Source organism: Lotus japonicus, chromosome 6 (assembly GCF_012489685.1).
Source record: "Lotus japonicus ecotype B-129 chromosome 6, LjGifu_v1.2".
Lineage (NCBI taxonomy): Eukaryota > Viridiplantae > Streptophyta > Magnoliopsida > Fabales > Fabaceae > Lotus > Lotus japonicus.
This window is the reverse complement of record NC_080046.1, coordinates 18,494,983-18,567,071: the sequence shown is the minus strand read 5'-3', so window position 1 is coordinate 18,567,071 and position 72,089 is coordinate 18,494,983. Positions and strand designations below refer to the sequence as shown.

Below are 72,089 nucleotides of genomic sequence, written 5' to 3'. Positions count from 1 at the left end.
TTCAACCGTTGATCTTAAAGTGCTTTTTGAGTCAACAACGGTTATTTGATAAAACCCACTATCCACACACGTTCTCCTTCACTTCCGGTTTTTACTCTCGCTCTCTCTGCTTTTCAAAACCGCTTGTTCTCGATTTCTCTCTCGATCTCTCTTCATCTTTCAACCTTCATCTTCTACCTCAAACCTTCAACCACTTCAAAATGGTGAGACAAACCAGAAGATCTACTGCAGATGCACCTCAGTTCCCTCACATGGTAGTTGGTCTAGCAACGGGTCAAAGGGGCTCTGAGAATCCAACTCAAGATCAAGTTCAAGCTCAAGAACAGAGTGTTCCAATTGCAGAACGGGGCTGTGCCGTTCACTGTGTTTATCCTCCTGAGGAACTCCAAGTCCTGGCAGAATGGAGATTCAACCTCGACAACTTGGCTACAAATGGGTTTGATCTTCGTCCTGAAGTCCAAGCTCAAGGTTGGGGAAATTACTTCAACAGACTTCGAGGACCGGTGTATGATAGATTGGTAAAGGAATTCTGGAAGCACGCCGACTGCGATGATACTCAGGTGGTCTCTCACATTCTTGGAAGGAAGATCATCATCACTGAGAAGTCATTCGTGAATCTGCTAGGTGCAGAAACTGCTTATGGGTATCGGTTCCAACTGACGGAATCGAAGCTGAAACCCAGCACCAAGGACACAGTCAACCAGGCTCTGTACACCACCTTCAAACCGGGCAAGACGAGTTACAAGGTGATGGATCTTCATCCCAAACTAAGGATCTGGCACAAGATCCTGCTTCACTGCATAAACCAGAGACCGAAGGGCAGTTCTCCAGACTACATTAACTTCAACCAGAAGGTGATGTTGTTCTTCATCCAAAATCAGGAGAAGATCTGCCTTCCCTATTTCCTGTTCTCCTACTTGAAGGAATGCATCCGGAAGTCTCGCACCACTGCCTCCATCAAGTCTGCAATCAAATATATCCCTTTTGGGAGGCTGCTCTCAGACTTTCTCATTGAAAGCAACCTGGTGCAAGATCTGGTTAATGCCGGATGTGTAGAAGATCTAAGCACAATTGTCAGTGATGTCTTCACTGCAAATTCTCTGAAGAAGATGGGTTTGGTCCAGAAGAAGATTGCTCCTGCTCATGAAGACACATCTTCTGAGATCAGAGGTAGAAGGATGCCTCTGAATGACTACCCTCTGTGGACTCAGGCAGACCATCCTGACGCCATCAGATGCTATGTTGAAGACCTCAGGGCTCAAGGATTCGAAATTGACCTTGATGATTTCGTCAGCAGACTACCGCCAGCTCCAGAGTTTCCTTTTCCTCCCAAGAAGAAAGCTCAGAGGAAGATGGTTCTGGAAGAATCCTCAGAGGAATCTGATGTCCCTCTGGTCAAGAAGACGAAGAGAAAGCCTGATGATGGTGATGATAGTGATAGTGAGGATGGTCCTCCAAAGAAGAAGAAGAAGAAGGTCAGAATCGTGGTGAAGCCTACTAGGGTGGAACCAGCTGCTGAAGTGGTCAGAAGGACTGAACCTCCTGCCAGAGTGACTAGATCATCAGCACATCCAAGTAAGCCTGCACTTGCTTCTGATGATGATTTGAATTTATTTGATGCACTCCCTATTTCTGCTATGCTCAAACACTCCTCAAATCCCCTCACTCCTATTCCTGAATCCCAGCCAGCCGCACAAACCACCACTCCACCACATTCCCCAAGATCTTCCTTCTTTCAACCTTCTCCTACTGAAGCACCTCTCTGGAATTTGCTTCAGAACCAACCCTCTAGGTCAGAAGAACCAACCTCTCTCCTTACCATTCCGTACGACCCATTATCCTCTGAACCCATCATCCATGAACAACCCGAGCCAAACCAAACAGAACCACAACCCAGAACGTCTGATCACTCTGCTCCCAGAGCATCAGCACGTCCTGCTGCTAGAACCACGGATACAGACTCTTCAACAGCCTTTACACCTGTATCCTTCCCAACCAATGTTGCTGATTCTTCTCCCTCCAATAACTCTGAATCCATTCGAAAATTCATGGAGGTTAGAAAAGAAAAGGTGTCTACCTTGGAAGAATATTACCTAACTTGTCCAAGCCCTAGGAGATATCCTGGCCCTAGACCTGAACGTCTAGTAGACCCAGATGAACCTATCTTGGCTAATCCTTTACAAGAGGCAGACCCCTTGGTTCAACAAGCTCTAAACCAACAAGAGCCTATTCAACCAGAACCTGAACCCGAACATTCAGTGTCTAACCAATCCTCGGTTAGATCACCTCATCCTCTGGTTGAAACTTCAGACCCTCACCTTGGAACCTCTGAACCCAATGCTCCCATGATTAACATTGGTTCTCCACAAGGTGTCTCTGAAGCTCATAGCAGCAATCACCCAGCCTCTCCTGAAACCAACCTCTCCATAATTCCCTATACTCACCTTCAACCCACATCTCTCTCTGAGTGCATCAATATTTTCTATCATGAAGCCTCCTTGAGGCTCCGCAATGTGCACGGTCAGACTGACCTCAGTGAGAATGCTGAAAGTGTGGCTGATGAGTGGAACAATCTGAGCACTTGGCTAGTGGCTCAAGTTCCAATTATGATGCAGCTCCTGCATGCAGAGGGAAGTCAGAGCATTGAGGCTGCAAAGCAACAGTTTGCTAGAAGGGTGGCTCTTCATGAACAAGAACAGAGAAATAAGCTTCTTGAAGCTATTGAAGAAGCCAAGAGAAAGAAAGAACAAGCAGAAGAAGCTGCACGTCAGGAAGCAGCTCAAGCTGAACAAGCCAGACTTGAGGCAGAGCGACTTGAAGCTGAGGCTGAAGCTCTTAGATGCCAAGCACTTGCACCAGTTGTGTTTACTCCTGCTGCTTCTGCTTCCATTCCAGATCCTCAAGCTGCTCAGAATGTTCCTTCCAGTTCTACTCAGCCAAGCTCATCCAGACTCGACATCATGGAACAACGTCTTGACACTCATGAATCCATGCTGATTGAGATGAAGCACATGATGATGGAACTTCTGCGACGCACTGACAAACCTTAGTTTTAGGATCTCTTCTTTTTCTTCTTTTTCGTTAACTTTGTTTTCCTTTTGTTAAACTCTGTTTCCTTTTTAATTTGTTCGTTTGTGATTATATATGCATATCTATATACTTGTGTCACATATGTTTGCTAAACTTGTTTTATTCATAATCTTTTTGTGTTTACATCATACATTACTTCCCTATAAAGTCTAGAATGGAGGATCTCTCCTCATTCTTCTGCACTCCTTGCGTTGCTCTGACCTATCTTTCTCCAGACGCTCCAGTACATGCTGGATGTTGCTGAGCCTGTTCTTTAGCTCATCCCTCTCCAGAATCTCTTCTGAAGTCTTGAGCTTCTCTTCCAAACACTCTTTCTCTTCCAGCAGCTTGAGTTCAAGCCGGCTGAGTTCTTGCACCTCCTCCACGAAGGCAAGAAATTCCTTCAGGTCTCTCTCCAACTCTGGACGTAGGTCCTCTTCCAGCAGTTTCCGTGTTAGCTCCGAGATGGTCGTTGTACCCTCTGGATGCCTGATGTTCAGGAACAAGTCCTCTTCAAAGGCCTTCTTCCTCAGCTCTTCTAGTGCTACGTTGTATGATGCCATTCTTTTTTACTGATAATTGTTCGAGGTGTGAAGCTTACCTTTCTCTCCAACGCTTTTTATAGGCTTCACTTTCTCTCTGCAAGTTAATGCTCCTACAGTTTCTCGAGGTTAAGTTCTTGGTAACTGACCCTTCTATTTACTCACTTGACCGGTGGTAAACGTTCATCCCTTGCATTAACTCTTTTATTTATTTCGCCTAACTCTGATTCTTACATCGTTTTCGTTTTCTTTAAACTTAGACCTTCTCTAAGGGGGAGTACCTTGTACTTCAAGCTAAGTTTTTCACACCCCAGGCTTTTTGCTTATGACAAAAAGGGGGAGTAAACCCAGTTTTTGATGTGTAAGATGTGTTAGTGTGATTTATTTTTCTTTTGGAGATTTTAAGAGTTCCACCTTCATGACCATAGATGTGTCACTGGGCAAATACAAGGAATACATTTCACTTCTTCTGAAGTGATTATAAGTTGACTCTGATACCTTGTCCATGACTCTGATCACTTATGCGCTCTGATTATTCGTGTTTCATCTATGTCATAAGTTTTTCATTCTGAACTCTTATATTATTTAGCTCAGAATCTAGACTTTACTAACGTTTTCATCAAGTATTAGATTCAAGGGGAGCTAAGTTCAGAATCAAGCAGTGACTTGAATTCAGAATGAGCAAGATAAACTATTCACATCAGGATAAGTCTTATTCTATATCTCTAAACTCTGAGTGAATTCAGTTTAATGTTTAAGAATTGTTCATCAAAAATTTTAGTTTTGTCATCATCAAAAAGGGGGAGATTGTAAGATCAAGTTTTGATCTAGTAGTACAACTCTATGTTTTGATGATTACAAGTTAACCTTTTGATATGAACAATTGTGGTACTCTAACGTGTTTTTCTGAGTGTGCTATTTACAGGCTCTGACCTCAACTCAATCTCACACAAATCAGAAGCACTGTGTATAAAGGGTAACCCAAGCAACGCTTTCGCATTCACCATGTTCAGTATGAACAGTGGAAAAGCTTCAGAAGTTCTGAAGCCATACAAACTCTGATGTGGACTCAGTCGCTAGAAGCTCTGAAGATCCAGAAGTTCTGATAACCAAGAAACACTGAAGGTTCAGATGTTCTGATGGTGTAGAAGACTCTGAAGATCCAGAAGCTGAATAGTGGAAACTCTGAAGTCCAGAAGCAAGAAACTCTGAAGGCCATGTTCTTCCCTCTGAGTTCAGAATCAGAAGATACAATGGTCAGAGGATCTGTGCTTTCCCTCTGACTCTGATCAACCGGCTTCACAAGTTCCAATATGAAGTATTCCCCTGATCAGAAGTCTCCTAGGTTAAAAGGTCAAGTCGCTATCCAAGTACAAAAGCAAGTGTACCTTCCTGACGACCTACCTAACGTTCTCAGCCACAGCAGAAGCTGGATTTTCCAGAACTGCCCTCCAACGGTAGCATTTCCCATGCAACGCTCAACCCTAATCCTTGGAGTATATATAGAGGCTGAAGATTGAAAGAAGCGGCTAGAAGAAGTAACACATACGCGCAAGACATATTCAAAATATTCTAAGCTTTCTTTCATCTGAAATTCATTGAGTTTACTATTAGCTTTTTAGAAGCAAATCTCTTGTAAACATTTCTTTGATAAACAGTTTGTTTAGTTCCTTTAGGAGATCAAGGTTGATCGGATCCTAGAGAAGACTAAGAGAGTGAATCTTAGTGTGAGCTAAGTCAGTGTAATTGTTAGTCACTTGTAGGTTTCAAGTGCAGTTGTAACTCTTACCTGATTAGTGGATTGCCTTCATTCTAAGAAGGAAGAAATCACCTTAACGGGTGGACTGGAGTAGCTTGAGTGATTTATCAAGTGAACCAGGATAAAATCCTTGTGTGCTTCTCTATCTCTTATCGTTAGCACTTAAGTTCTCGAAAGATTTGTCAAAATCTTTAAGGTGGAAGTTTTGTACTGAAAACGTTATTCAAACCCCCCCCCCCTTTCTACCGTTTTTCATACCTTCATAGTACCCAGCTAAACCCACAAAACTTCTGATCTCCGTCACTGTCCTCGGTTGCTCCCAAGCCAAAACAGTCTCCACTTTCGCCGGATCTACAGCTATGCCTTCCTTTGAGATAACGTGGCCTAAGAAATTAACTTCCTTCAGCCAGAACTCACACTTGGAAGGGTTCGCATACAGCTTCTTTTCTCTCAACACTTGTAAAACTTGGCGCAAATGTCCTTCATGTTCCTTTCCGTCCTTCGAATATATCAATATGGCATCAATAAACACCACCACAAACCGATCTAAGAACTCATGAAAGATACGGTTCATGTAATCCATAAAAACAGCAGGTGCATTTGTCACTCCAAACGGCATCACTAAGTACTCGTAGTGTCCGTAGCGTGTTCTGAATGCAGTCTTCGGTATATCCTCAGTCTTCACTCTGATCTGATGATAGCCCGACTTCAAGTCTATCTTGGAAAATACAGCAGCCCCTCGTAACTGATCCATCAAATCATCTATCCTTGGCAACGGGTATCGGTTCTTGATCGTCGCCTTGTTCAGCTGTCGGTAGTCCACACACAATCTCGACCTTCCGTCTTTCTTCTTAACTAACAACACTGGCGCTCCCCACAGTGAAACACTTGGTCGAATAAATCCTTTTGCCGAAAGATCCTCCAACTGAGATTTCAACTCTACTAACTCCGCAGGTGCCATACGGTAAGGTGCAATCGAAATCGGTCCAGTTCCGGGTACAATGTCGATCACAAACTCCACATCGCGTACAGGCGGCAGTCCAGGTACATCTCCAGGAAAAACATCCGCAAAATCTCGAACCACCGGAATACCTTGAATATCCGATTCCTTCTATCCCTCCAGACTTAGCAATGAAAAGTACTTCTGAGTGCCCTCGCTCAACGATGCATTAATGTGGTTAATAGAAAGATACTCGAAAAGATCCGAGTCTGGGAACACCACTTTCTTTCGACTACAGTCCAAAAGACAATGGTAGTGGGATAACCAATCCATCCCGAGGATTACATCTAGGTTTTTAAGGGGTAGACATACTAGGTTGGCATGAAAAGTTCTATCTTTATATACTACTGAACAGTGCATGCATGCGGCATTAGCAATTAGAGTCCTAGCAGGTGTAGTTACCATAAGATCAAAACTCAAAGTAGTAATAGGCAGATGCAGTCTTGATACGCAATCCTTAGAGACAAATGAATGAGTTGCACCAGAATCAAAGAGTACAGTTAGAAGATTACCGTCAATTTCACATTCTCCTCTGATCAACCCATCAGCTCCTTCAGCTTCTTCTCCATCCATTGTATACACTCTTCCCTTAGCCACTGGGCGCTTCCCACTAACAGCATTCACAGACGGTTCAACCTTCGGTGCCTTGCAGTCCGTAGCCAAATGCCCAGATTTGTTGCAGTTGTAGCATCTTGGTGGCCTTGTGCAATTGTTTGCATAGTGTCCCGTTCCTCCACAACGGAAACAAGTCACTTCACGATTTGGGGTACGGCTTCCCGACCCTCCTGAAGCTGCAGTAGCCATCGGCTTGTAAGATCCCGGGGCAAACCCTCTCCCCGCAGGACGTTGATATGGCTTCCTCGCCTGAAACCTCCCTTTTCCCTGAAAACTCTGTGGTGTCGACCTCACCGGTCCTCCTGTTCCAACCCTGTTGTATCTCCGATTCTTCATCAATTCCACCTCAGTTGCCTTCTCAACCAATGCCTGGAATCTCATGATCCCCAACGGTCTCACCGAATCTTCAATATCAGGGCTCAATCCCCTCACAAATCTCTTGCACATGTAGGGTTCATCAACTTGATCACGGAAAAACCGAAAGTACTTTGCCAGAGACTCTAACTTGGCAGCATACTCCGGAATGCTCATGCTTCCTTGTTTAAGAGTCAGAAACTGTGATTCACGCTCGTCACGAGCACTGTCTGGGAAATACTTCTCGAGGGAAGCAGTTCGAAAAGAATTCCAGTTCACCTCAATATGATTGGCTTCCATCATCCCTCTGGCGCCTCTCCACCAGTACTCAGCATCTCCCAACAACAGATAGGTTGCCAGCCCCACTTTGGCTCCCTCAGCAGTCTGTAACACACCAAAGATCTTCTCAATTTCCTCTATCCAGAGTTCCGCTTTGTCCGGGTCAGTACCTCCCGAAAACTTAGGCGGATCCTGTCTCCTGAAGTCATTCAACCCTTTGTTCTGATCCAGAGTCGCCTCCCTTTGACGCTGGAGTTGATCACGCGCTTCCTCCGCAGCACGTCTCAAAGCATTGTCATTCGCTTGGTTAGTCATTGCCTGGGCCATAGTGGCCATCATCTCCGCTAGCTGATTCGTGTTCACCATCGTCTGTTAGCCCCAAGAAAACGGTTAGTCCTAATCGTAGAATAGCACCAAAGCTACTCCATATAGTTAAGTAATAATAATACAATCAATTAGAACGAAAAATCGTTCTGCAGACAATCAATTTTCACTCTTTGCAGAGTCACACAACCTAGCACAGAAGACCTATTCCCCAAAGACTCCCAAAAGACTCGACTAAGCTCTGATACCACAATGTAACACCCCGATTTCCAGGTGTCACTTTAGTAACCAAAAATAAACTTTACGCGAAAAACAGGTAAATTTTTTTTCGTTTCTTTCGATTGATTCCTTTAAATCAAAGCGTTAAAGGAGTAAAGACAAAACCCAACAACTAACTAACCGATATACAATATATACAACTGTACAGCCTCAGCTGCACTCCATGTCACGCGAAGCCGCAGTGACTCCAAAGTAGTACTCCCGTAGGCAAATATGTACAACATCAGCACTGTAAGTAACAGTATCAAAATACAGTTATCCAAGAGAAAGTCGGCACTCAAAAATGGCCTAAAAGGAAGACCCCTATACTCCGACAGACTCTCTGTGATCCTCCTCAAAAGAACCACACAAAAAGCCACCCATCGGAACCTACCCTGTCCCAAAAGAAACTGACGATCAGAGCTCTACACAAAAAAATGTCGCTAATCCTAACCTACCCTCCCAGCTCAGCTCACCAATCCTCCTCCTCCTCATCGCTGCTCGGCGAGTAGCTCTCCCCACTGCTCTCGGAGTCAGAGTCGGAATCCACCGTAATCATCTCGGTGTCCAAGTCCATAACCTCCCTCCTCACTGTCCTGCGCACCGCCCTAGTCGAGCCGGTCTCCACATCCACCTCTCCTGTGAGAACATCCTCCTCCTCCACCCTCATCAAGGGGTCCACACGGTAGCCGTGCGGTGAAGAGAAAGATAAGAGACGTGAGGCAGATGGGACAACAGACTCCCTCCTCGGCTGTACGAGCCTAGAGGACGACGCCACGTCGGTAGAAGCGATGGCAGTAGCCGGAGGTGGCACAACAGGTATAGCAGCAGCAGCAGCAGGCTCGATCTCCTCTGGGTCCTCCTCAACAGAAGGTGAAGTCGGAGGTGGTGCAGGTGGTGCATGTCCAGTGCCTGGTCCACAATGAACTGAGGGCGGCAAGTCAAAACTCAGCTCCATACGCCGTAGCACTCCGCTCGTCAGGCGTCCTCGCTCATCCGTCCGGTCCTCCATGACACTTCCCCTATACGTCGCTCGGTGACCAGCTACATCGATCACCCAAGCGGTGGGGGCATCCCGATCCAGCAGCTCATATCTGATCCCCCCCGAGGGAGAGACCGTCGAGAACCAGTCGGCCATCGACATCTGGCAGCAGGCCGACCGCCCAAAGACAAACATACAAACAAAGCCAAGGCGCTAGGGTCAACTCACAGCAATAAGTACATATACACACAACATGTGACAGGGTATATATATAAGTTGTTATTTAAGCATATATGTAATCCTAGCATGTTATGGCTCTAACATTGCTTCAATAAACAAACAGCACACAGTCTCAGTCAGCATGAATGTATGCGTGAAATGCAATTATGAATCCGGATTTGTGACGCGTTCCCGTTCGCCACAAGTGAAGCATTCCCGTTCTTCACTATGGATGGACCATTCCCGTAATCCATCCTGGATGAAATCCATCCTGGATGAACCATTCCCGTTATTCATCCTTGGTGAACCATTCCCGTTATTCACCATATGATGAACCATTCCCGTTATTCATCATTTATGCAAGGTGAACCATTCCCGTTATTCACCATGATATGCACAGGTGAACCATTCCCGTTATTCACCCGATTGAATGCAACGTGGTTAGCCAAACAACGAATCGTCCTTACCACGAAAGTGTCTAGCTCACAACCCAATCTCAACAAACCCATGAGTTAGTGTCGGTCAATACAACACAACTCGGAGTAAGTGTCGGTCAATACAACACAACTCCATCCACAGAATACACAAGGGTCTAGTGTCGGTCAATACAACACAGCCCAAACAACACTCCCCAAGAGTACTAGAGTACTCGGTGACTTTCAATCATCACCATAGCTCACCTTAGTGGCTTTCCCAATTCCAATAACTCTCCAAACCCACAACAAAAGTCGACTTTTCCCCGTCTTTCGTAAATATTTTCCCTTTTAGTTCTCCTATGATTATTCGTTTAGTAAAAACGTTGCGAATTGAATTAGTCAGGTTATGAGTTTATTTCTCAAAGTCTAAGTCTCCCAAAGTCTCTAGTTTTCGAAAACCAACCACCCAAAAGAAGTTTCTCGGGGAAAGTCTAAGAATTCCAACAAATACCAGCAAATGGCTAAGTCTCAAACCCCTCGTTTGAACTTGCCTAGGGTTGTTCATCCAACCCGAAATATCAAAGATCACCAGATCAATGAATCTCCACTCCGAAGTCGCGTCAAAACGCTCAATTCCACACAACATCACATCATAAGTTATGAAAACATTCATAACAATAAACCATCATCATAATTAATATCATAGCAAAGCATAAGTCGAATTTATCGACGCCTATCATGCAATCATAGCTAATATATATGTAAGTTGCCCTAACCTCGAGCTGTTCCAGCTTCGCAAACAAAGTTCTCCTCAAACAATTGCTCTGAGTATTCCAAAGTTCCTTCAACTGAACCTCGGAGGAAAAGAAAGCAGAATCCAAACAAAATCGATTAGTTCGGTCGCAAAACAATACATAAACGATAGACAAAGCATTAAAGCTTCAGAATACGACAATCGGGTATGAAAGGACAAGTTTTCGAAAACGAAACCCCCCCCCCCCCTAGGAAATAACCCACGGCCATAAGGAGAAAAGGTCTTCGGCTCTTTTTCTTCGATCAAATCAGTTTACAAGGTAGTTTTAGGGTAAAACTAAGGCAAAGAAACTGTCGGAACAATTTTCGAACAATCGGGTCGAAATACGACTATCCAGGGCATTTTGGTCCAAAATAAAGGCTCAAAACTTCAAAGTTATCAGTTCTGAAAATAAATTTGACAGCAATGATCCTCATGACATCCGTGACAACAAATCCTAAAGGCACGAAGTCAGATTATAGCTTTTTGACCATAAAGTTTCGAAATGTGAGACAAAATGGATCGCAATCAGAGTTTACTGATAGAGGTTTTAGGCTCATGGGAACCTAGAGAACATAACCCAAGCAAGAAATCAAAGAAATCGGACCATTTTAGAAAAAGCTCAAAACTGTGAGCACAGAAACGACTTCAGAAACTCAGCAGAAACAGAAATCAGAGGTAAGATTCATGATAGTTACCTCGATACCTAGAAGTAGGGACGAACTGCACGAAGATCAGTCAAGTTTTCGCGAAAATCTCCTCCTCCCTTCTCTCCCAAGAACTCGCGGCTCCAATGGTGCAAAATGAGAGGATTCTTGCTTTTTCGCGCTATTTATAGGCGGGTGAAATCGCGGGAAAATGAAAATTTCGCGATTCCGATTTTTACAGCACGTTCACCAAGGAATTCTAAGAGAGATTCTGGCGTCGGAATTCCAGAACTCAAAACAATTATCTAAGATTTGGGAAAAACGATATCCAAAACGCCAAAAGCGGTGTAAGTTAGTCTGTCCCGAAAAACTACTTTTTGCTGTGATGCTAAAACGACAAAACTTCCTACTGAAGAAAGATTGGAAACGTCGAAACAAGTCTGGCACCGCGGACGGAATCTTCGTTAGAAGTCCCGAATAGAAAAAGTCTTCATCCTTCGCTCAAAACTAGGGTTTCGAAGCAAAGAAATTAGAGTCGGCGGACATCCGAAAAGTGAAACCTATCGTGCGTACAGTCCAGAGTTCCGAAATGAAACGCTGGTCGATGGAAAAATAAAGAGAATCTTTAAATTTTCCAAGAGTTCGAAATCTCACTTAAAACGTTACTCTAAGAGCGAAATAGCCTATTCTGGACACGCTCGCCATAAGGCAGGTGTGCAGACGACTCGTACTAACTCCGAAAACGACTACGCAACATTCCTCAATCAATTCCTGAACTTTTTTCTTCATTAATCTTTCTCAAATATCAAACTCCTGTCACGCTTACACTGATTCTACGCGTGAGTCGGAAACTAGCTTGTTCTGAAAATCCAGGTCTTACAGAAAACCTTCTAAATCACAACATAATATAAGGCAAATCATAGCAAGAATTCCTAGGTAACCTACCCTTCCAAGGACCAGCCCTTACCTTGCTAAAATCTTGATGAGAAGAAGGATTATTTGCTGTAGAAGAGACCCCAAAAGCTGCTGTCCATACCCTTTCTTTCTTCTCCACTCGATCTCTCCCTCTCGTTCCCTCGATCTCTCTCTCTCTCGCGCGGCTCCTCCTCCACGCGTTTGGTGGCTGGCGGTGCTAGGGTGCAAGGAGGTGGCGGCAGCTCTAGGTCAACCTCTAGGGCTGCTGCTGCCTTCTCTTCAGAGTTTCTCTCCTTTCCGTTCCCTCTCTCTCGGCTGCTCACTCTCTTCTTCTCCCTCTCTTTCTCAATCCTCTCTCTCTCGGCCTCTCCCTTCTTTCTCTCTTCTTTCTTTTCTTTTCTTCTCTTCTGGAGTTCTAGAGTAGTAGTGTAGGTTTCTAATTCAGTTGTGAGAGAAGAGAAACAAAAAGGGTTTCCCCCCCCCCTCTTCATGCAACCCGCGGCTACACATGCATGGGCTAGGGTTTTGAAATTTTTTTCTTTTTAAGCCCAATACAAGCAAACCCTGAACCCAACTGATTACACACTTAAACAGGTCTGAACTAAAAGAAAACCTAATCATTTCTTATTAAAAACAAGATTAAAACCGGAATTAAAAGGAAAAATTATCAATTAATCTGCTAGCACTGTACAGCCAAAACCATCGTCACAAACACTAGGATATCTCGAGCTACCGAGATCGGAATGACCTGAAACCACTTGGAGAATTTTCGTAACTTAAAGGAATACAACTCTCATGAAGGAAGTTGTCCCAAATGAGGTCGTTAAGACCCTCTAAAAATTCACACAAGGTGACAGCCAGAATCTGTCAAAACTCAAACCTTGTCAAAACCTTCATTTTAATTCAATCTCTCACTTGAATAGTACAAATGAGTTTAGGGCCTTACAGGGAGCGCTTGCGCTCGACGCTCTCTTTTCTCGAATAGAGTGGCTTTCCCTTGAATTCCTTAATTAATTGGCAAACTTCCTTAACCTTCCGCACATTACTTGCTTCCTTGTCCTTTATCCGTTTCCTCGCTAGCGACACCTTTTCCGCCTTCAACCTTTTCCTCTTACATGCGTCGTCTTCTTTTTCTATGATGTAGTCTCTCGCTCGGGTGCGTACCTCCGTCATCGAGCGCGCTGGTTTCCTACTCAGCTCACAGCTTAGCTTTCCTACGACAATCCGCTCTTGAAAGCGCATACGCATGTCCGAGTTCCGCCTCTTCAAATCTTGCGGACGCGGTGCTGTACCGTTCCATGCACTGCTTCAACGTCTCTCGCTCCTCCTGCCGAATCTGAAACAGATCCTCGACCTCGCCGGCAGTGAACTGGCCCAGGAATTTTGTAACACCCCGATTTCGGTGGCGTCACTTTAGTAACCAAAAGTAAACTTAATGCGGAAAAACGTGAATATTTTTTTTTGATAATAACTAAGACAAAACTGAATTAAATAAAACCCAACAGTAACGATAAACAGAATTAATATACAATATATAGAACAGCCCCCGCTGTAAGTAGCTAGCCACGTCACGAGTAAACCTCCAGTGACGGGTAATAGAAGAGTAGCGCCCGTAGGCAATATGTACAAACCGAATATAAAGGTAAGTGTCCGCAACACTATCCCTCAAAACTGAGAATAAGCTGACCCAATGGCCTGAAAAAAAGACCTCCTAAGTCCAACCAACTCTCTGTGATTCCCGTAAGGAAACCACACAAAAAGCTATAGGCGGAACTACCCTGTCCCCCAAAGAAGCAAATGAAGCAAGACTGTCAGAGCTAAAACCCTACTCCTACACTAATCCTAACTCGAGGAGCTCATACCAACACTCAAAACTATGTGCTAGCATGATCGTCGTCTGAATCAGAATCCAGAACAACTAAGTCTACCAACCCTATCCGTCCTCCCCTCGCAACCGAAATGCGCTCCGATGCTGGACTCACGGGCTTAGGGCCCGAACCCTGATCATCAATGATCGCAACGGTGGGTGCACTAGACCTTGCCGAAGGCACTCCCACTAGAATCTCCTCTGAGGGATCCTCGTCCACTGAAGATGACTGTGGCGGCGGTGCTCCTCCGAATCCTGGTCCACAGTGAACGCCCGGTGGCAAGTTTAAGCTGATAGAGCATCTCCTCAACACTCCTGACCTCAAGAGTCCTCCACTATCCACATGGTCCTCCATGATACGCCCCGAATACGTCGCTCGATGGCTCGCGGGGTCAACCACCCACGACCCGGGGTCGTCCTGATCGATCATCTCGTACCTAATCCCCCTCAAAGGGTGGACCATTGTGAACCAGTCCGCAATGGACATCTGAGAAATGGCGTTGTCCGCCAAAACACACACAGAAGACGCGAGGGTCAACTCCAAAGAACTATGTAGATAATAAACCCAAATAGGTACAGATAATAAATAGCCACTTAGGCTTATAGCTAGAGATGACATCCTAGGGTTGCATATTTCACAATAATATAAACGACAATAAAAACACTTAACATGTTCCAAATAGGATTACCAAATAACAATCACATTCGACAACTAAATTAGTATGCATGTTGCATGATATGCAATGCAGGTTAACCCAGTCAACCAATATGCATTCCGGAACGGATGGACATCAACGGATCAGTCCTAGCACCAGCCACGGTGGGACCATTTCGGCCCGCGTGCCTCTTACTCCAACAACAACATGTAGTCAGATCAGCATAAAACCCGAAGGGCTGCCATTTCGGTCTACTACTAAGAGTCACCTAGCAGCGCTCTTACGCGGAAATCCTTGTCTTATAACCAATTTTGGAATCCGCCGTGGTCCGGTATCTCGCCGTGTTTAAACCACTTAATGAGTGCATGCAATGCAGTGATTAGCCAAACAACGTCTCCGACCTCACTCGACACGTCGCCACGTGTTCTAGCTAAATTAATGTCTCTAAAAGCTTACCCTAAGGTAAAGTCGATTCTGCGACAAAAGACACTTCTTCACATCAACATTGTAACTCATGATGATCTCCAAATCATCCGACTCATCTCAATCCGATGGTCACAACTGCTCAACGAGCACAGAGTATCACACTCTCGGAAACTAACGGTTTCCCGGACTTATCCCCAGGATAGCCCAACAACGCATAGCTACTCCAACAGCACAAGAGCATCAACATACTCAACACTTCTCAGCTTCCTCAACGATTGGATCCGACGACACTTCTCGTTTTCCAAAGACTAAGATTTGCATCCGAAGCTTCCTTTCGAGTTTGTTATCATTACTTAAAGATTTAGAGGTTGTTTAATGTCTTATGAGTTTTCTTTACAAAATAGAATCCTTTTAGTCTTATCGCCAATCCTATCAGTTCTCGGGATCTCCTAATCCCCAAATGACTCCAGAGAATGTCTCGATCCATAAACATCATAACAAGGCCCGAATCTCATTCGTCCTATCAAACTTTCTCAAAACTCTCAAAATAAAATCGGCATGACCTGCCCGCTATTCTCACTATTCAGAATCTCAGATCTCATTGCATAAGTATAAATAACTCAGCACAACCAATCAACATGTCATATTTCAATATATTAAGCAATAACCACATAGCACTTAGCATATAAGGCAGGCACCACACATCCTAAATTACCCAATTAGCACTTAGCATGTAATCCACTCATCAAAAACATTAAGTAGATGCATCATCTACATTGTCAGCCGAAGCCTCAGAAAACATTTTCCAATCACACACAATCCAGTGCATAAACAGTAACCAATGTCGAAAGCATCGACCCTAAGTATTAACTAGAGATTCAGTGAGAAGCCCTCACCTGTAGGTTCTCCAGAATGATCGTCTAACGCTTCCTCACACTCAAAGTGTTGTTCCTCAGGGAAATCCTCAAAAGCACCTTTACAATAAACCACAGAATACTATCAGAATCTATCGGAAACTAAGCTATCGATGCACACTAAGGTTACCCGAAGTAGTACATACTCCGAGGTATGATAAACTAGCGCGAAAGGACAAGTTTTCGGAAAAGGAAATTTCCTCCTCCCCCCTTAATAGGTTCGACCACTTTTCACAATTAGGAGACTCGATTTTTCTTCGATCAAACTTGGTTCCTATGCTATCATTAGTCGTAACTAAGGGTATTCTGAACTCGGAAAAATTATCGGATCAAAAACTGTCGCAGGGGTATTTTGGTCATGATTTTTAACTTAGAAATTTCAAAACTGAAATCCCAAAAACCAAATTTTGCAGGGACGTCACCAACGACGTTTATGACAACTAATCCTACTAGCACTAAGCTAAGGCGGTAGTTTTCAGCCTAAAGGTTGAAGCTTTACTCCAAAAACTCCAAAAATGGGTATTTAAGGCTAAAATTGATTCCGGCGGAATTCCGGCGACATAACGGAAAATCTAACCCGGCATAAGTGATCTTGGGCATGTAAGGAAGAGGTTTAGAATCAGAAATGAAATATTCAGGATAGTTTTGCAAAAACCCATAAACTATCAGCTCAGAAAAGTCTACAGAAAAGCTATGGAAACAGAGGTAAGGATTAGCGACTATACCTCGAAACCTTGAAGCAGCAACTAACGGATCAACGATCAAGCAAGTAATGAAGAAAATTCTTCTTCCTTCTTCCTTGGTGAAGCTCGCGGCCTTGAGGAGAGAAAATGGAGGAGTTTTGTGTTTTTTTCTCACTTGTTTGCTATATATAGAAGATGGAAATTCAAGGGAAAATGAAAGTTTCGCGAATCTGATTTTTCCGGCGTCATTCTCCGTGAATTAATAGATATGTTTTGGCAAAAGAATTCCAAAACTATAAAGAGGTCTCCTTGTATTTTTGGCAACTAATGCATAGTCGGTGTAAAACTATTTTACCCGATAAGTTGCTTTTTGCATCGAATGTCGGAATAGAAAACTTCCTTCTGAAGAAAGATTGAAATCATCAAGAGAAATGGGTGTACGCGTGTAGGATCTTCATTTGTAGCTCTGAATAGAAAAAGTCTTCATTGTCGGTTGATTCTAGGGTTTTGAAATACCAGGGATTCGGTTTCGGCAAACTTCCGATGATTGGAATCGGACGTTCGTAGATCCTAGAGTTTCGCCTCGAAACGATTTTGATATATGGAAAAAGAGAAGTTCTAACATTTCTCTGAAGATTTTTGGAATTAATTTCCATCGTGCCTATAAGTGAAAACTAGCTACATACTAGGGTTTCTGACCTAGGTTTAAACGTATAACGATCGTGCTATAACTTTTATCGATTCTAATACAATCCTTAAACTTTTCCTGAACTTTCTCCTTTGTAAATCTATTTCATTTAATAAACTTTTGTTCAGGTTTCCCTTCGCATTACATCAACCCTAATCGTGAATAAGAAGTTTATTCACTTAGTATAAGTTTAAAAACTTGGGCCTTACATTACTACCCTCCAAAAAGAAAGTTTCGACCTCGAAACTTAAGGGTTAGTAAATAGTTCTGGATATTGTTCTTGAATCTTCTCCTTCAGCTCCCATGTCGCATCACCAGTGTCTTTGTTCCAAATGACCTTCACTAACTCGATCTCTTTCCCTCTCAACTGTTTTATCCTGGTGTCACCAATGCTAATTGGCGGTGTCTCGAAAGACAGATCATCCTTCAACTCAATGTCATCCAGCTCGATAACATGTGTCGGATCCGCAATATATTTCCTCAGTTGTGACATGTGGAATACATCATGAATGTTTGATAGAAATGGAGGTAGTGCAATCTGATAAGCAACGGGTCCAATTCGACGAGTGATCTGATAAGGTCCAATAAACTTCGGCGTAAGCTTCTTTGACTTGATTGCTCGACCAACTCCCGTCGTCTGAGTAACTCTCAGAAATACATGATCTCCTTCTTCGAATTCCAGAGTTCTGCGCCTTTGATCGGCATAACTCTTCTGTCTACTCTGAGAAGTCTTCATCTTCTCTCTGATCTGCTTGATCTTCTCAGTTGTCTGTTGCAGAAGTTCCGGTCCTACCAACAGATTTTCTCCGTTTTGGTACCAACACAAAGGTGTTCTACACTTGCGGCCATACAAAGCCTCATACGGTGCCATACCAATGCTCGTATGGAAACTGTTGTTGTATGTGAACTCAATCAATGGCAATAAGGCATCCCAACTGCCCTTGTTGTCTAACACGCAAGCGCGTAACAAATCCTCCAACGACTGAATAGTCCTCTCAGTCTGTCCATCAGTCTGCGGATGATAAGCAGAACTTAATCTCAGCCTCGTTCCCAAAGCCTCTTGAAGAGCTCCCCAAAAATGTGATGTAAACTTCGGGTCTCGATCGGATACAATACTTGTCGGTACCCCATGAAGTCGTACAATCTCAGCTATATAAATCTCTGATAGTTTCTCCACGTTGTACGTAGCCCTCACAGGTACGAAATGAGCCGACTTTGTCAGTCGATCCACGATTACCTAAATAGAATCATATCCCTTCTGAGTTCTTGGCAAAGCCACGACGAAATCCATTGATATGCTATCCCATTTCCATTCCGGCACATCCAAGCTTTGTAGCATACCTGAAGACTTCTGATGCTCCACCTTTGCCTTCTGACATGTCAAACATGCCGCTACATACTCAGCCACTTGTCTTTTCATTCCTGGCCACCAAAAATTCACCTTCAAGTCCTGGTACATCTTCTTCATTCCAGGATGAATGCTTAACTTGCTCTTGTGACCTTCATCCATAATCAATCTTCTCAAGTCAGGGTTGTTAGGCACACAAACCCTATCCTTGCATCGTAGGATGTTGTCACTTCCTACCTTGAATTCTGGGTCTTTACCTTGACTTACCAAATTCCTTTTCCCGAGCAGAAACTCATCTTGTAACTGTTGGTCTCGGATTTCTTCCATCAATCCATTTGTGATTCTGATCATTCCGAACTTCAGTTCCCCTTCGGACAATCTCACATCCAAGCTCAAATCTCTAAATTGTTCCAGCAGTTGCAGCTCCTTCACCATCATCGACGAGATGTGCATCTTCCTGCTCAAGGCATCAGCAACTACGTTCGCCTTTCCAGGATGATATTGCAGAGTGAACTCGTAATCTTTGAGAAATTCCATCCACCGACGCTGTCTCATGTTCAGCTCCTTCTGCTCAAACAAATACTTCAAGCTCTTATGATCACTAAATATGGTGAAATTGCATCCATATAAGTGATGTCTCCAAATCTTCAGCGCAAATACGATGGCAGCTAGTTCCAAGTCATGAGTTGGATAATTCTTTTCATGCACCTTCAGTTGTCTTGAAGCATAAGCAACCACCTTCCGATGTTGCATCAGCACACATCCCAAACCTTGATGCGAAGCATCACAATAAACCTCATAAGGTTCCTCCGGTTGCGGTAAGACGAGTACAGGTGACGTCGTCAACCGTTCCTTCATCGTCTGAAAACTAGTTTCGCACGCTTTAGTCCATGCAAAAGGTTGGTCCTTCCTCGTGAGTTGAGTCAACGGTCCAACAATCTTCGCGAAATTCTCGATGAAACGGCGATAGTATCCCGCCAAACCGACAAAACTTCTGATCTTGGTCACTGTCTTCGGCCGTTCCCATGACAATACGGTCTCTACCTTTGCTGGGTCCACAACTATCCCCTCCTTAGAGATCACATGGCCTAAGAATTTTACCTCTTCGAGCCAAAATTCGCACTTAGAAGGATTGGCATACAACTCCTTCTCCCTCAGCACTTGTAAAACTTGTCGCAAGTGCTCCTCATGTTCCTCAGCATTCTTTGAGTAGATCAGAATATCGTCGATAAACACCACGACGAACCGATCCAAGAATGTATGGAAAGTCATATTCATGTAAGCCATGAATATTGCCGGTGCATTTGTCACCCCAAATGGCATCACTAAGTACTCATAGTGTCCATAACGGGTTCTGAATGCCGTCTTCTGGATATCCTCGGTCTTGACCCTGATTTGATGATAACCCGACTTCAGATCGATCTTCGAGAATATTGTCGCTCCTCGCAGTTGATCCATCAAATCATCAATTCTAGGTAACGGATACCTATTCTTGATGGTTACTTTGTTCAGTTGTCGGTAGTCGACACATAATCTCGATTTCCCGTCCTTCTTCTTCACCAATAAGACTGGCGCTCCCCAAGGTGAAACACTTGGTCGAATGAATCCCTTCGACAAAAGATCTTCTAGTTGGGACTTCAATTCCACTAGCTCCGCAGGTGCCATACGATATGGTGCAATCGAAATCGGCCCTGTTCCCGGTACGATGTCTATCGCAAACTCAATGTCGCGTACAGGCGGCAATCCAGGTACATCGCCAGGAAAAACATCCGTGAATTCCTTCACCACTGGAATACTATCAACTCCCGGATTCCCTTTACTCTCCAAGCTCAGCAGAACGGAATACTCTTGAGATCCCTCGTTCAAAGAGACGCTAATGTGATTAGCAGATAGATACTCGGAAAGATCCGAATCAGGAAATACCACTCTCTTTCGGTTGCAGTCCAAAAGACAATGATAACGGGACAACCAATCCATTCCTAGGATAACATCTAGGTTCTTAAGAGTTAGGCATACTAGGTTAGCATGGTAGATCCTATTGTTATACGTTATCGAACAATACATGCATGCTGTATTAGCAGTTAGAGTCTTGGCAGGAGTAGTAACTATCAGATCGAAGCTCAAAGTAGTAATAGGAAGTCTTAATCTGATCGCACATTCTCTAGAGATAAATGAATGCGTTGCACCCGAATCAAAAAGTACGGATAGGAGATTACCGTCAATCTCGCAGTCGCCTCTAATCAGTCCATCGACTCCCTCAACATCTTCACCATCCATGGTGTAGACTCTCGCCTTCGCAGCAGGACGCTTTCCTCTAGCAGTGTTGACGGTTGGTTCCGCCTTTGGTAGCTTGCACTGTGCAGCAGTATGCCCCGGTTTGTGACAATTGAAGCATTGGGGTCTCGTGTCGGGACAATCGCGAGCATAGTGCCCCGGCCTCCCACACTTGTAGCAAGTCAGCTCCCTGTTCTGAGTCTGACTTCCCGAACCACCAGCAGCACCCATCATGGGTCTGTAAGATCCCGAGGCAAACCCTCTACCAGCAGGACGCTGATACGGCCTCCTGTTCTGAAACCTCCCCCTGTTCTGAATATTCTGGGAGCCCGACCTCATCGGCCCTCCAGTTCCAGCCCGGTTCAACCTCCGGTTCTTCATCAGCTCCACTTCCGTGGCTTTCTCCACCAATGATTGGAATCGCATGATTCCCAGCGGCCTCACTGAATCCTCAATATCCGGCCTCAGTCCATTAACGAAGCGCTTGCACATGTAGCGCTCGTTCACGTGGTCATGAAAGAATTGGAAATGCTTCTCCAAGGATTCCAGCTTCGAAGCAAATTCCGGTACAGACATACCTCCCTGACGGAGTGTCAGAAACTGCGCCTCCCTCTCATCCCGGGCACTTGTCGGAAAATACTTTTCCCAGAATGCGGTCCGGAACGAGTTCCAGTTAATCTCTTCATGGTTGGCTTCCATGATTCCCCTGGTGCCCTTCCACCAGTATTCAGCATCTCCTAGCAGAAGATAAGTCGCCATGCCCACCTTGGCACCCTCAACAGTTTGCAGAACGCCGAAAATCTTCTCGATTTCCTGGATCCAGAGATCCGCTGCGTCTGGGTCAGTACCACCAGAGAACTTTGGTGGGTTTTGCCTCCTGAAATCATTGAGGCCTTTGTTCTGGTCCAGAGTTACTTCCCTCTGGCGTTGATGCTGTTCACGTGCTTCTTCAGCAGCACGCCTCATGGCATTATCATTTGCCTGTGCGGTAACGGCTTGGGCCATAGTGGCCATCATCTCAGCTAACTGATTTGTATTCACCATGTTCTGTTAAAGGAAGCAAACAGTCAGTACTCACCATAAGATAGCATCTAGCATCACTATACAATATGATTAAGCAATAACTTCAATCAATTTTAAGCGAAAAAATCGCTTGCAGACAATCAATTTTCACTCTTTGCAGAGTCACACAACCTAGCACAGAAGACCTATTCCCCAACAACTCCCGAAAGACTCGACGTGCTCTTATACCACAATGTAACACCCCGATTTCGGTGGCGTCACTTTAGTAACCAAAAGTAAACTTAATGCGGAAAAACGTGAATATTTTTTTTTGATAATAACTAAGACAAAACTGAATTAAATAAAACCCAACAGTAACGATAAACAGAACTAATATACAATATATAGAACAGCCCCCCGCTGTAAGTAGCTAGCCATGTCACGAGTAAACCTCCAGTGACGGGTAATAGAAGAGTAGCGCCCGTAGGCAATATGAACAAACCGAATATAAAGGTAAGTGTCCGCAACACTATCCCTCAAAACTGAGAATAAGCTGACCCAATGGCCTGAAAATAAGACCTCCTAAGTCCAACCAACTCTCTGTGATTCCCGTAAGGAAACCACACAAAAAGCTATAGGCGGAACTACCCTGTCCCCCAAAGAAGCAAATGAAGCAAGACTGTCAGAGCTAAAACCCTACTCCTACACTAATCCTAACTCGAGGAGCTCATACCAACACTCAAAACTATGTGCTAGCATGATCGTCGTCTGAATCAGAATCCAGAACAACTAAGTCTACCAACCCTATCCGTCCTCCCCTCGCAACCGAAATGCGCTCCGATGCTGGACTCACGGGCTTAGGGCCCGAACCCTGATCATCAATGATCGCAACGGTGGGTGCACTAGACCCTGCCGAAGGCACTCCCACTGGAATCTCCTCTGAGGGATCCTCGTCCTCTGAAGATGACGGTGGCGGCGGTGCTCCTCCGAATCCTGGTCCACAGTGAACGCCCGGTGGCAAGTTGAAGCTGATAGAGCATCTCCTCAACACTCCTGACCTCAAGAGTCCTCCACTATCCACATGGTCCTCCATGATACGCCCCGAATACGTCGCTCGATGGCTCGCGGGGTCAACCACCCACGACCCGGGGTCGTCCTGATCGATCATCTCGTACCTAATCCCCCTCGAAGGGTGGACCATTGTGAACCAGTCCGCAATGGACATCTGACAAAAGGCGTTGTCCGCCAAAACACACACAGAAGACGCGAGGGTCAACTCCAAAGAACTATGTAGATAATAAACCCAAATAGGTACAGATAATAAATAGCCACTTAGGCTTATAGCTAGAGATGACATCTAGGGTTGCATATTTCACAATAATATAAACGACAATAAAAACACTTAACATGTTCCAAATAGGATTACCAAATAACAATCACATTCGACAACTAAATTAGTATGCATGTTGCATGATATACAATGCAGGTTAACCCAGTCAACCAATATGCATTCCGGAACGGATGGACATCAACGGATCAGTCCTAGCACCAGCCACGGTGGGACCATTTCGGCCCGCGTGCCTCTTACTCCAACAACAACATGTAGTCAGATCAGCATAAAACCCGAAGGCCTGCCATTTCGGTCTGCTACTAAGAGTCACCTAGCAGCGCTCTTACGCGGAAATCCTTGTCTTATAACCAATTTTGGAATCCGCCGTGGTCCGGTATCTCGCCGTGTTTAAACCACTTAATGAGTGCATGCAATGTAGTGATTAGCCAAACAACGTCTCCGACCTCACTCGACACGTCGCCACGTGTTCTAGCTAAATTAATGTCTCTAAAAGCTTACCCTAAGGTAAAGTCGATTCTGCGACAAAAGACACTTCTTCACATCAACATAGTAACTCATGATGATCTCCAAATCATCCGACTCATCTCAATCCGATGGTCACAACTGCTCAACGAGCACAGAGTATCACACTCTCGGAAACTAACGGTTTCCCGGACTTATCCCCAGGATAGCCCAACAACGCATAGCTACTCCAACAGCACAAGAGCATCAACATACTCAACACTTCTCAGCTTCCTCAACGATTGGATCCGACGACACTTCTCGTTTTCCAAAGACTAAGATTTGCATCCGAAGCTTCCTTTCGAGTTTGTTATCATTACTTAAAGATTTAGAGGTTGTTTAATGTCTTATGAGTTTTCTTTACAAAATAGTATCCTTTTAGTCTTATCGCAAATCCTATAAGTTCTCGGGATCTCCTAATCCCCAAATGACTCCAGAGAATGTCTCGATCCATAAACATCATAACAAGGCCCGAATCTCATTCGTCCTATCAAACTTTCTCAAAACTCTCAAAATAAAATCGGCATGACCTGCCCGCTATTCTCACTATTCAGAATCTCAGATCTCATTGCATAAGTATAAATAACTCAGCACAACCAATCAACATGTCATATATCAATTTATTAAGCAATAACCACATAGCACTTAGCATATAAGGCATGCACCACACATCCTAAATTACCCAATTAGCACTTAGCATGTAATTCACTCATCAAAAACATTCAGTAGATGCATCATCTACATTGTCAGCCGAAGCCTCAGAAAACATTTTCCAATCACACACAATCCAGTGCATAAACAGTAAACAATGTCGAAAGCATCGACCCTAAGCATTAACTAGAGATTCAGTGAGAAGCCCTCACCTGTAGGTTCTCCAGAGTTATCTCCTAAAGCTCCTTCACAATCAAAGCCTTGCTCCGCTGGAAATTCCTCAAAATCACCTTTAGAGCAAAACCACAGAAATACTATCAGAATCTATCGGAAACTAAGCTATCAATACATCACTAAGGTTACACGAAGTACTATATACTCCAAGGTACGATAATCTAGCGCGAAAGGACAAGTTTTCGGAAAAGGAAATTTTCCTCCTCCCCCCTAATAGGTTCGGCCACTTTTCACAATTATGGGGCTCGATTTTTCTTCGATCAAACTTGGTTCCTATGCTATCATTAGCCGTAACTAAGGGTATTCTGAACTCGGAAAAATTATCGGATCAAAAACTGTCGCGGGGGTATTTTGGTCATGATTTTTAACTTAGGATTTTCAAAACTGAAATCCCAAAAATCAAATTTGACAGGGACGTCTCCAACGACGTTTATGACAACTAATCCTACTAGCACTAAACTAAGGCGATAGTTTTCAGCCTAAAGGTTGAAGCTTTACTCCAAAAACTCCAAAAATGGGTATTTTAGGCTAAAATTGATTCCGGCGGAATTCCGGCGACATAACGGAAAATCTAACCCGGCAGAAGTGATCTTGGGCATGTAAGGAAGAGGTTTAGAATCAGAAATGAAATATTCAGGATAGTTTTGCAAAAACCCATAAACTATCAGCTCAGAAAAGTCTACAGAAAAGCTATGGAAAAAGCGATCAGAGGTAAGGATTAGCGACTATACCTCGAAACCTTGAAGCAGCAACTAACGGATCAACGATCAAGCAAGTAATGAAGAAAATTCTTCTTCCTTCTTCCTTGGTGAAGCTCGCGGCCTTGAGGAGAGAAAATGGAGGAGTTTTGTGTTTTTTTCTCACTTGTTTGCTATATATAGAAGATGGAAATTCGCGGGAAAATGAAAGTTTCGCAAATCTGATTTTTCCGGCGTCATTCTCCGTGAATTAATAGATATGTTTTGGAAAAAGAATTCCAAAACTATAAAGAGGTCTCCTTGTATTTTTGGCAACTAATGCATAGTCGGTGTAAAACTATTTTACCCGATAAGTTGCTTTTTGCATCGAATGTCGGAATAGAAAACTTCCTTCTGAAGAAAGATTGAAATCATCAAGAGAAATGGGTGTACACGTGTAGTATCTTCATTTGAAGCTCTGAATAGAAAAAGTCTTCATTGTCGGTTGATTCTAGGGTTTTGAAATACCAGGGATTCGGTTTCGGCAAACTTCCGATGATTGGAATCGGACGTTCGTAGATCCTAGAGTTTCGCCTCGAAACGATTTTGATATATGGAAAAAGAGAAGTTCTAACATTTCTCTGAAGATTTTTGGAATTAATTTCCATCGTGCCTATAAGTGAAAACTAGCTACATACTAGGGTTTCTGACCTAGGTTTAAACGTATAACGATCGTGCTATAACTTTTATCGATTCTAATACAATCCTTAAACTTTTCCTGAACTTTCTCCTTCGTAAATCTATTTCATTTAATAAACTTTTGTTCAGGTTTCCCTTCGCATTACATCAACCCTAATGGTGAATAAGAAGTTTATTCACTTAGTATAAGTTTAATAACTTGGGCCTTACAAATTTCGTCGCGAATTCGCGGAACTTCTTTATGGATCCCTGTGGCAGGGCCATAAACTAGGTCATTGCTGGGCCTCGGAATGTGGACGGAAGCAATCTACACTTTACCGCGTCCAAAACCGCGCTCATCGCCATCTTCATATTGAAACAGAGCAGAAGATCTTTCGGATCAGTTTGTCCGTCGTACGTCTCCAACACGAGTCTTGTCATAGCGTCCGGTACGGTCTTCTCTCGCATTGCTGCCGAGAATAGTTTGACCCCCGCAGCAGCCTCAGCCTCCTACTCCTATTCATTCCACTGCCTAAGGTGATAGTATTCCAATTGCTCCTGCAAACACTCATTTTGCAGTCTTAAGTCGCCACTCAGTGCCCGGCGTGCCTCCGCACGGCGATGTCTATCTAACCTTGCGGTGCGTGGGGAAGAAACGTGGCTCCGCTCCGGTTCCTCGCTACACCGGAGGCGAAACGATTCGATCAGGCTCCGTCAATGAACCAAGAATTCGACCAAAAATCTTCAAATCGTAGAAAACCTCACAGAAACCGAATTTCTCTAAACCAAATTGCAATCCGCGTAGTCCGGGAATCAAAATCTACCGTTCCCCACAGACGGCGCTAAATGTTCCATCATGAACATTGAGATGAGGTATAGTACCAAACGTGCAAGGAACGTGATGTGAGATTCCAAGGGAGAATGAGAGCGTAACCGCTTTGGAGAGAGAATAAGTGAATTTCAATCTTGTTATTTCACAAATGAACTAAGAGTCCCTTACAATTGGTATTCCTCCCCTATTTATAGTTGGGGGAGTTGGGCTTAGCGCCTCGGAATCATCCTAATATGCCAGTTGGGCCTCCGGGATGAAGGCCCAAGTCCCTGGTCCGCTCATCGCCCTAAGCCAGCGCTCCTAGGGGAGGGACCCTAGGGTCTCGCCCAGTCCACCAAGTAACCGCGCACCCAAACTTGCTCCCAGTATATGGCATCAAGTCCTTGTCTGTCAAACCCAGTTGATCAAATGCATCACCGTAGATAATGTCCGCAGAACTTCCCTGGTCTAAAAGAACCCTTCGCACATTGAAGCTGTTGATTCTTACCATAACCACCACCGGATCGTCCTTATGTGTCTTGATTCCCACAAAATCTGCCGATGATATCACGATATCTGGGTGATGGAAACCAAATGGGGCCTCATACTCTCGCAATGACGTGACCGCCCTTACATGTCTTCGTCTCGCCGAAGCTGTGTCGCCACCTCACCCAAAACCCCCAGCGATCGTATTTATCGTCCCAACCGGTGGCTCGAGATCTTTGTTGAAGGTCTCCTCCGCCCCCTTCTTCCTTGTTGCCAATGTTTCTTTCTTGTCAGAAGTCGGTGTACGACGGCGATCATCTCGCCTGCGATCATCTTGCTGGCGGTCCCCTTTGTATCGATTACCCTGTTGTCGCTCGCCACGCCAACGCTCACCGCGGTCGTTTAACTGCGAGCGTCCCGCCCGAATCAGCCTTTTAATATCATTCTTCAAAGTGAAACAGTCTCCAGTGTTGTGACCCGTCGAGCGGTGGTACTCGCACCACTTTGTCTTGTCCACCGCCACTCGAGGCGGGTCAGTTCCCTTCTCGCCCGCCTCGACCGCATGCGTCGCCTTGACCTTCCAAAGTAATTCTGTCAAATGCGCGTTTAGACTCTTCCCCGACTCCTCACGCCGGCGGGAGTCGGTCTGATGCCACGGGCGACGGCGTTCAAAGCTTTCCTTCCTTGGGTACAACGGTTCCCTCGCAGTCCTTTCCCCTGACTTTATCTTCTTATCTCGTCGCCTACCACCTTCTCCTTTCTCTTTACTTGGCTTTCCTTCCGACGACATATCTCTCTGATCGCCCTCTTCTTCCGTTTTTGCACGCTTTCGTTTGAAAGCATCATCTTTGTCATCCAGAATGTAAGTGTTTGCCCACGCGCGGATCTCCGACATCGATCGAGATGGCTTTCGACTCAACTTATTGTTCAGCTTTCCTGGTTGTAACCCGTTCTTGAAAGTGCGCACACAAGCATGTGGTTCTGATTCCTCAATTTTAACAGACGCCGCGCTGAATCGTTTCACGTATTGCTTCAGAGTTTCCCCGTCCGACTGGCGCACGTTGTATAAGTCCTCTATCGTAACCTGCTTGCTCTTGCTCGCGGAAAACTGAACAAGGAACTTTGACGGGAAATCGCGGAAGTTCATGATAGATCTGCGAGGCAAGGTCGTGAACCATGTCATCGTCGTGCCTTTAAAAGTTGACGGGAACATTCTGCATTTTACCGCGTTAGAAGCTGCACTTATCAATCTTCGTGTTGAAATACAACAGGTGCTCCTTCGGATCGGCCTTACCACTATATGCTTCCAAAACGAGGTTCTTCATATTATCCGGAATAGCCACCTCCCTTACCGCCGCCGAAAACGGTTCAAACCCCGCCACGGCTTCGGCTTCCCTTTCTCCTTCATCTTGTTGCTCGACTCGATAATACTCCAACTGCCCCTGTAAGTAATCGTTCTGCTGCCAAATGTCGTCAACACTTCGGATCAGACGTTGCCAATCTAGACCGGTAATCGGAGCTTGTAGCGGCGGCGTTTCTCCCCGTGAGGCTCCTGGCGAGTGTGTTGGTGATCGTTGTTGCTCCGGTGAGGACGGCGGAGAAGGCAAAGGAGGTGTTGGAGAAGGAGAAGGTGGAGGAGGCGGAGGAGGAATCAATTGCTCAGACTCGTCCCGACGGACCTATTCCCGTCGCGGCCTGCCTCTCACACGACGCGGTGGAGAACCGCGCCGCTGCTCCTGCTCTCCGTCGCGTCACCGACGACGTGTTTCCATCAGACTTCACAAGCGAACAATAAATTAAACCAAAATCCCAGAAAACTGAAGAGAGTTGCACGGAAAATCAAACTTCTCTCAAACAAATCGCAATCCACGTGTTCGGGAATCAAAATCTACCGATCCCCACAGACGGCGCCAAATGTTCTATCCAAGAACATAGAGATGAGGTACGGTACCCATAGTGAGAGGATTGTGATGTGAGAATCTAGAGAGAGTAAGAGCGTAACCGCTTCGAGAGAGAAAATAACTGAATTTCAAGCTTGTATTTCTCAAATGAGCTAAGCGTCCTTTACAATTGGTAACCGCTCCCTATTTATAGATTCGGGAGTTGGGCTTGGCTCCCTTAGCTCCTCCTAATGGGCCAGTTGGGCCCCCCGGGAGAAGGCCCATTTCTCTGGTTCACTCGTCGCCCCAAGCTGGCGCGCCTGGGCGAGGGACCCTTGGGTCTCGCCCAGTCCATTGTGATCATTCAAAATATGATAGATGATATGAATTACACTTGAACTAAACAACATCCTCAATGATCCCATAAGGACGGTTAATAGACCTATCTTCCAATTGCAAAGACAAAATGGTTGGGGTGGCTTCTCCCATGTCAAGCCTTCTAAACAAGGAGATCGACATCAAATTGATGCTAGCTCCTAAATTACACAAGGCTTTGGCTCCTGGGAGGCCTTCAATGTCAACATGTATTGTGAAACTTTGAGGATATATCTTTCAACTGTGGATGGAGGTCTTTCTAGAGCACTGCATTCCTCAGTCATAATAACAACTTTATTAACTTCACTCAAATTACACCTTTTAAATAAAAAATCCTTCATAAACTTTGCATAAACACACAGTTGTTCTAACACATAAGAATAATGAATATTAATTTCCAAATTTTTAAAGACTTCCAAGAACTTTGAGAATCGCTTCTCTAATTTCATTTTCACTACAACTTTATGGAAATATTTTTTTTTAGAAATGAAAGTCACTTTTTTTCTTTTTTTTCAACAACCACCTAACAAGGCTCTCCTTCATTAGATTCATTTTCGATAGTGTTATCATGTTCATCACTGTTGTTTTCAACTGTTCCTTCAATCAAATTTTTGTCACTCCTAAGAGCGATAACAGAGCAATTTTAGGAGTTTGAATCCTTAGGATTCACAAAAGTGTCAGAAGGAAATGTATTTGGGTACCTTTGAGCCATAGTCTTTGCTAGCTCTTTGCCTTACTAGAGTCACAAAAATTTTATGGAGGCTTCATGGTTCTTGTGAGTCGTCCTTGTCTCGTTGATGTAGGCTTGAGTAGAGATTGTGAGATCTGCTACCAAATCTGTGAGGCTCTTCTTACCACCCTTTGGTTCTAAGTCAGTTGAGGCCTTGGATTTTGCTGGTTAGGCCTTTGGTTTTGTGCCCTCCAAGAAAATTTAGGATGATTCCTCCAAGTTGGATTTTAAGTGTTGGAGTAAGGTTTATTATAGTTACCTAAGGCCTTTACCTCCTCATCGAACTCAGCATCAGCTGCACTATTTGGATTTCCTTCTAACTTCAAAGAAATTGCATCTACCTTTTGGGACATCATTTTGTTGGAAGCTTAAATAGTTTGAAATGGGCCAATTTAGAGAACTCATTTCCTATTCATTCTATCATTGATGGAATGGGCGGCACGAGCAGTAAGTTTTTTTGATGATTTCAAGGGCTGGTTTAGTAGTAAAGGCATCAAAGGCTCCATTCGCAATAGTGTCAATCTTGTCCCTGGTGTAATCATTCAGTGCAGCATAGAATGTGTGTGTAAGAAGTTTGTAATCGCTCTTGGATGCATTGATATTGATATCATCTATTGTTAGCCAAATACGTGGGCTCCATTGTTAGCGTATGAAATATGCTCAATGAAGTTTCACCATGATACAAATTATATACGCCGACATCCATAATAGGTAGGCGGGACAAAGATCCATTCTAGCAGTCAATTGTCACTTCTAATGAACCCTGTATGATTCATTAGGGATCAAATAATGGAAATGCGCGGAATCCATGATCCACCAGGGAGCCGGAAGTCTCCATCATGACCAATCCTGGATTTTTCACCATGAAATGATATGCTCCATGAATAGTCAAATGACGAAGTTATAATCACAATGTCGTGGATAAAAGCTTTACCACACCTCCGCCACATTAGTGGTCGGGATCACCAACTCATATGTGTTCACAGCTACTCGTTGCAACGACAGTTCATCCTCCTTTCGGTCTCGTACATCGCTCACAATCGATAGATAATCCACAAGCATGAAGCTTAAATCTGTGTCACGTTCAACCAATAAACAACATTCATCACACAACAATCATCATGTGATTCATATTGCAAGGGCATACAATCAACATACATCTTATAAGACTTAAGCATGTCGTACTTCATCAAGTATCATGTTATTCATAACTTTAAGAACATATAATCAACTCATAAATCATCGCATTCATATTCCAATAATCAACATGTTAGACATACTTCAGAGGCAGGTTTAAGCATATTATAGTTCAACAAGTATTCAAACCTCCCCCTTGAGGAACCTGGGCAATTCTTGGGGGTTTAGTCTCTACCATATAATGCAGGGTGTCCCTTGATTCAAAATTTCACTATCAATACTATGGGTACAGAGTTTAAAAAATATGACCGAAAGAAGAGACTTTGAAATCTTAACTTAGTTAAATTTTACTAAGATTATGTTCAATTATATCTTTTTATCGTGGTCGAAAGTAACCATTCATTTCTTTTACGAGATTTAGTTTTTTCACCTACCAATCTATGCATGAATTCTTGATTAAATACTATGGTCTCCAACTTCTCAACCAATTCTTATGACTTGTTCTTAAGCATAGAGTTATATACTTATCAAATAATAATTTTGATTAGATATTTTCATATTTAATGCCAACATGTATCAACTTCTCTCCCTAATTCTTTTGTCTGTAAATAATATATTAATGAGTGGAATTCTTCCTGTCTTGGATGTAAAATAATACATAATTCTTAAACTCAAGACGTTATGTAACGATAGGAGTTGATAATGATTGAGTTATATATTTACTATGGTACTAATGATATTTTTAGTGGACGAAAGTATAGGCGTAACATGTTAAATATAGTGCGATCTAGAGTAGGAATAGCTAAATTCAAATAGAATAAATACTATTCAATTTAGAAGCTCTTGATAGGATTTTATTAAAAGATACAAATTAAATTTACAGTAGTTTAAGTATGTCAATTTTAACTTTCAAAAAACAATGTATGTCAATTTTAACACACGCTTTTGACTTTTCGCTTTTAGGAACCTTTAGATTAGTTACTTTCAAGTGTTGACTTTGTATAAGATTAATTTTAGTGATATATGCTACTTTTAAATAGATCTTTTGAATCCCTATTATGACATTGTATTTTACAAAAATAGCAATTTTTATAAATGATCTATTGTCTATGTCTCATGAATTGCTATAATAGTTTATTCTCCGTGTTGTACTATTATACTTACAACTAATGTTTCGACAAAAATAACAAGCATGACTATTATATTTCAGTGCAATAACTTCTAGTCTTAATTCATCTTATAAAAACTCTTCCCCATCCCCTGATCTCCATCAAATACCCTCTGCTTTCTCCTTGCTTGTGTTTGTGTTTGTGTTTGTGTTGTGTTCCAGCAAGGACAAACACAACACAACACTACACAAACACAAGCCTGAGATTAAAATACTATTATCTAATTTTCTTATCATCTAGGCTTGATATATAATAATGGCGAGTTCACAAGGAAATGGGACCATCTCAACTTTTTATGATTCTCGAGGGGAGTTGGAAATTTGCGTGAAAAATGATAGAAATGTGGGCTCTTTGGGTGTGTTTTATGGTGATAATCCATTCACTTTTGTGCTTCCTTCAACATTATGCCAACTCTTCGTCATTATCTTAACCAATAGACTACTCTACTTTCTTCTAAAACCTCTAAGAACACCCAAATTTATCTGCAACATCATCGTAAGTTTATGCAAATTAATGGATCAATACACTATAATATTTCCCTTTAATTTCCTTATTCTATTTTTCAATTGATTTGAATCATGCCTATTAAATGTCTCTCATTCTTGTGTTTGATTGATATATAGTTAATTATGTAGTGAAAATGTGCAGGGTGGCATTATTTTGGGTCCATCATTTCTAGGGCGCAACAAGACTTTCATGGAGGCATTGTTTCCGGCAAGACAGTCCCAATTTTTAGTGCTTACATCTTTCATTGGTATTGCATATTTTGCCTTTATAGTGGGACTAAAAATGGATACATTGATGACATTAAGAGCAGCCAAACGCACATGGAGATTCGGAGTAGTTCCTTTCCTTTCTTCTATTGCCATCATATTATCACTCTTAAGCCTTTCACCTGACCCAACCAACTTGTCTCATATAGAATTATTTATTTCCCGTTTCATGTTGAGTGTCACCATGTCTGTGGCTAATTTCCCTATCATATGCGAAGCATTGACTGAACTGAACCTCATAGCCACAGAATTGGGGCAGATTGCTATATCTTCATCCATGATAAATGACAATATACAATGGCTTTTTATTCTGATCAGCCGTATTATATACACAAATCATGTGCAAATGTCAATTACGTATTTTAGCGGTTGGGCATTGCTTTTGATTTTCAGCCTTTTTATTTTAAAACCAGCCATACAACTCATTGTTCGCACATCTCCAATTGGGGAACCGGTGAAGGAGGTCTATATCGTTGTCATACTTCTTGGTGTATTGGTCATGGCTTGTGTTAGTGACATGACTGGTGCTGCCTTTACAATGGGACCACTTCTTTATGGTGCAGTCATGCCGAGTGGTCCTCCCTTAGGAACAACGCTGGTGGAAAAGAGTGAAGTTATCATCACAGAGTTGTTTTTGCCTTTTTTCTTCGTGTCTATTGGCATGAAAACAAACTTATATTTTCTTCGCAATTGGCACAAGTTTTTAACATTACAAGGTATATTTGTTGTTGGGGACCTGACCAAGGTTGTTGCGTGTGTCTTGATTTCTCTAACGTACAACATTAAGGCTAAACATGGCATGGTGCTTGGCCTCATGATGAACATAAAGGGCATAACACAACTCATAACTATTGTTAGATTGACGCAACTCACGGTAAGTTCATCTATCTTATCATGTTACATTTTTTCTGCTCATATGTGCCACTTTCATTCTTGTGTGCCACTATTATACTTTTTGTCATGATTATAATGAGAAGTAAAATTACAATATAAGTAATTATAGAGATTAATGAATTAAAAGATAAATAATATATCTATGAAATGAAACAAAAATACATCTAAGTGGAGATTTACATACCATCTTCTATCTATCGATCTATGTAAAGCACATTATTTCAAAAAAGAAAAAATATATGTAAAGCACATTGTAGTTTATCATTAAATACATGAGCAACAAAAATTGAATTTTCACATTAAATACATTAAGCAATACAATTTTTTCTATTAAATTGATTACATAATAAAATTTAAAAATAAAAAAATTACTTCCACTTTATTATTCATTATATTAATTACTCATTGTTAAACTTTTCAATTTAAAAAAAAATCAATTTTTCATATTTAAAATTAAATTGTTATTATTTAGATTTTGATTATTATTTGAAAATTCAAGATATTTTTAAATAAAAAATAAAATTGACTACTTCTATATTAATAATGTTCTGTACTAGGGCAAGCTTACGTAAGAGAAAGACAAAAAGTAAACCCTAGCAGAGCACTAAAATAGCAAAACTACCATAAAAGGAATATTCTCATTAATGCTGAAAAAGTTGGTTTCGTACAAGTGGATGACCTCCCCTTTTATAGAGGGGGTGGTCATGATATGGATCTTTCCTATATTTGGGCCTGACACTCAGGGCCCAAATCCCCGTACATATAAGACAAATCCAAAGGAATCTTCCAGTTGGCTTGTGGGTCCATCACCTGAGGGAGGGCTATGAAGCTCGTTATGTTGCCTTCCCCGCCATGGCTATCTTCAATGGTTTATTGTTCATTTTGGGCGGGACATAATCTTCTTTATGTCCCGCCCAGTCCACATGCCCCCAAGACATGAGACTCGAGTAAAGAGTCGAAATGTCTTCATCATGTTACCTAGTAGTTCGCCTCTATTGTTTATTCGTTCATCGTCATTTTACTTTCGTTGTTACATCGCCATTTTCACGCTTCGCCACCTTTGTTGCCGTTTCAAAGATATGTCGCCATTAATCATAACCGTCAACCACGTCTTTTCAACTGACGCACGTATCCTTATTTTCCGGGATTTCGTCATCATTTGTTATAAATGCAATCTTCAGTTGTGCGTCTCGAGGAGTAATGTCTTTTCGCTTCCTACCTTTTCGAATTTCAAATCCCACGATCTTCCCCCACTCATTCTCTCTCTTCCTTTCTCTCTATAAAATCCCCTTTTCACTTTTCATTTTTCACTTTCTTAAAACTTTTGTTCTGAAAACCCTTTTCACCGCAGCTTTCATTCTCTTCTTTGAACTCCGGTGAACCTTTTCTTCCTCCGGCCGTCGTCATTGCGCGGTGCTCCCCTATCGCCGACGTTCTCCTTTCTCAAATCCACAGTTCTTCCCCTGGTTAGTTTTTCTCTTTCCTGAGATTCTTCGTTTACTTCTTTTTTCTGACTGTTCATCTTCTTTCTTCTTGACTCTGTTCATCTTCTTTTTACTTTTAGTTTGTTCACCTTCTTTCTTCTTTTTATGAAACTGCCTCGCATGTCTTTACCAAACGCTAGCCTTTCTTCCCTAGAACTTTCTTCGCCCTCTACGGAGGAGGAAGTTGTCGCCCCCTCTATAATTGAAATTCACTCCTCGCCTTCTACCCATGATGATTCCGGTCCCGCCGGCTCTGTAGACTCAATTCTCTCCTCTAATGGAGATTTGTCTTCACCTGAATGGCGCTCTGACGTGCATTTAGTTGAAGATAAATGTCTGTTGCATTCTATCTGGGGCAGCGTTGGGAGCATTAATTCGCTTCGAATATCTGCTCAAGGGTTTACGAAGATAAATCCCGCCACCTCGAATAATGAAGATCATCTCTTGAATGTCCTCCCATGTGGCGAAGATGACTGTGTTCTGTTGCGTAAAGAACCAGCCGATGAATCGCCCGATTTCTTCTTTGTTTATGGCTATTTCTTCTTAGACTTGAACATCAAACTTCCTTTCTCGCCGTTTATATGTCACGTTCTTTCTTTTCTGAATGTGGCGCCCTGCCAACTCCAGCCCAACGCCTGGGGTTTTCTCCGCTGCTTTGAAATTCTTTGTGAACACTTGAGTTTCACTCCGACCTATCCTTTGTTCTTCCTGTTCTATAAATCAGTCACCACTAAACCTACTTCTGTGAAATGGGTTCCACTATTAGCCCGTAAGAACATGAGTCGGTTCACCGCCCTTAAAAGCCATTACAAAGTATGGCAGAAGAAATATTTTAAAGTTATGGAGTCGCCCGAAATAAGGAACCTGTTCCGAGATTCCGAAAATAACCCTCTCTTCCCTTTTTACTGGACAAAGAACCCTCGCCGAAAAATATCCGTTTCATACGACGCCTTGGATGAATCTGAACAAGGCGTCGTCGATTACCTCCGCACACTACCAGTAATTTCTGGTCACGACTTGATTGAGGCGTCGAAATCCGGCACTTTAAATCAATTTTTTAGTAAGTTTATAATCTTTGTACGTAACTTCTTTTTCTTTTTGTTCATGTATCTCGTCTAATTGGTGTTTTCCATACAGCTACAATGGGAAAAGGCAAGGTTGATGCGAACCCAATGAAGATGAAGGAATACCTTGCCCAGTCTGCTGCGGCGGCGAAGAAGAGGGCCGCCGAAACTGAGCAGAAGAAGAAGAATGAAGGTACTTCGGGTTCTGACAACGTCAGGGACCCTAAACGTCAAAAAACTTCAGGTGCTGCTGGTGGTAAGCCTCTCCACCAATCGACTCTTGATTCAAAAAGTCGTCCAGCTGAGAAAAAGAAGGGACATGACAATGTCCCGCCCCCTCAACAAGATTCAAGCACGCTGATCAACCGCCCATCAACTCCATTTGGCCAGGCTGGCCCTAGTTTAGCCATTGGTGGCGAAGCTCCTCCCCCCTTGCTGAACTTGTCGGATCCTCACTTCAATGGGCTGGAATTCATGACCCGTACTTTTGACAACCGGATTCACAAGGACCTTTCCGGTCAGGGTCCCCCCAACATTGCTTCCATGGCGATCCATCACGCGCTTTCTGCCGCCAGTACTGTGGCGGGAATGGCTCAGTGCGTGAAGGAGTTGATCTCAGCCAAGAACCGTTTTGAGAAGAAGGCAGCTGATTACAAGACAGCCTATGAGCGGGCTAAAACTGATGCTGAGACTGCCAACAACAAGCTGAAATCTGCTGAGGAGAAGTGTGCTAAGTTAACTGAAGACTTGGCTGCTTCGGACCTGCTTCTTCAAAAGACCAAGTCTCTTAAAGAAGCCATAAATGACAAGCACACTGCCGCTCAAGCCAAATATCAGAAGTTGGAAAAGAAATATGATCGCCTGAATGCTTCCATCCTAGGGCGTGCTTCTCTCCAATATGCTCAAGGCTTTCTGGCGGCCAAAGAGCAGATCAGTGTAGTTGAGCCGGGCTTTGATCTTTCCCGCATTGGGTGGCTGAAGGAGATCAAGGATGGTCAAGTAGTTGGTGATGATAACATTAGCCTCGACCTCCTTCCCCAATTCGATGATGAGAGTGAGCCTGAAGAAGATGGCGAGGATGGGAATGAGCAGCACAGGAATGAGGATCAAGGGAAGGAAGATCCTCAAGCTGGGACAAGCCAGGGCAACAACGCCAACAACGAGAACCTGTCTTGAATTTGTTTTTATTTTATGAAGTTGAAATTTTTCTTTGGGCATTGCCCTGTCTTTTATTTTCATTCCAAATCATGTATGGGCATCGCCCCCTTTTCTCTACTTTAAATGGATATCACCTTAAGTTCATTCGTTTTAGTTGTTTCCAACTTTCGTTGTTACATACCTTAGCCGATTTTTCGACGAGGCTTGGTTTCTAGTGGCCACTAGAATTGCCAAGGCTTTTAACTTTTGAAGGCGATACTTTCTTATTCCGAAAGGTTTACTCGCGGTATTGCATACCTTGATACGATTTGCATTGCATGAACTCGTAATAAAAATTCAAAAAATATATACGATTCTGTTGAAATGATCTTTTCATTAATTTTCTTTCGTATGGGAACCATTGTCCCTTCATTACAATTGTCGCCTCATTAAAAACCTTTCCAAAGAAAGGGAAAAAGAGTGCGACTTCATTTACATTTGTTGTTTCTACTAACTAAAATACTGCTTTAGATGAGAGGCGTTCCATGTTCGTGGAACCTTTTGACCGCTTAGTTGTTCCAACTTATAAGCTCCTCCTCCAACATCGCCAATAATCCTGTAAGGCCCGCCCCAGTTGGGTGAAAGTTTGTTGTGTTTATCAGGTATTGTATTTTTTCGGAGCACTAAGTCTCCTACCCTCATTTTTCTTGGCACCACTTTTGTTGAGAACTTTCTTGCCACCTTCACTTTTCCCGCCTCATTTCTTATGTGGGCCTCTCGTTGTTCCTCGGGCAGCATGATTAGATTTGCTATTAAGTTTTCTCCGTTGTCATTTTCATTAAACCGAGCCACTCGCCAACTTTGGTTTTCAATTTCCACTGGGAGCATGGCGTCAATTCCATAAGTTAGACGATACGGGGTTTCCTTTGTGCTTGACTGTTCCGTGGTGTTGTATGCCCAAAGAACGCCTGGTAGTTCCTCCGCCCAAAGCCCTTTTGCTTCATCCAGTTTCTTCTTTAAACCTTTCAGGATAACTTTGTTAGCCGATTCAGCCTGCCCATTGGTCTGTGGATGTTCTACAGAGGCGAATCGCATCTCGATTCCCATTTCTGTACAAAATTCTCGGGTAACACTACTTGTGAATTGTGTTCCGTTATCCATTACTAATGCCCTGGGGACCCCAAATCTACAAACAATCCTTCGCCACAAGAAGCTCCTGACCTTGGCGGCCGTGATAGTTGCCACTGCCTCAGCTTCTATCCACTTAGTGAAGTAATCAACCGCCACGATAATGTACTTCATTTGTGCCTTCGCCACGGGGAATGGTCCTAAGATATCAGTCCCCCACATGGCGAACGGCCAAGGCGCCATCATGGTTGTTAATTCTTCTGGTGGAGCCTTGTGTAGGTCAGAAAAGACTTGACATTTTTCACATTTCTTAACATACTCCAAACAATCCTTCTTCATCGTTGGCCAATAGAATCCTGCTCTTATCACCTTAACTGCCAAGGATCGCCCGCCGATATGACTAGAACACACACCTTCGTGGACTTCCGCCATTATTCCGAGGGCGTCCTTGATATCGACACATTTGAGCATAGGAGACATGATTCCTCGCCGATACAACTCACCACCCACCAGTGTGTAGAAACTGGCTTCCCTGCGTTTTGTTCTCGTGTTCAAATCATCCTCCTTTGGTGGGTTCTCTAAGAAGGTCTTAATCGATTCCATCCAAGATATCTCGCCTTCACTGACTGACTTTACAGCTTTCAACTTTATTTCTACCAAATCAATGCTCGGGCGAGGCAGGGTTTCTTGAATGACTGTCTGGTAGTTGCCCAATTTCCCTGTGCTTGCCAACTTCGCCAACACATCAGCCCTCTCATTTTGTCCCCTCGGGACATGTTCTATTTTGATTTCTTTGACCTCCATCATCAATCTGCGCACCACTTCCAAATATTTGGACAGTTGCGGATCCTTCACCTGGTACTCGCCTTTCACTTGTTTAACCACTAACTGCGAATCTCCTTTGATAAATAACTTCTGGACTCCCAACTCAATGGCCAACCTTAAGCCGGCAATCAGAGCCTCGTACTCAGATTGATTATTGCTCGCCTTGAACTCGAACTTGAGAGACTGTTCAATGATCATTTTATCTGGACTTTCGATTGTTATTCCCGCCCCACTTCCAGTGTTATTAGAGGATCCATCCACAGACAGGACCCATTCTCCTTGAGTCTTCTCTCCTTCAGTGGGTGTTAATTCCGCCACGAAGTCAATTAAACTCTGGACTGTGACTTGGCCCCTTGGCTCATATTGTATGTCATACTCTGATAGCTCAACTGACCAGCTAACCAATCGCCCTGATAAATCAGGCTTCTGAAGTACTTGCCTTAAGGGAACATCAGTTTTAACTTTGACTTGGAAACTTTGGAAGTAAGGTCTGAGGCGCCTTGCAGTTTTCAGAATCGCCAAAGCCGCCTTTTCAATTTTTTGGTACCGCAATTCTGCCCCCTGTAAAGTATGGCTCACGAAATATATAACTTTCTGCTTTTTTCCTTCTTCCTGGAGCAAAACCGTACTTACCGCCTTGTCAGTAACCGCCAAATAGAGCACTAATGGAACGCCTGGTGTTGGCTTGGAGAGTACCGGTAATGTGGCCAATGTTTCTTTCAATTTGGTAAAAGCTTGTTCGCATTCCTCTGTCCACTGAAACTTTGAATTCTTTTTTAAACATGTGAAGAACGGGGCCGCTTTGTCACCCGCCATTGGCAAGAAACGTGACAAGGCGGCCATTCGCCCTGTCAAACGCTGAACCTCCTTTACACTTGTTGGGCTTTTCATCTCCAAGATCGCCCTTCCCTTATCTGGGTTCACTTCTATTCCTCTTGATGTTAACATAAATCCTAAGAACTTTCCTCCCTGGATCCCAAAAGAACACTTCTCAGGATTCAACTTCATTTGATATGTTCTTAACTGATCAAACGCTTCTTTAAGGTCGCCACCATGATCACTAGCCCTGGCGGATTTTACAATCATGTCATCCACATACACCTCCATATTCCTGCCTACTTGCTTTGAAAAAATTTTGTCCATGAGCCGTTGGTACGTAGCTCCTGCATTCTTCAAACCAAAAGGCATTGTCTTGTAACAATAGTTCGCCTGATTGGTCATAAATGCTGTACTTTCCTCATCCGAGGGATGCATCATAATCTGATTATAGCCCGAATAAGCGTCCATGAGACTTAAAAGTTCATTCCCTGAAGCTCCATCCACAAGCTTATCAACATTGGGAAGTGGGTACGAATCTTTGGGACACACTTTGTTCAGGTTCGTGTAGTCCGTGCACATTCGCCATTTCCCATTGGCCTTCTTGACCATTACAACATTGGCGAGCCACGTTGGGTACTGTACCTCACGGATGAAGCGAGCCTTGATCAATTTTTCAGTCTCTAATTGTACAGCCTTATTCTTTTCTTCACTCATTCTTCGCCTTGGTTGGATGACCGGGGTCGCCCCTGGTCGTATGGCTAGTTTGTGAGTGATCACCTTGGGATCAATCCCTGGTACATCATTGATGGTCCATGCGAAGAGATCTAGATTATCACCCAAATCCTCCTGCAATAGATGAGCATTCCCCAACAGGATCGCCCAACTCTTCAACTATCTCTTTACCTTTGCCTTTGTCCCCTTGAGTGATTTTAGCTACCTCCGGCGCTGCTGTGTCTTTAACAAAGTTTGCCAAATGGCCGGCTTTAATCAAGCGATCAATTTCCTGCCTTAAATTCCAGCAATTATCTGTCGTATGCCCCAACGCCTTGTGGTACTCGCACCACCTATTGGTGTCCACGTTAGCTGGCGGCCGCCGTGGGGGTGGTGGGTACTGCACAACGTTTGTCTGTCCAACCGCCCTTAAAATGGTACTTAAGGGTGCATTCAACTTCGTAAGTGGAACTGGTGCGGGCGAAGCACCAGTCTGACCAGCTGTGGTAGCAGGTGGACCTTGTGGATTTCTGTGCCATGTATTTTGAAAGCCAGGTTTAGAGTTTTGGTATGGTCCCGGTCTTGGTACACGGGGGGTTTGCGCTATCCTGGTTTCCTTCCCCGCCTTGGATTTGTCTTGTGAAACACCGCCAGATTGAGACTGCTTGCGTCCTTCCTCTCTTTCTTGTTTCTTCTGATCATCTTGCTCGATTAATATGAACTCTTGAACATGAGCGCGAAGATCCATCATATCCTTCGCCGGTCGCCTTGTTAAGTCTCTATTCAAATCTCCCGCCCGAAGGCCATTTTTGAATGACGCCAAACAAACATCTGGATTTTCATCCTCCAACTGCACCGCCATCTTGCTGAAGCGTGCCATGTAGGTTTTTAATTTCTCGCCTGGTTGCTGATGTATGCTGATAAGATCAAACATTGTTGCTTTTGTGGTTTTATTGGCGGAAAATTGAGTCAGAAACTTAGTGGACAGATCAGTGAAATTATCAATGGAGAAGGGCGGTTGTCGAATGAACCACTGCATCGCCATGCCTTTGAACGTGGAAGGCAATAATCGACATTTTACCGCATCCGTCGCCCCGCCGATCACCATTTTGGTATTGAAATATCTAAGGTGCTCCATAGGATCAGACTCGCCCGAAAAGGCGTCTAATGCCATGGTTTGCAGGTGCTTTGGAATGTCCACCCTAGTGATGGCTGGAACAAAAGGTTGGAATTCAACTACATCCTCCGCCTCCAGGCGTTGTTCTTGCTTAAAATCCTGCCGCTGAGTGAGATACTCAACTTGGGCTTGCAACTGCTCGTTTTGGGACTGCACCTTCTGTAAGGTATCTAACATTTGTTGCAAAGCCGCAGGCGTGATACCTGTCACTGCCTCTTGTGCTCTCCGTGGAGCAGTGGTTTTAAAATCTTCCAAGTTCACATATTCAGGCGGCGTTGAACGCCGCCGAACACCTGGATCTGATTTAGCGATCAGATCTGAAGGTCTTCCCGGAGCTGCATTCACCAATGACGCTGGCGACGGCGCCACTGAGTGGACCCCCTCCGAGGAAGCTTCCTGCTCCTGCTCGTCCAGTACGGGACGGTTGTTGTTTCGTCCGCCGCCGCGACCGCCATGTCGACCACCACCGCGCCGGCGATGATCGCGTCGACCCATGCCGCATGAACGAGTCTCCATGGCTCGCGATTCCTCCTTTTTGTCACCGGAAGAGCTGAGTCAGAGCCACAGACGGCGCCAATGTTCTGTACTAGGGCAAGCTTACGTAAGAGAAAGACAAAAAGTAAACCCTAGCAGAGCACTAAAATAGCAAAACTACCATAAAAGGAATATTCTCATTAATGCTGAAAAAGTTGGTTTCGTACAAGTGGATGACCTCCCCTTTTATAGAGGGGGTGGTCATGATATGGATCTTTCCTATATTTGGGCCTGACACTCAGGGCCCAAATCCCCGTACATATAAGACAAATCCAAAGGAATCTTCCAGCTGGCTTGTGGGTCCATCACCTGAGGGAGGGCTATGAAGCTCGTTATGTTGCCTTCCCCACCATGGCTATCTTCAATGGTTTATTGTTCATTTTGGGCGGGACATAATCTTCTTTATGTCCCGCCCAGTCCAAATAACAATATTAGAAACATTATTAGAAAGTAAAAAATAATATTGAATATTTATAACTAATTGTAAACTTCCAATATCTTATATATTAAAACCAAAATTTATATTTTTTTGTTATTTTTAATTTTAATTATTAATCCTTAGTTTAGGAAATTTTATAAAAAATTTAAAATTATTACTATTTTTTATGTATAAAAATATATATGAAGTACCAAAGTTAAATATCATATTAATAAGTTAAGGATATTATATGAATATATATATATATATATATATATAATTGACTTCAGTTTTACATTAGTGGCAAGATAAATTAGTTATATACATATATTATTTTGGTCATTCTGCGGGTTGGTGGTGGGTTCTTAGCAAAGCTCAGGGTGTATATGTTGTTTCAGACTGATCTTTTGTATTTGGTTCTTGCCTTGAGTCTTTTTTTACTCTAGCTTATATTATATATTCATTTCATTTTCGAAAAAAAAAATAACTAAAAATTTAAATATAATAAGTAGTTATAATATTTATTATCAACATAAGGTCTTTTTTTTTGTTACATATCAACTTAAGGTTAAGACTAAAAAAGATTTTAACCATATTAAGTATTGAAACTAGTCAATGTTAAATTCAATTTTTTCTAAATATAAATTTTTAAAATAAGTTTATAAATCTTTAATGGTTATTTATGTAGTTTACTTTTTTTGGAAAATTTATTTATGTTTTTTAATATTAACTATAATATTGTTTTTCTGTTTTTTTGGAAAACATGCAATTTTGAAATTTACTTAAGTTTTGTCTTAATAACAATACTAATAAATTATATTTAACTATTTTATGTTATTATATTTATTCACTATTAGTTATTGACTTTTTAGTTTCTTATCAAAAATTTAATTTATTAAGTATTAATAAAAAATAGTAAAGATATTTATTATCAACAATAAATTGAGGAAAATTGAAAAAGCTAACACAAAACTAAGAAATATATTTATATATAAGCAATATTTAGAATTTAAATTACCTAATAGTAAAAATACAATTAATTAATTAATACTTTAGGAAAAATAGTTTAAAGATTAAACAAACGTCTCTATAAGGTATTTAGTATTAAGATTATCGTATGTGTGTTATTTGAAATTCTTTGAATAGGCTTTTTGATCAATCATTTAGTAGTAAATAACTTGAGAAAGGATAACGGAGAAAAAAAATTATAACCAAAGACCGATATATTTAAATTTACAAAATAATATTTAACGATATTAAAATTATAACTTATTATAAATTAAAATTAAAATTAGTTCTTTGTCGACAAAAAGGTATAAAAGAATATTAATATAACTTATATTAAAAAATTATTATTTGATTTCAAATATTTTAAACTCACTATATGATTTTTCATATTATTAAATAAATGAATTATATATTAACTTAGTTTTTTTAAAGAGAACATAAGATTAAATAGCAAAATAACAGCTCGGGACAATACTCCCCCATGTGAGTATCAAAGTTTACAGTTAAATTTATGGCTAATCACGCCAATCAACCGAAACCATAACAAAAACCCTAAACACCCAAACCCTAAATTAACAGAATAGGTTCCAACCCAAGTTGTTAAAATTACTAATTATTAAGCAATTAAATACACCTAAAATAACACTAATACTATTTATTCTGATGTATTAACACAACTATTTTTCGGTTTTATTTAAAATAAAAAATATTATAATATTTATTTATCTATCCGCACTATAGTAATTTTTGAACAATATTGAAAGATATTGTAAATAAACTCGTGCAACCCCCGGGTAATATATCTAGTGTATTAGTATAAAACGGTGAAACTATTTAGGTAGATAATATGACATTCTTTTGAAATTAATGCTCTTAATAATCATAATTCAAAGCAAAAACAAAACATGCATTGTAGCGTAAATCAAAAAAATCAAATAAGATTGATAATATAGATAACCTCTCTATTTTACTATTACCTTTAGTTCTTGATTAGTAATATTTATCTATATGTAAAAGGTTTGTCAAAATCACCCATGAGATTAAATTTTATATCACCCATGAGATTAAATTTTATATCACTGTAGTAGACCAATAAGATTATTTATGAAATTTAAAGAAAAAATTATAAAATTCATTACACACTTATCTTAGATTTTACAGGTCATCTAGGATAAGGTTACACCCTATATCATCTTTAGAGAAAAAATATACTAACATAACATAACTAAGAAATAATAAAAAATAAATATGATATGTTACATCACAGAAAAATTAATAAAGATAAAGAAAAATTGATTGGATAATCACACATTTTGATGGATAATAAGCTACAAATTTAGGAAATTGTATGGCAAACCACTAAGAGTGTAAACATCCAGATCGAGAAATGAAGAGAAAAGAAAGAAGTAATAGAAATTATATATAATGCCATGTGATAAGAAGTGAAAGATAGTGAGAAAAATTGGATCTTTTAGTGGTCTCTGTATCATAACTGGTGAATTCAGTTTTACAATACCATATATAATTTTATGTTGTTAACTCCTTTTGCAGTTGTTGAACGACGAAACGTTCAGTCACTTGGTGTGTTGTGTGGTGGTTATGACAGCGATGATCACACCTTTGGTTAGCTTATTATATAGGCATAACCCACGGGTTCTAAATGCATCAAAATTTATTCAAGGGGGTTCAATGTTGAAGATCCAAAGTACTCCGAGAAATTCAGAGCTTCGAATCATCACATGTGTGCATAAGGAAGGGAATGTGTGTGGCATCACTACACTGCTTGAAGCATGCAACCCTGTGCTAGAAAGCCCCTTATGTGTGTATGTGATTCACCTAGTAGAGCTATTGGGAAAAAGTGCACCCATTCTCCTTCCCATAAACTACACCAAGAATAAGAAATTCTTGTCTGTTAATTACCCCAACACCAACCACATTACGCGTGCCTTTGATAACTACTCTAGAAACTCGAGGGGTCCCGTCACTATTATTCCGTTTGTGAATGTTGCACCTTACAAGAGCATGCACAATGCGGTGTGCAACCTTGCACATGATAACATGGTACCTCTCATCATCATCCCATTTCACGAAAATGACCACATTGACTTTGATGGCCATGTCGCCATATCTGTCCGCAAATTGAATGCCGCATTTCAAGACCACGCACCTTGTACATTAGGGATCCTTGTTGACAGGTACTACTATAGTGTATTTAGTAATTTCTCCCTCTATTCCAGAAATATTGTTGTTTTATTATGAACTGACTCTATTTAAAATACGAAGGTTCTCGCAGCTTGGTACAAGTAAGGACCTTCTTTCCAAAACATACTTTCATGTGGGCATATTCTTCATAGGTGGGCCAGATGACAGAGAAGCATTGTCGTTGGGTATTCGAATGTCAGAGCGAGCGAGTACAAGGGTATCTTTGTTTCGGTTTTCCGTGATGAATATGAAACGATTTGGGAGTGGAGAAGGACAAGAGGAGGAGGAGAAGGATCACGCGGAGGAGCTATTGGATGAGAGTTTAGTTGATGAATATAAGAGCACGAGATTTGGGAGTGGTAATGTTTCTTGGTATGATATCAAAGTTGAGGATGGAACAGAAGTGTTGGAAGCAATTCGTGGTTTGGAAGGGAGCTACGATCTTGTGATAGTAGGGAGGCGACATAACATGGAATGTTTTAATGATGATGAAATGGGATCTTTCATAGAAAATGATGATATTTTGGGTATTCTTGGGGACATGTTGTCCTCAACGGAGTTTGGTATGGGGATGGTTCCAGTTTTAGTGACACGGTGTGGTGGGGATAGGGAATGTAAACTTGAAAGAGAAGGTTCAATTAATATTGTGTCTCAAACACGTAATTTTCTTGATAAATAAATAATATCACATCTTCACACATAAAATTGATCTAAATTGTTCGAGATATGATTAGAAGAGAGATATATTGGGTGACATGATAGGAGAAAAATATAGAATGAAAAATAAATTTAAATTGAAAGCAAGATTAAATGAGTGGGAATGTAGCAAATTGGATTAGTAAGCAAAGAAATGTTTCTCTAAATTTTATATGAATGGTCCATCTATAATGAAGTTAAGTTGCACACATTGATAACTTAAACAACCTGATTTGTAAATAGAGTAGAAAAATGTTGAAAGCTCTGGGGGACCTCGGGCTATTATGCCTGATCACCACGTTGCACTCTGCACTAACGATTCACTTATCTTGTCAACACTTCACCCTCCAATTAACATTCTCATTAACACTACACCACTTATTATATTTCTCTATTCTTCTTACATCACTACACTTCTACACAACTCTTTAATTATCGACATTACTCTCTCTCTCTTCTTTCTCCAAGCTCTAATTTTATGTTCACTCACCCCATGCTCGCCGATTCGTAATGGTTCTCTACTCCATGACACTAAAAAAGATCGCGGACAAGAGAAACTATAACACATAAACAACATACATACATATGAGACCTACAAAAGAAGTATGGCCATTATCATGCTCCTGGCCAATCAGTCATGTCAAAAGTCACCAGTAAACATAGACATGTATAATCATCCATCATCAAGGTCAAAGTCAGAGAAAGTAAATCCATAAACAACATCAGTGCTAACATATAGAGTCACCATAACCTTCCCTATTGCTCCGAGCCCACGTGTCCTCTTCTTTGTCGTTGGGTGTGATCTCCCTTATCACTGAGACCCTCACCAAACTTGATGACTCCTCTCTGCTAAATTTAGCTTTATATGCTTAGGCGTTACCTCCCGTTCTCCGAGGTGTAGTTATAAGACCCGATTTTCTGTGAATTATTTGTGCTACTATTATTACTAGGAATGCCTTAGCAAGGTAAAGGGTTTGACATAGGTGACGTTAGACCTTACTAATATCTGAGTGACGATGTATGCCACCATACAAGCGTTTTAAGTGTAATATTCATAGTATAATATTTCGATGATTTTTAGGGCAAAAGATTCTCCGACTATATCAATGAGTTTGCAATTCCTGGCGGCATGGAAGATTTTGTGGACCAAACCATGGTGATGTGTGTGGGACGTGGCCAAGAGAAATATTCCTTGAGGGGATACTCTATTTTTCCTTATGGGAGGATTTTATTTAAATAAAATGAGTTTTATTTAAATGATAAAATTTATTCAATTATTTCTATGCACCAACCAACATTTTAACCAAGGTTTTACTTAACATTTAATTGAGAAATTGTTTTGTGCATTTATAGTGGGTATGCGAGTTTTACAAGGAAAAATGATGCAGGAATTTTGACTTTAAAATCATAAAGTCAATGAGCATTAAGGAGAGGAATCCTTGTGGTTAATGCAATTAACTATGTGTTCCCTAGTTGACTAAAAATGTAACATCCCAATTTCTGACGCTCACGGTAGTAACCTTTCTCAAAACAAATATGCAACAGTCTTTAAAAGTGGACTGGGCGAGACCCCAGGGTCCCTCGCCCAGGGGCGCCAGCTTAGGGCGACGAGCAGACCAGGGACTTGGGCCTCCTCCCAGAGGCCCAACCGGCCCATTAGGAAGGGATAGAGACGCCAAGTCCAACTCCACATATATAAATAGGGGATGAATACCAATTGTAAAGGACTTTTGGCTCATTTGTGAAATAACAGGATTGAAATTCAGTTACTTTCTCTCTCTAAAGCGGTTACGCTCTCATTCTCTCTAGGAGTCTCGCATCACGTTCCTTACACTCTAGGTACTAGACCTCATCTCAATGTTCATGGATAGAACAAAAAGCAGTTTCCAAATGCGGGTATTTTTTCCTTCAAAGCATTTCTAAAACGTGTCATGCCTACTTTCAACCATAAATAATTATACATACAGTCTTGACCAAGGCGAGTACCCGGAGGTAACGACGGATGCCCATAAAATATAAAACATAACAAAGTAGAATTAGATTTGACAAGGAATCTAGTATGCATTTGACTCCATAGATCCGATATACCACCTGCGATGTCCACATTGGAAAATCACAAGAAAGCAATGCATTTGAACCTACCCAAATTCTCAATTATAAACTCATAAAATCATCCTGCATGTTTTAACCAATAACGGTAAGCTCTATACCCATAGGCTCTAGCCTTACACCTGACTATACTCTTACAAGCCTTCCACTGATCCTCCATCGGACCATTAGGATTATCCTAACCATCTCGTGAGGAAATCTCTTCATCGAACGACACAACAACATTCTCCTAGTAGTGTAACATCTGCTCATATCATCACGTGTCATTTTCTGACAATTTTTCGACCGCTCAAACACAAACATCCACTCAAGGCATGCAAGGGCCTGCTCCCCAGAATAATGTACAATACATATCATCATGTCGTTATCCATCCAAGTCATGTTATCATGCCACAAGTCACAATCAGCACAACGATGCATTAAGTTGATTACATGGTATACTAGTGAGATGATTGCTCAAAAGATTATCCGGATAAACGCTATCCCATCTAATGACAAGATAAATAAAATGAAATTTTCACTTAAAAGGCTTGGCTCCTCATAGTCGATCCAACACAGGCCTAGTGTTGACCATTTCTACTCGGGTGTCGTTTGCTACTTAGGAATAGCTAAGTTGATTCAACCCTCCTGGTGTACCATTTCTAATTGTGTATGCCAAAAGATAGTAATCATTGGTACTCTTCCATGAAGGCCTGACCTGAGGACGATCTCAACCTTCGTGAAGCCCGATATTTCGACCATCTCAACTTCACTGAGGCCCGATCTTTTCGTAACCCTGCGATTTTTAGGGGATACTTATAGGTTGACTAAAACTGAATTAGTTAAGCAAGAACCCAAGGCATGCTCACCATTGTTCTTCACACACTTATATTTCAATTGCTTGTTAATTAATTACCTCAACAATCAATCCTTAAAACTGAATTTTATTTGTTTTCCAACCTTGAACTTGAATCTTAAACCGAATTCGCATTCCAATTCCCTGTGGTTCGATAAATTAAAATCTGGTAGATTTTGTACACTTGCAGATTGACCAACACTTATGTTTAATAGTTATGTGAAAATATTTGGCATGTTCTTACTATTTGATCAATTATTTATAATATGATAATAACTTAATAACAAAGAACATAAGTGGAAAGGGAATGAGTCGGGTCGCCACACCAGCAGTCAATTGCCACTTCTAATGAACACTATAAGATTCATTAGGGAATCATGGAAATACGCAGAATCCTTGATCCTCCAAGGAGCCGGACCTCTCCATCACGACCAATCCTGGATTTTTCACCATGCAATGATATGCTACATGAACTAGTCAAATGATGAAGTTATAATCACTATGTCGTCGGTAACAACTCCACCACACGTCCACCTCCCGAGTGGTCGAGATCACCAACTCATATGTGTTCACAGTTACTCATAGCAATGACAACTCATCCTCCTTTTGGTCTTGTACATCGATAAAAATCGATAGAAATAATCCACAAGCATGTATCTTAAATGCACGTCACGTTCATCAAATAAACTACATTCATCACACAACAATCACCATGTGATTCATATGACAAGAACATATGATCAACATACATCTTATAAGACTTAAGCATGCCACACTTCATCAAGTATCATGTTATTCATAACTGTAAGAAGATATAATCAACTCATAAGTCACGCATTCATATTTCAACAATCAAAATGTGAGACATAATTTAGAGGCACATAATCAACATGGATCCTACAAGGTTCAAGCATGTTATAGTTCAACAAGTATTCATGTTATTAAATGTCTAGGCATATAAGAAATTCATAACTCATCATGTTCATAATCAATTCACTTGTCAATCATGCATTCTTAACATATATATTTCATGTATATCATACATACTATTCAAGGTTTCCATCCATGATCAATGGTATCTACAAAACATTCTAAAACATGTCCAAAAACATCACATTTTGAAGATTACACAGGGCTGGTATGTATGTGTGCACCCTTACTGCACGCACATGCGAGCAGGGTCAGGGGCTTGGAATCCTGGCACACATGTGCGGCTTGGAGCTGCACGCACATGCGTATCCCAGACGCATGTGCGACCCTATATTGCACGCACATGCGTGGTATGCAGCCAGGTTCGCCGATTTTCGTTCTTTTCATGATTTTAACCCCCATTTTAGCCAATTCTTGGTTCATTTAGTCCCTTTACATGTTCACAAGGTTCATACATCATATTAGGGTTCATTTCAAGCCATTACATGCATGCTCATCATCCTTTCTTCAAGTTCTCATGCAATCCTAACAAACAAGTTTGCACGCTAAGGTCCAAGACTGGAAGTGCCCTTACCTCGTCCGTTTTCTATTCTTCTAGAAGCTCCCGAAGTAGAATTGAACAAGGGTTTCAGACCTTCATCATAAGCACATATTCAAGTCAATAACTAGATACATTTATACCCTTAGCTAAACCAATTCTAGCAACTATACAAGGCTAATAACTCCATCAAGTTCTAGGTCAAGGATATGTATCAAGGTCTTGACTTTAAGGATAGAAAGCTTCAAGATTAAAGATTTTTAACTCAACATCATCATCAGGTTCAACATGTGATTCAGGAGTGGGTTCAACCATTTCCTCTTAAATGTCTGAAATAACAGCAAATGTAACAGCCTCTGGGTTTATACTTATAGGATTATCATGAACATCAAGAGCAGAGAGAGATAAAATGATGGCTTCAAGAGAGCTTGCAGTTTCAGAATCCTTCTTCTTTTTTCCATATTGCTTTGATCTCTTCTTTGTAACAACATCAGCGGAACCTTGAGACTGTGAGGGAACTCTAGCCTTCCCTGATCTGCTAACCCTAGAGGGCTTTGATTAAGTTGGTTGCAACCCTAGAAACTTGACCCCATAAGCATTTGTCACTGGTTTGGGATCAGGAGTGTTGTACTTTCCAGAATCTTGACACATAATAAATCGCAGTTGAGAGAGATCCAGAGGTTGAGTGGTTGTGAGAGAATGGTGAAAATGCAGACAATGATAATAGAATTCGATCAGGGGAATAAAAAAGGAAAGTTTCAAAATAGGAATGATTGCTCTGATTACACATGCATTAGCGGTTGTGGAAACTGCAAAATAGTTGTTAGCATGCAATTCCAACTGTAATTGCTACAACTCCTCAAATAAGCAAATGCCCAAAGTACCCCTCAATTTTTCAAATTGAATTGCATCAAGTGCTTTTGTAAAAATATCTGCTAATTTCTTTTCAGTTGCAACATGTTCCAAATTCACAATTTTGTCTTCAACAAGTTTCCTGATGAAATGATGACGAATATCAATGTGTTTGGTTCTGCTATGTTTAATCGGATTCTTTGAAATATTGATAGCACTCAAGTTGTCATAGTACAATGCATGACATCTAGCTCGACATTGTATTCTTTCAACATCTACTTCATCCATAACAATTGGGTGCAGCTACTCCCAGCAACAATATACTCTGCTTCTATAGTGGATAGAGACACACAATTTTGTTTCTTGTTAAACCATGATATCAAGTTATTTCCCAAGAAGAAACATCCACCTGATGTTTTCTTTCTATCATCAGCACTTCCTGCCCAATCTGCATCACAATATCCTACTAACTCATAATTAGTATCATAAGTATACAAAGTACCATAGTCACTTATTCCATTGATGTACTGTAAGATCCTTTACACTTGCATAAGATTACTAGTCTTGGGTTCAACTTGATATCTAGCACAAACTCCTACGCAAAGGTGATATCAGGTCTGCTCGCAATGAGATATAATAGACTTCCCATCATGCTTTTGTACAGACTTTGATCAACATCAACACCTTTATCATCTTTAGTCAACTTCACATGAGTAGCTGCTGGTGTTATTTTGTGACTAGCATTTTCAAGACAAAACTTCTTGACTATATTCTTAGCATACTTACTTGGAGAAATGAAGATAACATCTTCCATTTGTTTCACTTGCAGACCAAGAAAGTAAGTAAGCTCACCAACAAGACTTATTTCAAACTCAGATTTCATTTGTTGGACAAAATGCTTCACCATCCGGTTCGACATACCTCCAAAGACAATGTTCTCAATATAAATCTGAGCGATCATCAACTTCCCTCCATCATTCATGACAAACAAGGTTTGATCTATACCCCCCTTACTATAGCCATTGTTGGTCAGAAACGCAGTCAATATTTTATACCAAGCTCTTGGAGCTTGTTTCAATCCATAGAGAGTTTTCCGCAGCTTGTACAAATAATCTGTAAAGTTAGGATCAATAAACCCTTTGGGTTTCTCAACATAGACTTCTTCATTTAAGTAACTATTCAAGAATACACTCTTGACATCCATCTGATAAAATCTGAATTTAAGCAAGCATGCAACTCGAAGTAGAAATCTGATAGATTAAAGGCGAGCTACAAGAGAAAATGTATCATCAAAATCCACTTGATGAGCAATATTTTACCCATTTTATATAGCCTTAATTTGTCATTATTAATGATTATTCGTAATTAATTGACCTTGCTTGACAGAGATTTATATTATTTGGTCTAATTACGTTTATTCTTATTTTCAGGTCTTATTTGACATCAAGGGCATTTTGGAGATTTGTGGTATGAAGATTTGATTGTGCTGGAGTGAAGATTGTATTTTAGGAAATATTAGGATTTAATTTCGGAATAAATTAAGTTTGATATCTTTCAGATTCAAACTTATTTAGGTTGTTATTTTAAAACTCTATCTTTAGGATTTGTTAGGATTTATTGTTATCTTTTAGGATTTGATTTTGATTAGGATTTGTGATCTCAGCTCCTATTTAAGGATTTGTGCTGAGAGAAACAATTACCTTTTACCTTCTACATTATTATTTTATGCAATTTCGAATTTCAGTTATATTAGAGCTCTGCTAGGGTTTTATGCTTTTAATCCCAATTCTCTTCTCCAATATAATTGTTGAATTCGCCCCATCCATGGAAGGCTAATTCCCTTCGAACGAATTCCTTTGCAAAGTATATCGCGCTCTTGAGGTATAGTGCTTAATAGAATTCAACTGATTAGTTTTCTTCATCTCTAATTCTGGCTTAGGTTTGCTTAATTCCTTATGTTCACGGAATAGAAGATGATGCATGTTCGCTTAGTTCATATTAGGGCGTAAAAGATTCTTAATCGCTTAGTTTAGGAATCTGTGAATTAGTTATCGCTTAGTTAATTAATTCTCACGAACTAGTAAACTAATAACAATAATTGATCTTTAGATACCCGTGATTGAGCAGCGATATACTGATCAAAGGGATTCGTCCGTCTTACTTATCATATTAATCTGTTTTTTTTTACTTTCTGCTAATCTTTTGAACTGAATCACAAAACCTCCCAGTGTGTGTGCGTTGTGCGTTCTTAATACTGAGTCTTTGTTGAAACGATAATCCTTGGGAAACGACCTAGGAGTCACTTCCTAGTTACTACAGTTTTCTAAATTAATTATTTGTATCGGGTACGGCCTCGATCACCACTCCTTCTATTTGTGTATATCCTTGAGACACTAATCGAGCTTTGAACCTAGTTACAATGTCACTCTCATTTGATTTGTTCTTGTAGATCACTTAGTACCAATGACATTAACTCCTTCAGGTCTGGGTACTAACTCTCATGCTTCATTGCTCTTGAACTGACACAACTCCTCTTGTATAGAGTTAATCCAGAACTCATCAGTTAAGGCTTCCTTGATGTTCTTTGGTTCAACTTTGGAGATGAAACAAGAATTTGAAATCACATCTCTAGATCTAGTGATTACCCCCTCATTCAGATTCCCATAATATTCTCCTTAGGATGGATTTTCTGAATCCTGATCGATTGTCCTTTATTAACTAGAGAAGTTCATGAATCCTCACTTTCTGACTCCATGTTTGACCCTATGTGTAGAACATCATCTGGAACATGTGTCTGCTGAGGATTTACATCATCTTCATCCTCAACAACGTATTTCTTAACATAAGGGGTGTCATCCACAACAATATTAGTTGACTCCATTATAGTTCTGGTGCGAGAATTAAACACTCTATAAGCCCTGCTATTAGTAGAATAACCCAGAAATATCCCTTCATCACTCTTGAGATCTATCTTCCTTCTTTGTACACGATCTGCAAGAATATAACACTTGCTACCAAAGATATGGAAGTATTTGACAGTAGGTTTTCTCCCTTTCCAGAGTTCATACTAAGTAGAGCTAGTTCTAGATCGTATAGTTACACGATTGTAAATGTAGCGGGTCGTGTTCATAGCTTCAGCCCATAAATGATATGGAAGATTCTTGGCATGCAACATAACTCTAGCTGACTCCTGCAAGGTTTTATTTTTTCATTCTACCACCCCATTTTGTTGAGGAGTAATTGGAGGTCAAAATTCATGTCCAATTCCTTTAGAAGCACAAAACTCAGAAAACTTGCCATTCTCGAATTCCTTGCCATTATCACTTCTTATTTTCACTATTACACTTCCCTTTTCTCTTTGAAGATGTTGACACAGCTCCTTGAATACATCAAAAGTTCCTGATTTTTTTCATTGAAGTTGACCCAATTATACCTAGCAAAATCATCCACACACACAAAGACATACATTTGTCCTCCAATGCTTGCTACTTGCATTAGTCCCATGAAGTCCATGTGGAGTAGTTCCAGAACATCAGATGTGGCAACATGATGCAACTTTTTGCAACTTTTTGTGAGACATCTTGGTTTGCTTACCAATTTGACACTCACCACACACTCTGCCTTCTTCAACCATCAACTTAGGTAGACCTCTGATAGCTTCTTCAGCAATAATTTTCTTCATGCTCTTGAGATTGAGATGGCCAAGTTTTTGATGTCATAGCTTGACCTCCTCATTTTTGGATATTAAGCATTTAGACACTTGAAGTTTGTTCTAAGGAATCCACATGTAACAATTTTCATTTGATCTTGTAAGATCAAGTTTTGATCATGTAGTACAACTCTATGTTTTGATGATTACATGTTAACTATTATGTATGAACAATTATGGTACTCTAACGTTGTTTTCTGAGTGTTTAAATGACAGGCTCTGACTCTGGTCTAATTACACATAAATCAGAAGCACTATGCTCAACGAGTAACCTACGCAATGCTTTCGCACTCACTATGTTCAATCTGAACAATAGAAAAAGCTTCAGAAGATCTGAAGATAGTTAAGCTCTAATTTGGATTCAGATCACTTGAAGTTTTGAAGACCAGAAGCTCTAAAGGTCCAGAAGCTCTGCAGGACCAGAAGCTCTGAAGGTCCAGAAGCTCAGAAGGTCTAGAGGCTCTAAAGGTCCAGAAGTTCTAAAGGTCCAGAAGCTGAGAAGTGAAGACTCTGAAGTCCAAGAGTAAGCTGGCTCTGAAGACCAAGTACTTTTCCTTTGAGTCCAGAAGCAGAAGTTACAAAGGTCAGAGGATCCAAGCTTCCCTCTAACTCTGATCACCAAGCTTCACAAGTTCCAACATGAAGCGTCGCTCTGATCAGAAGTCTTCTAGGTTAAAGGTCAAGTCGCTATCCAAGTACAAAAGCAACTGTACTATTCCTGACAACCTTACCTAACGTGTTCAGCCACAGCAGAACCTGGAAATCCCAGATCTGCCCTCCAACGGTAGCATTCCATGCAACATCTAAACCCTAATCCTTGGATTATATAAAGAGGCTGAAGATGAAAGATGCCGCCTAAGAATCTTTCTTAGCAATCTTTCTTCAAACTGTTCTTATCGTGTTTACTTTAGCTTTCTGAGAACGAATTCTTTGTAAACCCAAACTCTCAAACAGTTGTTTGTTTTTCCTTAAGGAGACCAAGGTTGGTTAGATCCTTGAGAAGACTAAGAGAGTGAATCTTAGTGATAGCTAAGTCATTGTATTGTTAGTCACTTTGCAGGTTGCAAGTGCAGTTGTAACAAACTCTGATTAGTGGATTGCCTTCATTCTAAGAAGGAAGAAATCACCTTAACGGGTCGTCTGGATTAGTGAACCAGGATAAAATCATTGTGTGCTTTCCTCAACTCTTATCTTAGCACTTTTATCTTCTGTGTTTGAAGAGATTTGTTAAAATCTCAAGTGGGAAAAGTTTTAGTTTGAAAACGCTATTCAAACCCCCCCTCCTTTCTATCGTTTTTCATACCTTCAATTGGTATCAGAGTGCAAGTTCTGATTACCACACCTAACAGTGTTCAGTGATCCGGGCCGGTGTGAAAAACTGAGATGGCTACCACCAGTGAAGCGCAAAAAGTTGTTTACAGTGCAAAGCCTCCTATGTTTGATGGTCAAAGGTTTGAGTACTGGAAAGACAGAATCAAAAGCTTTTTTTTCTGGGCTTTGATGCTGTAACACCCCGATTTCCAGGTGTCACTTTAGTAACCAAAAATAATCTTTACGCGGAAAACAGGTAATTTTTTTTTTGATTGTTTCCTTTTAATAAAAGCAATAAAGAAATAAAGACAAAACCCAACTACTAAACTAACCGATATACATCAAATATAAACATGTACAGCCTCAGCTGCACTTCCACGTCACACACACTCGCAGTGACTCCAAAGTAGTGTGCCCGTAGGCAAATATATACAAACCAGAACTGTACGCAAAAGCATCAAATATACCACTATCCAAGAGAAGGTCGGCCTCAAAATGGCCTCAACCCAAGACCCCTATAGTCCGACAGACTCTCTGTGATCCTCAGCAAGAGAACCACACAAAAAGCCATACATCGGGAACCTACCCTGTCCCAAAAGCAAAACGAATCAGAGCTATTACAGTAACAACCAACTCCAAAAGACTCTAACCACCCATACCCCACACTACTATCATCGACCCTCCCTCGATCAGGCATGAAGTCCGGGTCCTCGTCGAAAGCTTCAGTAATAGTCGTTCCGCTCCGGGTCTTTCCCGCACAACGAACCATCACGAACCGGCTGACAGACGCCTGGCAGCAGGCCGACCGCCCAAACACAAACATACAAACAAAGCCAAGGCGCTAGGGTCAACTTACAGAATACAATAGATATACAATCAACTTGTGATAAAGGGGATATATACATATGTTGTATATATATACATATAAGTTATGTATTGCCTACTCTAAGGTATATACATAGCATGTTCTCGAATCTCCTACACAGTTCAATCATTAATATCTAACGATGTTCATCAACATCAAATCATCATCATAAACAACATCAGATAAAGCATAAGTCGAATTTATCGACGCCTATCATGCAATCATAGCTAAATATAGCAAGTTGCCCTAACCTCGAGCTGTTCCAGCTTTGCAAACAAAGTTCTCCTCAAACAATTGCTCTGAGTCTTCCAAAGTTCCCTCAACTGAACCTCGGAGAAAAACAAAGCAGAAACCAAACAAAATCGATTAGTTCGATCGCAAAACAATACATAAACGATAGACAAAGCATTAAAGCTTCAGAATAGGACAATCAGGTACGAAAAGACAAGTTTTCGAAACCGAAAAACTCCCCCCTAAAGGAAATAGTCCACGGCCTCAAAGGAAAAAGGGCTTCGGCTCTTTTTCTTTGATCAAATCAATTCACAAGGTAGTTTTAGGGTAAAACTAAGGCAAGGAAACTGTCAGAACAATTTTCGGACAATCGGGCCGAAATACGACTATCCAGGGGCATTTTGGTCCAAAATAAAGGCTCAAAACTTCAAAGTTATCAGTTCTGAAAACAAATTTGACAGCAACGATCCTCATGACATCCGTGACAACAAATCCTAAAGGCACGAAGTCAGATTAAGTCTTTTCGACAATAAAGTTTCGAAATGTGAGCAAAAAGGGTTTTGAAACAGTTTTTCAGATCCTGGACAACTGGATCACAATCAGAGTTTACTGACAGAGGTTTTAGACTCAGGGGAACATAAGGAACATAACCCAAGCGAGAAATCAGAGAAATCGGACAATTTTAGAAAAAGCTCAAAACTTAGAGCACAGAAACGACTTCAGAAACTCAGCAGAAACAACAATCAGAGGTAGGAATCGTGTTAGTTACCTCGATACCTAGAAGTAGGGACGAACTGCACGAAGATTGGTCAAGGTTTCGCGAAAATCTCTCCTCCCCCAAGCTCCCCCAAACTCGCGGCCTTGTGTGGTGTTTGTGAAGATATTTTTGCTTTTTCGCCTATTTATAGGCGGGTGAAATCGCGGGAAAATGAAAATTTCGCGATTCCGATTTTTGCAGCACGATCACCGAGGAATTCTAAAAGAGATTCTGGCGTCATAATTCTAGAACTCAAAACAAATATCTAAGATTTGGGAAAAAACGATATCGAAAAACTCAAAAGCGGTGTCGGTTAATCTGCCCCGAAAAACTACTTTTTGCTGTGATGCTCAGACGACAAAACTCCCAACTAAAGAAAGGTTGGAAACGTCGAAACAAGTCTGGCAACTCGGACGGAATCTTCGTTAGAAGTCCCGAATAGAAAAAGTCTTCATCCATTGCTCGAAAATAGGGTTTCGAAGCAAAGAAATTAGAGTCGTCGAGCTTCCGGAAAGTGAAACCTATCGTGCGTACAGTCCAGAGTTCCGAAATGAAACGCTGGTCGATGGAAAAATAAAGAGAATCTTTAAATTTTCCGAGAGTTCGAAAGCTCACTCAAAACGTTGCTTTAAGAGCGAAATAGCCTATTCTGGACACGCTCGCCATAAGGCAGGTGTGCAGACGACTCGCACTAACTCCGAAAACAACTAGGCAACATTCCTCAAGCAATTCATAAACTTTCTTCTTCATTAATCTTCCTCAAATGTCAAACTTCTGTCACGCTTACACTGATTCTACGTGTGAGTCGGAAACTTAACTTACAGGTGAGGGCTTCTCACTGAATCTCTAGTTAATGCTTAGGGTCGATGCTTTCGACATTGTTTACTGTTTATGCACTGGATTGTGTGTGATTGGAAAATGTTTTCTGAGGCTTCGGCTGACAATGTAGATGATGCATCTACTGAATGTTTTTGATGAGTGAATTACATGCTAAGTGCTAATTGGGTAATTTAGGATGTGTGGTGCATGCCTTATATGCTAAGTGCTATGTGGTTATTGCTTAATAAATTGATATATGACATGTTGATTGGTTGTGCTGAGTTATTTATACTTATGCAATGAGATCTGAGATTCTGAATAGTGAGAATAGCGGGCAGGTCATGCCGATTTTATTTTGAGAGTTTTGAGAAAGTTTGATAGGACGAATGAGATTCGGGCCTTGTTATGATGTTTATGGATCGAGACATTCTCTGGAGTCATTTGGGGATTAGGAGATCCCGAGAACTTATAGGATTTGCGATAAGACTAAAAGGATACTATTTTGTAAAGAAAACTCATAAGACATTAAACAACCTCTAAATCTTTAAGTAATGATAACAAACTCGAAAGGAAGCTTCGGATGCAAATCTTAGTCTTTGGAAAACAGAAGTGTCGTCGGATCCAATCGTTGAGGAAGCTGAGAAGTGTTGAGTATGTTGATGCTCTTGTGCTGTTGGAGTAGCTATGCGTTGTTGGGCTATCCTGGGGATAAGTCCGGGAAACCGTTAGTTTCCGAGAGTGTGATACTCTGTGCTCGTTGAGCAGTTGTGACCATCGGATTGAGATGAGTCGGATGATTTGGAGATCATCATGAGTTACTATGTTGATGTGAAGAAGTGTCTTTTGTCGCAGAATCGACTTTACCTTAGGGTAAGCTTTTAGAGACATTAATTTAGCTAGAACACGTGGCGACGTGTCGAGTGAGGTCGGAGACGTTGTTTGGCTAATCACTGCATTGCATGCACTCATTAAGTGGTTTAAACACGGCGAGATACCGGACCACGGCGGATTCCAAAATTGGTTATAAGACCAGGATTTCCGCGTAAGAGCGCTGCTAGGTGACTCTTAGTAGCAGACCGAAATGGCAGGCCTTCGGGTTTTATGCTGATCTGACTACTGCTGTCGTTGGAGTAAGAGGCACGCGGGCCGAAATGGTCCCACCGTGGCTGGTGCTAGGACTGATCCGTTGATGTCCATCCGTTCCGGAATGCATATTGGTTGACTGGGTTAACCTGCATTGCATATCATGCAACATGCATACTAATTTAGTTGTCGAATGTGATTGTTATTTGGTAATCCTATTTGGAACATGTTAAGTGTTTTTATTGTCGTTTATATTATTGTGAAATATGCAACCCTAGGATGTCATCTCTAGCTATAAGCCTAAGTGGCTATTTATTATCTGTACCTATTTGGGTTTATTATCTACATAGTTCTTTGGAGTTGACCCTCGCGTCTTCTGTGTGTGTTTTGGCGGACAACGCCTTTTGTCAGATGTCCATTGCGGACTGGTTCACAATGGTCCACCCTTCGGGGGGGATTAGGTACGAGATGATCGATCAGGACGACCCCGGGTCGTGGGTGGTTGACCCCGCGAGCCATCGAGCGACGTATTCGGGGCGTATCATGGAGGATCACGTAGATAGTGGAGGACTCCTGAGGTCAGGAGTGTTGAGGAGATGCTCTGTCAGCTTCAACTTGCCACCGGGCGTTCACTGTGGACCAGGACTTGGAGGACCACCACCACCACCGTTGTCTTCAGACGAGGAGGATCCCTCAGAGGAGGAGCCAGTGGGAGTGCCTTCGGCAGAGTCTAGTGCACCCTCCGTTGCTGTCATAGATGACCATGGATCGGGCCCTAAGCCCGTGAGTCCAGCATCGGAGCGCATTGCGGTTGCGAGGGGAGGACGGATAGGGTTGGTAGACTTAGTTGTTATGGATTCTGATTCAGACGACGATCATGCTAGCACATAGTTTTGAGTGTTGGTATGAGCTCCTCGAGTTAGGATTAGCGTAGGAGTAGAGTTTAGCTCTGACAGTCTTGCTTCATTTGCTTCTTTGGGGGACAGGGTAGCTCCGCCTATAGCTTTTTGTGTGGTTTCCTTACGGGAATCACAGAGAGTTGGTTGGACTTAGGAGGTCTTATTTTCAGACCATTGGGTCAGCTTATTCTCAGTTTTGAGGGATGGTGTTGCGGACACTTCACCTTTTTCATTTGGTTTGTACATATTGCCTACGGGCACTACACTTTCTTTCCGTCACTGGAGGTTACTCGTGACGAGGTTGCTACTTACAGCGGGGGCTGTTTATATATTGTATATTAGTTCTATTGCTTTTCGCATTTGGGTTTTATTTAATTCGGTCTTGACTTAGTTATTAAAAAAAAAATATATTCACGTTTTTCCGCATTAAGTTTATTTTTGTTACTAAAGTGACGCCACCGAAATCGGGGTGTTACAACACTTCAGTATGCTTATGAGTTCTTCCAAACTCATCTGCTCAACATCTCTTGTGAGCTCTAAGGAAGTTATCAAAGGCATCCAGCTTTCAGGAAGACCTCTAAGGATCCTCATGACATGATCAGCAGTGGTGTAGCTTTTGTTGGGGGGTCTTATTCCAGCAATGAGCAACTGAAATCTGGAAAACACATCCTCAATGGACTCACTGGGTTCCATTTGGAAGGATTCATACTTCCTGATCAAAGACAACGCCTTTGATTCTTTCACCTTCTTGTTTCCTTCATGGGTCATCTTCAAGGAGTCAAAGATACCCTTAGCATACTCACGATCTATTATCTTTTGGTATTCTTCATAGGAAATAGCACTGAGAAGAATAGTTCTAGCTTTGTGATGCAGTGAGTAAAGCTTCTTCTGCTCAGCAGTCATCTCTGTTCTGGAGATCTTCTTGCCATCATCATCAACTGAACGCTCGTAGCCATCCACTATGATATCCCAGAGATCTGCATCTGTAACATCCCGATCTGACGACTGGCCTCACGGTAACGACACGAGTCTTTTCAGTGCGCTTTGTCCTCACTCGCGCACTTCCCGGGAAAACTTCCCAGGAGGTCACCCATCACGATATTGCTCCAAGGCAAGCACACTTAACCATGGAGTTCTTATCAGTTGGGCTCCCGAAAAGAAGTTGCAACTTGTTGTTATGAGTAGTACTAATCAAATCTCTTATGCTCTCCTCAACTGTATAGTCCATCCCTATACACTTTCAGAATACCTCTTGTTCGGGTGTGGTGCGTCCCTCCACAAAGAAGGCGATCAATCCTCGCCCTTCTCAGCTCAGGGCGTCACAGGCCCACCAACTTCCGCTTGGTTCGTCCTCGAACCACACCGTACTGGGAGAGGTCGGCTCTGATACCAACTGTAACATCCCGATCTGACGACTGGCCTCACGGTAACGACACGAGTCTTTTCAGTGCGCTTTGTCCTCACTCGCGCACTTCCCGGGAAAACTTCCCAGGAGGTCACCCATCACGATATTGCTCCAAGGCAAGCACACTTAACCATGGAGTTCTTATCAGTTGGGCTCCCGAAAAGAAGTTGCAACTTGTTGTTATGAGTAGTACTAATCAAATCTCTTATGCTCTCCTCAACTGTATAGTCCATCCCTATACACTTTCAGAATACCTCTTGTTCGGGTGTGGTGCGTCCCTCCACAAAGAAGGCGATCAATCCTCGCCCTTCTCAGCTCAGGGCGTCACATAGGTTCTCCAGAGTTATCTCCTAAAGCTCCTTCACAATCAAAGCCTTGCTCCGCTGGAAATTCCTCAAAATCACCTTTAGAGCAAAACCACAGAAATACTATCAGAATCTATCGGAAACTAAGCTATCAATACATCACTAAGGTTACACGAAGTACTATATACTCCAAGGTACGATAATCTAGCGCGAAAGGACAAGTTTTCGGAAAAGGAAATTTTCCTCCTCCCCCCTAATAGGTTCGGCCACTTTTCACAATTATGGGGCTCGATTTTTCTTCGATCAAACTTGGTTCCTATGCTATCATTAGCCGTAACTAAGGGTATTCTGAACTTGGAAAAATTATCGGATCAAAAACTGTCGCAGGGGTATTTTGGTCATGATTTTTAACTTAGGATTTTCAAAACTGAAATCCCAAAAATCAAATTTGACAGGGACGTCACCAACGACGTTTATGACAACTAATCCTACTAGCACTAAGCTAAGGCGATAGTTTTCAGCCTAAAGGTTGAAGCTTTACTCCAAAAACTCCAAAAATGGGTATTTTAGGCTAAAATTGATTCCGGCGGAATTCCGGCGACATAACGGAAAATCTAACCCGGCAGAAGTGATCTTGGGCATGTAAGGAAGAGGTTTAGAATCAGAAATGAAATATTCAGGATAGTTTTGCAAAAACCCATAAACTATCAGCTCAGAAAAGTCTACAGAAAAGCTATGGAAAAAGCGATCAGAGGTAAGGATTAGCGACTATACCTCGAAACCTTGAAGCAGCAACTAACGGATCAACAATCAAGCAAGTAATGAAGAAAATTCTTCTTCCTTCTTCCTTGGTGAAGCTCGCGGCCTTGAGGAGAGAAAATGGAGGAGTTTTGTGTTTTTTTCTCACTTGTTTGCTATATATAGAAGATGGAAATTCGCGGGAAAATGAAAGTTTCGCGAATCTGATTTTTCCGGCGTCATTCTCCGTGAATTAATAGATATGTTTTGGCAAAATAATTCCAAAACTATAAAGAGGTCTCCTTGTATTTTTGGCAACTAATGCATAGTCGGTGTAAAACTATTTTACCCGATAAGTTGCTTTTTGCATCGAATGTCGGAATAGAAAACTTCCTTCTGAAGAAAGATTGAAATCATCAAGAGAAATGGGTGTACGCGTGTAGAATCTTCATTTGAAGCTCTGAATAGAAAAAGTCTTCATTGTCGGTTGATTTTAGGGTTTTGAAATACCAGGGATTCGGTTTCGGCAAACTTCCGATGATTGGAATCGGACGTTCGTAGATCCTGGAGTTTCGCCTCGAAACGATTTTGATATATGGAAAAAGAGAAGTTCTAACATTTCTCTGAAGATTTTTGGAATTAATTTCCATCGTGCCTATAAGTGAAAACTAGCTACATACTAGGGTTTCTGACCTAGGTTTAAACGTATAACGATCGTGCTATAACTTTTATCGATTCTAATACAATCCTTAAACTTTTCCTGAACTTTCTCCTTCGTAAATCTATTTCATTTAATAAACTTTTGTTCAGGTTTCCCTTCGCATTACATCAACCCTAATCGTGAATAAGAAGTTTATTCACTTAGTTTAAGTTTAAAAACTTGGGCCTTACATTACTACCCTCCAAAAAGAAAGTTTCGATCTCGAAACTTAAGGGTTAGTATATAGTTCTGGATATTGTTCTTGAATCTTCTCCTTCAGCTCCCATGTCGCATCACCAGTGTCTTTGTTCCAAATGACCTTCACTAACTCGATCTCTTTCCCTCTCAACTGTTTTATCCTGGTGTCACCAATGCTAATTGGCGGTGTCTCGAAAGACAGATCATCCTTCAACTCAATGTCATCCAGCTCGATAACATGTGTCGGATCCGCAATATATTTCCTCAGTTGTGACACGTGGAATACATCATGAATGTTTGATAGAAATGGAGGTAGTGCAATCTGATAAGCAACTGGTCCAATTCGACGAGTGATCTGATAAGGTCCAATAAACTTCGGCGTAAGCTTCTTTGACTTGATTGCTCGACCAACTCCCGTCGTCTGAGTAACTCTCAGAAATACATGATCTCCTTCTTCGAATTCCAGAGTTCTGCGCCTTTGATCTGCATAACTCTTATGTCTACTCTGAGAAGTCTTCATCTTCTCTCTGATCTGCTTGATCTTCTCAGTTGTCTGTTGCAGAAGTTCCGGTCCTACCAACAGATTTTCTCCGTTTTGGTACCAACACAAAGGTGTTCTACACTTGCGGCCATACAAAGCCTCATACGGTGCCATACCAATGCTCGTATGGAAACTGTTGTTGTATGTGAACTCAATCAATGGCAATAAGGCATCCCAACTGCCCTTGTTGTCTAACACGCAAGCGCGTAACAAATCCTCCAACGACTGAATAGTCCTCTCAGTCTGTCCATCAGTCTGCGGATGATAAGCAGAACTTAATCTCAGCCTCGTTCCCAAAGCCTCTTGAAGAGCTCCCCAAAAATGTGATGTAAACTTTGGGTCTCGATCGGATACAATACTTGTCGGTACCCCATGAAGTCGTACAATCTCAGCTATATAAATCTCTGATAGTTTCTCCACGTTGTACGTAGCCCTCACAGGTACGAAATGAGCCGACTTTGTCAGTCGATCCACGATTACCCAAATAGAATCATATCCCTTCTGAGTTCTTGGCAAAGCCACGACGAAATCCATTGATATGCTATCCCATTTCCATTCCGGCACATCCAAGCTTTGTAGCATACCTGAAGACTTCTGATGCTCCACCTTTGCCTTCTGACATGTCAAACATGCCGCTACATACTCAGCCACTTGTCTTTTCATTCCTGGCCACCAAAAATTCACCTTCAAGTCCTGGTACATCTTCTTCATTCCAGGATGAATGCTTAACTTGCTCTTGTGACCTTCATCCATAATCAATCTTCTCAAGTCAGGGTTGTTAGGCACACAAACCCTATCCTTGCACCGTAGGATGTTGTCACTTCCTACCTTGAATTCTGGGTCTTTACCTTGACTTACCAAATTCCTTTTCCCGAGCAGAAACTCATCTTGTAACTGTTGGTCTCGGATTTCTTCCATCAATCCATTTGTGATTCTGATCATTCAGAACTTCAGTTCCCCTTCGGACAATCTCACATCCAAGCTCAAATCTCTAAATTGTTCCAGCAGTTGCAGCTCCTTCACCATCATCGACAAGATGTGCATCTTCCTGCTCAAGGCATCAGCAACTACATTCGCCTTTCCAGGATGATATTGCAGAGTGAACTCGTAATCTTTGAGAAATTCCATCCGCCGACGCTGTCTCATGTTCAGCTCCTTCTGCTCAAACAAATACTTCAAGCTCTTATGATCGCTAAATATGGTGAAATTGCATCCATATAAGTGATGTCTCCAAATCTTCAGCGCAAATACGATGGCAGCTAGTTCCAAGTCATGAGTTGGATAATTCTTTTCATGCACCTTCAGTTGTCTTGAAGCATAAGCAACCACCTTCCGATGTTGCATCAGCACACATCCCAAACCTTGATGCGAAGCATCACAATAAACCTCATAAGGTTCCTCCGGTTGCGGTAAGACGAGTACAGGTGACGTCGTCAACCGTTCCTTCATCGTCTGAAAACTAGTTTCGCACGCTTCAGTCCATGCAAAAGGTTGGTCCTTCCTCGTGAGTTGAGTCAACGGTCCAACAATCTTCGCGAAATTCTCGATGAAACGGCGATAGTATCCCGCCAAACCGACAAAACTTCTGATCTCGGTCACTGTCTTCGGCCGTTCCCATGACAATACGGTCTCTACCTTTGCTGGGTCCACAACTATGTAAGATCAAGTTTTGATCGAGTAGTACAACTCTATGTTTTGATGATTACAAGTTAACCTTTTGATATGAACAATTGTGGTACTCTAACGTGTTTTTCTGAGTGTGCTATTTACAGGCTCTGACCTCAACTCAATCTCACACAAATCAGAAGCACTGTGTATAAAGGGTAACCCAAGCAACGCTTTCGCATTCACCATGTTCAGTATGAACAGTGGAAAAGCTTCAGAAGTTCTGAAGCCATACAAACTCTGATGTGGACTCAGTCGCTAGAAGCTCTGAAGATCCAGAAGTTCTGATAACCAAGAAACACTGAAGGTTCAGATGTTCTGATGGTGTAGAAGACTCTGAAGATCCAGAAGCTGAATAGTGGAAACTCTGAAGTCCAGAAGCAAGAAACTCTGAAGGCCATGTTCTTCCCTCTGAGTTCAGAATCAGAAGATACAATGGTCAGAGGATCTGTGCTTTCCCTCTGACTCTGATCAACCGGCTTCACAAGTTCCAATATGAAGTATTCCCCTGATCAGAAGTCTCCTAGGTTAAAAGGTCAAGTCGCTATCCAAGTACAAAAGCAAGTGTACCTTCCTGACGACCTACCTAACGTTCTCAGCCACAGCAGAAGCTGGATTTTCCAGAACTGCCCTCCAACGGTAGCATTTCCCATGCAACGCTCAACCCTAATCCTTGGAGTATATATAGAGGCTGAAGATTGAAAGAAGCGGCTAGAAGAAGTAACACATACGCGCAAGACATATTCAAAATATTCTAAGCTTTCTTTCATCTGAAATTCATTGAGTTTACTATTAGCTTTTTAGAAGCAAATCTCTTGTAAACATTTCTTTGATAAACAGTTTGTTTAGTTCCTTTAGGAGATCAAGGTTGATCGGATCCTAAAGAAGACTAAGAGAGTGAATCTTAGTGTGAGATAAGTCAGTGTAATTGTTAGTCACTTGTAGGTTTCAAGTGCAGTTGTAACTCTTACCTGATTAGTGGATTGCCTTCATTCTAAGAAGGAAGAAATCACCTTAACGGGTGGACTGGAGTAGCTTGAGTGATTTATCAAGTGAACCAGGATAAAATCCTTGTGTGCTTTTCTATCTCTTATCTTTAGCACTTAAGTTCTCGAAAGATTTGTCAAAATCTTTAAGGTGGAAGTTTTATACTGAAAACGTTATTCAAACCCCCCCCTTTCTACCGTTTTTCATACCTTCAATTGGTATCAGAGCGCAAGTTCTGATTACCACACCTAACAGTGTTCAGTGATCCGGGCCGGTGTGAAAAACAATGGCTGCCACCACCAGTGAAACTCAAAGAGATGGTTACAATGCAAAGCCTCCTATGTTCGACGGTCAAAGGTTCGAATATTGGAAAGATAGACTGGAAAGTTTCTTTCTGGGTTTCGATGCAGATCTCTGGGATATTATTGTGGATGGCTACGAGCGTCCAGTTGATGCAGATGGCAAGAAGATCCCAAGGTCAGAGATGACTGCAGATCAAAAGAAGCTGTACTCACAACATCACAAAGCAAGAGCAATTCTTCTAAGTGCTATTTCCTATGAAGAGTACCAGAAGATTACAGATCGTGAGTTTGCTAAAGGCATTTTTGAATCTCTGAAGATGTCTCATGAAGGAAACAAGAAAGTCAAAGAATCAAAGGCATTGTCTTTGATCCAAAAGTATGAATCCTTCATCATGGAGCCAAATGAATCCATTGAAGAAATGTTCTCCAGATTTCAATTGCTTGTAGCTGGCATACGACCTCTCAACAAGAGCTACACAACAAAAGATCATGTCATAAGGGTCATCAGGTGTCTTCCTGAAAGTTGGATGCCTTTGGTGACTTCAATAGAGCTCACGAGAGACGTTGAGAATATGAGTTTAGAAGAACTCATCAGCATTTTGAAATGCCATGAGCTGAAGCGCTCAGAGATGCAAGATCTGAGGAAAAAGTCCATAGCCTTGAAATCCAAATCTGAAAAGGCTAAGGTTGAGAAGTCAAAGGCTCTTCAAGCTGAAGAAGAAGAATCTGAAGAAGCATCAGAAGATTCTGATGAAGATGAGCTGACTCTGATCTCCAAGAGACTCAACCGCATCTGGAAGCACAGGCAGAGCAAGTTCAAAGGCTCTGGAAAGGCAAAAGGAAAGTATGAGTCCTCAGGCCAGAAGAAGTCTTCAATCAAGGAAGTCACATGTTTTGAGTGCAAAGAATCTGGGCACTACAAAAGTGATTGTCCAAAGTTGAAGAAAGACAAGAAGCCAAAGAAGCACTTCAAGACCAAGAAGAGTCTGATGGTGACATTCGATGAATCAGAGTCAGAGGATGTTGACTCTGATGGTGAAGTCCAAGGACTCATGGCCATTGTCAAAGACAAAGGAGCAGAGTCAAAGGAAGCTGTTGACTCTGACTCAGAATCAGAAGGAGATCCTAACTCAGACGATGAAAATGAGGTATTTGCTTCTTTCTCTACCTCTGAACTGAAAAATGCTTTGTCTGATATCATGGATAAGTATAACTCTTTATTGTCTAAGCATAAAAAGTTGAAAAAGAACTTATCTGCTGTCTCCAAGACTCCTTCTGAACATGAGAAAATTATTTCTGATTTGAAAAATGAAAATCATGCTTTGGTAAATTCTAACTCTGTGCTTAAGAACCAGATTGCTAAGTTAGAAGAAATTGTTGCCTGTGATGCCTCTGATTGTAGAAATGAATCTAAGTATGAAAAGTCTTTTCAAAAATTCCTAGCTAAAAGCGTGGATAGAAGCTTAATGGCTTCAATGATCTATGGCGTAAGCAGAAATGGAATGCATGGCATTGGCTATTCTAAACCAATTAGAAATGAGCCTTCTGTGTCTAAAGCTAAATCCTTGTATGAATGCTTTGTTCCCTCTGGTACCATATTGCCTGATCCTGTACCTGCTAAAGTTGCTAAACATCCTCTTAAAAATGGATCTTTCTCTATGACTAAATATCATGCAAATATTCCTTTAAAATATTATGTTGAGACACCCAAGGTGATCAGAACCTCTGGGGTAACTAACAAAAGAGGACCCAGAAAGTGGGTACCTAAGGACAAGATTATCTATGTTGCAGATATCCTTGATAGCTCCACTGAAACACCAATCATGGTATCTGGACAGTGGATGCTCGCGTCACATGACGGGAGAAAAGCGTATGTTCCGAGAGCTGAAACTTAAGCCTGGAGGCGAAGTTGGCTTCGGAGGAAATGAAAAGGGTAAAATTGTTGGTACTGGTACTATGTGTGTAGATAGTAGCCCATGCATTGATAATGTTTTATTGGTAGACGGCTTAACACATAACTTATTGTCTATAAGTCAATTAGCTGACAAGGGTTATGATGTTATATTCAATCAAAAGTCCTGCCGGGCTGTAAGTCAGATCGATGGCTCTGTTCTATTTAACAGCAAGAGGAAGAACAACATCTATAAGATCAGATTATCTGAGTTGGAGGCTCAGAATGTGAAGTGCCTTCTGTCTGTTAATGAAGAGCAGTGGGTATGGCATAGACGGTTAGGGCATGCCAGTATGAGAAAGATTTCTCAGCTGAGCAAGCTAAACCTTGTCAGGGGCTTACCCAATCTGAAGTTCGCTTCAGACGCTCTTTGTGAAGCATGTCAGAAAGGCAAATTCACAAAAGTCCCTTTCAAGGCAAAGAATGTTGTCTCAACCTCAAGGCCGTTGGAACTTCTGCATATCGACCTTTTTGGACCAGTGAAAACTGAGTCTATAGGTGGCAAGAGATATGGGATGGTTATCGTTGATGACTATAGCCGCTGGACATGGGTAAAGTTTCTAACCCGCAAGGATGAGTCTCATGCTGTGTTCTCTACCTTCATTGCTCAAGTGCAAAACGAGAAGGCTTGTAGGATTGTGCGTGTCAGAAGTGACCATGGTGGAGAGTTTGAGAATGACAAGTTTGAGAGTCTGTTTGATTCCTATGGAATTGCACATGATTTCTCTTGTCCCAGAACTCCTCAACAAAATGGTGTTGTTGAGAGGAAGAACAGAACT

General features: G+C 41.6%; 1 protein-coding gene across 1 annotated transcript; it reads left to right on the top strand.

Annotated features, from left to right (window-relative positions):
• Positions 1 to 25,459: 25,459 nt before the first annotated feature.
• On the top strand, positions 25,460 to 57,087 carry LOC130726901 (cation/H(+) antiporter 15-like; the record flags this gene model as incomplete). The annotated part of the gene is made up of 6 exons (XM_057578225.1): positions 25,460 to 25,478; positions 32,982 to 33,205; positions 33,359 to 34,357; positions 46,234 to 46,877; positions 46,966 to 47,530; positions 57,070 to 57,087. Coding segments are annotated over exons 1-6 (2,469 nt in total), but the record flags the coding sequence as incomplete, so codon positions are not given.
• Positions 57,088 to 72,089: the final 15,002 nt, after the last annotated feature.